Source organism: Sprattus sprattus, assembly GCF_963457725.1.
Source record: "Sprattus sprattus genome assembly, chromosome: 12".
In the NCBI taxonomy this organism is placed as follows: domain Eukaryota; kingdom Metazoa; phylum Chordata; class Actinopteri; order Clupeiformes; family Clupeidae; genus Sprattus; species Sprattus sprattus.
This window is the reverse complement of record NC_137910.1, coordinates 28,047,583-28,119,671: the sequence shown is the minus strand read 5'-3', so window position 1 is coordinate 28,119,671 and position 72,089 is coordinate 28,047,583. Positions and strand designations below refer to the sequence as shown.

Genomic DNA, 72,089 nt, shown 5'->3' with positions numbered 1-72,089 from the left:
GCCCCCCTTAGTAAATACCGTTTTATGTTTACGACCGCTATTTTACGCCTGAAATGGGCGCAATCCTGTTAGTAAATCAGGCCCTTAGTGATGTTGGTCGTAATGGAGTATGCATAGCTCAAGGAATTTGTCCATTTTATTTTGCTATAGGCTACACAGGAAAATAGGTTAAATTCCTTTGTGTACTACAACCATCATACCGATCCTAAACCATACTTAACAAGCACAACAACAAATACGCCTTTGTGAGCATTTCTCTGGGGTTGTGAAGTGGGCACCTTCATTTGTCAATGTTTCATTGAATTAGGCCCCTGAGACCTCCAGAAGGCTCAGCAGTGGTCTCTGGCATCCCCCCTCCATGCTCGTGGTGGGTTAGGACATATGTCAATACCAGGAACAACAACAGATACACTTCAAGATACAGCTCAACAAGATGTCACATGAATATTTCAGCGTCTGAACAATGCATGGTGTAATTATCTGAACATCAATCTTATTCTGCTTTGCCATGACACAGGCTACCCAGGGTAAAGGGGACTAAACATTTTCATAGCATGAATAGTTTTGAAACTTTGAAACTTTGAAACCATGCCTCGCATTTGTTGGATTACTTAAACCTTTAGTATTTCGGATCAGGCAGGAAAGGACATTGCAGTTACTGGGTTCTGATGTTTGTTAAAAGTATTAAAAGACCAGATAGTAGTGTGGACAAGATATTGATATATCCCAGTTGTGTGGTCACTTATAAAACAAAAAATTTGGAACAAAGGAAAGTGGTGTAAGTCTTAATACCACTTGAGATGTATAAAAATAAAGAAAAACTAACTTTATTGTACTATTGTAGAAGTAAATTGAAAATGATGTTGAAAAGTCTTTAATTTCCTCCCCAAAGTATTGTAAAACTCCAGACAGTCTTGGTCAAACTTGTGGGAAACTTCCCGTGCTTTATTGTTCCAACAAGCATATAACAACCGAGTTGCTGTTTCAGCCACAACTCACGCTTTAACTCGAAATAGACAGCACCAACTTACTAACTATCATCTTCATTCTCACACCTGCACACGCACACACTCACGCGCACACACTTAACTCCACCCCCTAAATCTCCCTAAAAGGCACACAACATTTCAGGAAACCTAACAGTCACAGAACACAATATCACAGGATATTACACTGCCCCCCCCTTTATGAAGCCCCTCGCCCTCGAGGGGTCAAACAAAAGTCATTCAACCGTGGCGGTCTCCGCCGCTGTCTCTGTGGCCTGCGCGTGTCTGGTCCCGTCCCACCTTGCAGTGCTACAGGGGGGTGAGCGGGGACTGCTGATGGGGTGTCAGGGACATTAAGGCTGGGGGACATCTGAGAAGGGGAGGCCAAGGAATTTGAATCTGCAGAGGGCCCGGGGTTTGCCTGTGAACTAGGCCCCTGCTCAAACAGTGGGACGGCGTTCCCTCTGTATGGCGCTAATCTGTCCCGGTGGAGAACTACTCTCCTACCCCTAGGGGGAACCTGTACCCTATAGACCACCTCACCCACCCGCTCGATGACCCTACAAGGCCCGTCCCAGTGGCAGTCTAGCTTGGGGCACCGCCCTTTCTTACGCTTAGGAGTATAAACCCAGACCAACTCCCCGGCCTGGAAGTCTCTGCCCTTACTCCTAACATCATAGTTCCGTTTCTGCCTCATGGCGGCCTTCTCCAGCTGGTCCCTGGCAAAGGCATGGGCATTTTCTAGGCGATCCTGAAGCTTTCGAGCGTACTCCGGGCCTGGTGGATGTTCAGAGTCCGGTGGCCTACCAAATGCCAGCTCTGCAGGTGTCCGAATCTCTCTGGCTAACATTAGTAGAGCAGGGGTGCAGTTGGTGGAGCTTTGGACAGCAGAACGGTATGCCATCAAAACAAAAGGGATGTGTCTGTCCCAGTCACGCTGGTGGGCTGCTGTGAGAATGGCTAGCTGCTGCTGCATAGTTAAATTAAACCGCTCCACTAGGCCATCACTTTGTGGATGTAAAGGTGTTGTGCGTGTTTTCTGCATGCCTAAACGCTCACACAAGGCAGCAAAAAGCTTGGATTCAAAATTACGACCCTGGTCGCTGTGGATGACCTCTGCTGCTCCAAACCGGCTGAACATGCCCTCTATCAATGCCTCTGCCACCGTTTCAGCTTCTTGGTCAGGTAGAGCATAGGCCTCCGGCCATTTCGTAAAGTAGTCCATCGCACACAGCACATATTTGTTTCCTCTGTCTGTTACGGGAAATGGGCCCATTATGTCCACTCCTACCCTCTCCATCGGTGCCCCTGATGTTTGTTGTTGCAGGGGGGCATGGGATCGGTCCAGGGGTCCTTTGTGTGCCGCACACGCATCACAGCGCCGACAAAAATCCTCAACATCCCGGCGGTGCTGACCCCAATAGAACCCCTGGCGTAGCCGATGGAGAGTTTTAGTGCTCCCGAAGTGACCAGAGCCGGCACCCCCATGGCAGGACCCCAGCACGGCTTCTCTGAGGTCTTTTGGCACCACAACTTGCCACCTCTCTTCGCCTGTGGCTGGCTTCTTCCATGCACGTTGCAGTACCCCATCAGACAGGCGCAGCACATTGAATTTACTCCACAGACTTTTCGTGGCCACTGACAGTCCTGACACAGCTTCCCAGGGTGGTCTGTGCCCGTTGAGGACCCACTGACGCACTGGCCTCAGGTCTCCATCCTCCTCCTGACGGGCAGCCCACTCAGCAGCATCCACCACCTGCAATGCACAGCATGTTGGTTCAGCAGCAGTCTCCTCGCCCCGTAGCTCTCTCTCTCTGGCATCCTTTCTGTCGCAGTAGCTACACCCATCCACAGCACATGGGCGCCTGGACAAGGCATCCGCATTGCCATGCTGAGCCCCAGGTCTGTGCACTATCGTGAAGTGGAAAGACTGCAGCTCTTCAAGCCAGCGCGCTACCTGGCCCTCTGGCTCACGAAAGGACATCAGCCACTGGAGCGCAGCGTGATCCGTCCTGACGGTGAAAGGCACACCACACAAGTAGTACTTGAAGTGCCGAGCAGCCGTCACAATGGCTAGCAGCTCACGCCTTGTCACGCAGTAACGCCGCTCACTCTTACTGAAGATGCGGCTGAAGTACGCCACCACTCGTTCCCCTTCAGGCCCTGTTTGTGACAGTACTGCGCCCATGCCAATGTTGCTGGCGTCTGTATCCAACAGGAAAGGTAAGGCTGGGTCTGGGGGGGTGAGGACTGGTGCATGTGTGAGGGCCTGTTGAAGAGTGTTAAATGCCTCCTGGCAGTCTGTGGTCCATGTGAACGGCTGATTTTTCTGAAGCAGGCGGAAAAGCGGTGCACCAATGCAAGAAAACCCCCTAACAAACCTGCGATAGTAAGAGGCTAATCCTAAGAAACTTTTGAGCTGTCTCTGGTTATTAGGGATTGGCCAGTCTCTAATAGCACAGCCTTTCTCCTCAAGTGTGCTAATGCCCTCCCCGCTCACTCTATGGCCTAGAAACTCCACTTCCCTTCTCATGAAATGGCACTTATCAGGATGTAATTTAAGGCCTGCCCCAGCTATTCTCTCCAGCACCTGCCTCAGGGAACCTAACGCAGCCTCAAAGGACTTCCCATGAGCCAGGACATCATCTAAGTACACTAGGCACTCTTGGCGGGGAACACCAGCTAGCACATTGTCCATAAGTCTCTCAAATGTCCCTGGGGCATTGCATAGTCCAAAGCTAAGAACCTTAAACTGCCAGTGCCCCCTGCTAGTGCTGAACGCTGTCTTAGGTCTCGACTCAGGAGTGAGGGGGACCTGCCAGTACCCACTCCGCAGGTCAAGAGATGAGAACCACGATGACCCAGACACCAGGTCCAGTGTCTCATCCACCCGCGGGATGGGGTAGCAGTCCTTTCTCGTCACCTTATTCAGCGGTCTATAGTCCACACAAAATCTCCATCTTGAAGTCTTTTTCTTGGGGACCATGACTATGGCTGACGACCATGGACTATCAGAGGGTTCGATGATGCCTGACTTGAGCATGGCATGGACCTCCTGTTCAGCAGCCTCCTGTTGCACCATGGGTAGGCGGCGGGGGCGCACTTTGATGGGCCGTGCCTCGCCAGTGTCAATGTGGTGCTGTACTAGATGTGTGAGACCCACCTCATCATCGCTGAGAGCGAAAGTGTCTTTGAATTCCCACAGCAGTTGCCACAGATGAATTTGCTGTTGGTCATCTAGACCAGCACAGTTTTTTCTCCAAATGTCTCTGATTGCCTCTGTTCGATCCCCTAGGTCCCTTGTCTGTTCAGACGGAGGCAAGACTGCATGGCCCCTGGGAGACACGGGTGGGCTAGACTGCATCATTTGCACCTGGGGACCAGTTGCTTCAGAATGCGCTGTTAAGCTGTAGGTAGGCACAATTTGTGTTACCTGTTGAGAGGGGGATGTCAGCTGAACACATTGTCCACCGGGTAGAACTAGCACCCCAGAGCCCAGGTTTACTGCACACCCCATGAATCTTAGAAAATCGAGGCCAAGTATGCATGGGTCACGCACCTCTGCCACCCATGCCGTAAAAGTCACTGCTAAATTCCCCAATGTGAAAACAAAAGTTCCCCTACCTCTCATGGAGGCTGTCTCTCCTGTAACTGTTTGTAATTTTACAGAGGTCTGTTCTAAGACGGTCCCTTTTGGAACAACGTCTGGTCTAACTAATGTGGCAGTGGACCCTGTATCCACCAGGGCTGAGCATGACACATTTCCTACCAGCACCGGAACATGGCACAAGTTACCCACCTCTGTCCAGCCCACTGTTACAACAGGGTCAGTCTGTATAAGTCTGTCCATGCACTCTTCCCCTTCATGCGAAAACTGCAGTCCCCGGTGAGTGGCTGAAGGGGTCCGTAGTGTCGGGGCTACCCGGACCCATTGCCGTTTCCCTGCTGGCCCCTCTCTGCAGGACAGCGGCGGAGCAGGTGCCCGTGCTGGCCACACCCCCAGCAGACAACAGGGCGGCGCTTGGTGTCATCCTCAGGACGGGCAGCCGAAGTCCGCACAGCACGCACCAGCTCGTCCACCCACGCCGGCCTCTGGTCTAGCACTTCCGACGCAGCAGCGACTGTGACAGCAGGAGGTGTTGATTGCTTTGTAGCACAAACTGCAGTCTCCCTCTCTATGGCAAGATCAAGCGCTATACCCAGGTTGGCTGGGTGGGCGAATTGTACATGCAAGCGTAGTTTGTCCGGTGTAAGGGCTTGGATAAACTGGTCGCGGGCTAGCTCACCCTGGATGGCAGCTGGCATATCAGTGTACGCGCGCCTGCTGAGGCTCTCAATCTCATAAGCCAGGACGCGGAGAGACTCACCCGGCCTCCTAACGCGATGTTTGAACTCACAACGTAGAGAGTCTTTCAGGTTAGATTCGCCAAAACGCCTCTGCAACGCTCCAACTAGATTTGTATAGTCACCTCTCTCCTCCGGGCTTAAAAGTAGCAAACAGGCTGAAGCATCCTCCGTCAGCGAAAGGGCGAGCTGAAGGGCCTTTGTTGCATCTGACCAGTATGCAGCAGAAGCTAAAAGTTCAAACTGAGCTCGGTATGCTTCCCAGCTTCCCTTACCAGAGAATTTCGGCGTCTTCGGGCTTGCTGGAGCGAAGTGCAGGGCGCCGCCATCTTTGTGTACATCCGAAGCAACCTTGCGGTCGTGACGTAGCTCATCCGAAGCCCTCCCGTACTGCCAGTGGCGCGAATCAGTGGCATCGTGCCGCAAAGGTCCAAAGTTTTCGTCAGCCCAGGTCGACAGGCCATGGAGCTCCGGCAAATCCTCACACTCACTTTTCACCTTGGAACGGGCACCCATGAAGCCATCCATAATGCCCTCTGAGTGGTAGCCAGGAACAGCCAAACAAAGCGAGGTCCAATCTCTATCTTCTGACACCAATGTAAAACTCCAGACAGTCTTGGTCAAACTTGTGGGAAACTTCCCGTGCTTTATTGTTCCAACAAGCATATAACAACCGAGTTGCTGTTTCAGCCACAACTCACGCTTTAACTCGAAATAGACAGCACCAACTTACTAACTATCATCTTCATTCTCACACCTGCACACGCACACACTCACGCGCACACACTTAACTCCACCCCCTAAATCTCCCTAAAAGGCACACAACATTTCAGGAAACCTAACAGTCACAGAACACAATATCACAGGATATTACAGTATGTTTACCTGCCATCTGTGCCCAATTAGCTGTTCTCATGGGAGCAGTAATGGATGATAGCAATCACTCATAAATAATTTACCTTCAAGTAGTTTGTGTGTTAGGAAAGTACTGTGTATCACCATTACGTCTCAGACACAGATTCAATGCTGATTCCGTATGATCCTCCAGTATGAACATGATGATTATTATAATGGAGGGGGTAACTAATTCCCTCATTTATTAGAGACAGATGACACAAATCAACAAGGATTACAAAAACAAACCTGAAATTGTCTTCTAATACCAGACAGACTCATAGAGACAGTCTCTAGTTATTTTACGTATGAAGGAGGTAGATATATAGGTGGCATTTGGATCTACATAACATCCACTAAGGTTCGATTATAGATCTGGGGACTGGGAACTGTATTTGACTGAAACCTGGCATGAGTCACATGATTACATTCGGCAAGTGAGTAGCTTGACTCAATAGCCAGTCTCCCCCTGTGTCACTATTTCTGACGTGAATATTACCATTCACAAATAACAGTCTACCGAAAATGCACGACTTAAATGGAATCAAATAGCATTTATCCATAATCTAATTTGTATAACTGATTATGAACAAAATCTTCTCTGTGGACTAAAATATTAAGACAGCTTATGTGATTGTTTGATTCTCTGTCTATGTCTATCTGATTCAAACATGACGGGAATTGCACAATTACATTTCGACAAGTGAAAACAGCATTATTACAAAATTAAACTAGAGATGCATTTCTGCAAGGAGATGTGAAGTGTGGTTGTGGCACATCAGCAGTTGGACACTTCATATTGTAACTTATACCATTATGTGGATGCCAGGACTTCCCTCTAGAAAAGAAAGGTTTGACTCTTCTAGCACCAGTTGGATAAGAAATAAATATAACCTAACATGGTGCAGGGCAGCGTATCTGTAACACCAATGACCCACTGACATTCTGGCTCGCTGTATTATCATGCAGTATTATTACAGGGAAACAGTGTGCCAGTGGAATAGAGTTGACCGTGTGCTGACAAACATTACTGTAATGAACAGCATAGCAAATTCAAAACGGATATAGTCTATAATTTTACCTCTATAAATTAACACCACAGTGGGCTAGACTACATATCTGTTGTATTTTGTGCTACTTGGGTTACTACAGATAGCAGTTTTCGCAGGGGGTTGTGGGAAGTGTAGTCCAGAAGTTAGATCAATGAGTGATGGAATGCTGTATCGTATCCAATGACTTCATGCTAACTTTTCAACCCTCTTCTGTTCATTAAGGCATTAATCTCCGCTTCTCTGCTGAGAGATTACATTTTTTGCATAACAATATCAATAAACTGTATTTTGTTTGTTATTACCAGCAGTTGCACATTTATTTCAGGGAGTCAGAGTGAACCAGAGGCTGAGCTTGCCCTTCCTTTCAGATGGGTGTGAATGACTAGAGTAAGTGGAACAGAAGGTGTTCTTTTTACACACTCAACTTTCTGTCCTGATAGTCGATAGGTTACCAAGGAAACTTGGTTGTACTTGGACGCAAGATATTTTTTGACCACAGCTGTCCTAATTGAGTTGTAGTTTAGGCTACACTATTTGTTTGGTGTGAAATTAAATCAATGATCCCCTAATTCAGTTGTGTTATGTCCATCTGCATGTGTGTTTTCTTTTTTTCCTGCAAACACAATAAACCTATGGCCCATGTCTGTACTGGCCCATATCCGCCGCAGATCTGTTATGCCGATCCGTGCCACTTTTTTGCGTTCGGACTAAGGAATGGCTGTTTGTCAGATCCAGGCCAGATGTTTTGGTATGGCCCAGATCTGTCCCAGTGTTTTTTGCTGTCTGGGTTAATCTACTATTTATAATGTAATGGTACACACCATACATAGGCACCAAAGGGGACTAATATTTGCAAACTTAGCTATCAATAGATCAAACAATAGATCTTAAGAAATATTGTGCCCTAAGTCAACAGAACTCACAATTTCACAAGCGATTATATGGCATGGGCATCCCAATCAGTCTGTATCAACAATTATTAATCCACAGGGGAGATGTCTGTTTAATTTGTTGTTTTAAAACCTGAGGAGCATTTTGTCATACATTTGAAGTAATAATTACTTCTATCATGACACATCAGTGATATTGGGGTATATGGTAACGTATCTATCATGATATATAGACTATTGTATTGTGGTGTAGGTCGTCCTTTTTAACATATGTGGCTGAAGACATTTACTAAACCAAAATGTTATTTTGTTGAAAATAAATGCTACACATGGATGACATTATGGGTTGGTTTTCAGTTGTCTATCCGATTTTTCTTCTATTGTTACGCGATGGTGTTATGCTTGTTTCCACAAAAGAAACTATGTTGGCGCTCCACCTATGAAGTCTGAACTAGTTTTGGACTGACAGAGGTATCACCTGTTTCAGAGGCAAGACCAAGGATTTATTTTATTTCCAATTCTATAAAGATCTTTTCAACCCCTGTCTAGTGTCTTAAATGAGAGACATAAACCAGTGTTCAACCATATACTGAGGCACTGAGAGGACCATTATTGTTTGGCAGAGCTTCTCCAACCACTAATAATAATGTGATCCTTCCTTCCTGTTGGAACCCAGTTAACTCAAGCCTAGAGGAAAGATGTCTTCTTGGGTTGTTTCAGTGAACAGTGGATGGTCAGCTCTCAAAGACAGGTGAGACGGGGTGATGAGACGGGGGTCGTGTAGAACTGCTCTCGCAGACAGCCAGGGCAGAATAACCCCTCAGGACAGAGCCATGCAAAACAATGAGAAGCAAGGAAATGGAACACAAACAAGATCACCGGGGCAACCTTCCCTTATGGCCAAGGATGCCAAAACATCTCACAGATGAAACCACAACAGAAGTTACATGCTTACTGAAATGTGACCTGGTACTGTTAGTGTTTAACTTGGACATCAAAATAATTATTCATGAAGGTGAGTAAAGATGTGTTTTAAAAAGATGAATACAAATAAATGTTAATAAGTAAACCTATGGAGCAGAGTCCCCTATTTAAAATATAAATTCCAGGGGGATTTTGATATTCTGGTTATAATACTTTAGTCCATGTATTTTAAGGACATTTAATCCCATACATTTAATCCCATACATTACTCCCCATAGTCCACTAGCTGTCCGATAAGCGTGTGCAAAAAAAACCTCCTGTGTTCACACACAGGCCTGGCTCTCTAATGGTAAACAAACATAGTGGCTCGGACCAGAATTGCAGCCAATCAACATGGTACTTCAGAAGCATGGAAGGGAGGGATATGATTTGATTGGCTATTCAGCTCAAATAGCAAAAATCTTTCGCCAGAATTGCGGCCTCTGGCTAAATCCATTATAGTATTCTGGGCATTGTCTGCATTTTTAGTTAAACTACAAATGTAAATATTTTACATACCAATAGATCTGTTGGTCATGTAGCATTAGCCTTCTTTTGGCCCATGGGTAAGAATTAAGACATGTGATTCAATGATTTGAAATTGTTGTTTTCACAGGGATAATCTCTGAGGGAAAATGGTTGGAGCCTCAGAGTAGATCTGAGGTAAATGAGTGTGTCAGCCTCTATTTATTTGTGACGTGATAGCTGCAGGCAGCGCCTGGGGAGGACCATTAGGATCTCGGGCCATAAAAAGGCAGAATGCGGAGCAATTGGCGAAAAGTGTGTAATGTGGCAACGTAGCAGCAAAGTGCTCCCTATGGATCAATATGGAGAACGGAGGTGCCCAAGGAAATATGGAGACCACACATCCCACACAAGGCAACTGCACTTATATGTGTGTTGTGAAATTGTGAAATTATAGTTACACTGTATATCTGTGATTAGTGCCATAAAAATGAAAAAGTAAAAGGCTTATTTAAAGTATTGTCAGTACAGGCCCTACATTAAGGTATGGTCATCATATAAATTAAAAGATTGTCATTGTATTTTAATGAAGGGATAATGTCATTCGTATACATGTCATTCTTATACACAAGGCCTGTGTATCAGTTCCTAAGAGCAATGACTGGCTCACCATTTAAAGAAGCATTCTAGCCAATGTCACAGGTGTAGGTAAGGTCTAAGTACAGTTATTGGGCTCTGATTGTTTCCCATTCTCTTTCATCCATAAAATATATATCGTGGAACATGGTTCACAAATGAACATACTACATAAAAGTAATAACAGAATCACTGAATTGTGGGTAGTGTCATTGATGTCACTTTAGATGGTAAACCTTAAAAAGACATTCTGTGTAATTATAAACATCTCTGTATAGTTATGTCAAGCAATGTGAGACCTTTTATGGTTTATACCTTGTAAACCTAACAAAGGAACAGTAATTTATTGCAAATACTTGGTAGATTGAATGTGCAATGGACTAAAGTATATTAGAGCCCTAATGTGTGTGTTGTGTTGTAATGAGATGCCGTTTCATAAGGAGACATGACAGTCAGGGCCTGAGTGTGGTGCGGCGGCTGTGGGCCTGAATTAATTAAATGACACTAATTCACCACGCCAATGAGGCTGGGACCAAGATGCAGGGTCGAAACAGTTTGTAAGGTCTACTAAACAAATGGCGCTCTTCCCCGTGGGGAAGAGATCATTATGGGCTCCGTGTCACTCAAACTTGTGAACACAATTAATTCCCCAAACCGCCGGGAGAGAGACTGAGAGTGTGATGCCTGAGGCCTGAGGCCCTGTCACCACTGCCCAAGAGGGGCTGCACAGCCTCAGCACTGCCAGAGAATGTCTGTAATCTGCTGGCTGGCTTGTGTGGGGTGAGCCCATGGCCAGGAGGACACCCCCTGAATATTGTCAGCAAGCCCCAAAAAGGAAAGGAGGGGAACAGGCAAGTAGGCACAGAAAGGGGGAGTTAGGGTACACGAAGAGATGGAGTGGAGGGATACTGGAGGATTGGGGGTGGCCTTTTTAGATTGCCCAAGTAAAAGCTCTATCCTTATTGGCAGACATTCTGACTGCACTTTTTTTCAAAGTTCAGAGTTTTTTTTTCTGTTCTCTTGGTGACAATAAGCAAGTGGTGCTGTGACTGGCTCGTGTCTTGGACTGTAGATTGTAACCTTTATAGAGATTTGTATCCCTTTTTCAGTGATCACATTAGTGTCGTCTGAACAGCAGTGAATGATGTATCACCTTTTCTAGTGTCTGGGGGGACTGTGCTCTGCTCAATTGATGGCATTTGTTTGTTGGTTGTCATTGTTGTTTTAGTTCAAGAATTGAATTGTGTATTATGTTGATGGATTTATGCCCAGACATGTACATTTTGGATTATCTTTTCTGTTGAGGTTGGGTCATTTTAGGTAGGTGTCCACCCAATCTCTCCGATGTGCATAGTGCCAGCAAAATAGCAGGCATGGATACTTATCTTTTGTGTCCAGACTGGTTTATGTAGAGAGGCTCCAGGAAAGAACCATTGACTATGTACTTTAAAAAAAAATCTAGCTCAGTACTTAGATGATTATGTTTGAGCACTTATAGAGTGTTTATACTTATATACTGTAGAGAGCAGGATATTTGGATTGAATGTTTTGTGGATGGTTGTGATGTTTAAATTGGTGCTATCCTGGGCGAATCCTGAATAAATTCAATGAGTACAGGATATCTGTCCTCAAAGGGATATGAGTTTGGTGTTAAGTTTGGTGTGGATGCGTGTGCTGCTAAGTATGTAAGAAAGAGAAATTCAGAGATGACAGCATAACAAAGGGGATAAGGAATGAGAATAAAGGGTTGTTTTTTTTTCACAATGGCAGATGCACTTTCTCCTGGCTACTCAGACAGATGCTGAGGCAGATGGTGGCAAATGAACAGCAAATGGGAGAAAAAGGAATGAGGAGGCTCACAAGTGGTCCAGGGAGGCAAGACATTCAGAAATACAGATTCAAATGAGTTCTTGTGTGCTTGTTTGTGTGTGCTAGAAAGAGAGCGAGAGAGAGAGAGAGAGAGAGATGGACACCACAGTAAAAGAGAGAGAGAGATGGAGAGAGGGAGGCAGGGAGGGGATTGCACTGATAAAACAGTCGCCCAGCTGGGGAGAGGAAAAAGGATGGGTGGAGGATCTGTGCTCAGAGATACACTGGCGCGCGATAATAATCAGAGGCGTGAAATTACAAGTGTGATATTTGTGGGACCCGAGGGTGTGGTAGAGGGAGCCTCCTGGAGATGGCCTGGCCACGCCATCACATCATCCCGGCAGCACACCAGCCCACAGTCATTAATAAACACAGGACCACTGCACTAGGGCCCAGGAGCGCTCACTGCCTCCACACTACCATTCTCACCAAGCGATCTTTTAAATGCGTGGGTAAAAACTGAGCAGAGATATTGGAAGAGAACTCTAATTCTCTTTTAATTGTAATTAAAAGAAGAACAATGTTGCCAACTGTTTAGACTGTGTATAATGTTGAACAAAATGAGAGTCAGGTTAAATGAATCCGAAAACAGAACTGTATAATAATTAAGTACAAAAAGAATAATGATAATAATAATACAAAGAAATACATTATTAGGTACTGTTATAGGTATGGGAAAAATTTAAATAATCTGCCAGAAGTATACTAACCTACAGTGATTTTTTTTTTTTCAAATCTGAATTTCCACTGTAGTTGTTTAATGTGGTTGAGAGTGTAATGGCCTTCTATGTCTGATTAAGTAATTAAGTAATGTAAAACGAATTAAACATGTAGTCATGATAATGAGAGAAATCTCAGGCCAAAATGCTTTCTTTCTTTCTCTCAACCACAGTAGCCCCGTATAGTCTGGCACTAACAGGCCTAATGGCAGAGTGAAAGAGGCATTGTCAGTTCTGCTCTGATTATGTGCTGAGTGGACAGAATCTAACTCTGGCCAAATGGGCCTTTTCTTTGGCATGAGGTGTTGCCTGGAAGACTGTGCTGTTTGGATTGCTGTTGCTAATGCAACAGAGCCGTCTTATCTCTCTTAGGGGTTCAGAGAATATGTGGCTGAGGAGACATTACACTAGGTGCTCAATACGAAACAAATCTAACTTTCTAACAGTATTGCCAGAGCAGTAGATGTGTGCATGTGTGAATGCAGTGAAGCGTTTGGACAGAGGAGAGAGATGAGTAAGCTGCACATAGGATGATTATGAGGGCAGATGTCCCATTAAAGGACAATAGAAATGCATAAATGACTTGACATGACATGTTTTTGTCCTTCAGAATGACTCTCCAAATCTGAATTACCCGGCGCCTCGTTGGAAACCTGCTGATTAAGTGCACATTATAAAGATCATCTTATCAGGCCCAAAATGCCTTCCCTCTGGCCAACAATTTCTCTGGGATTAATGCCAGTGGGGCACTCTCCCCAGCGCCATTCCAGAGGGGCTGAATGACTGCCATGCGCTCTTATAATGTCTTCACAAGCTCATTCCCTGTGTCTACCTCCACCGTTCTGCTGATGAAGGCACCTTTCACTAGGAAGCAGACAGAGAGGAGGGAGAGTTAAATGAAGCTCTTCACCCTTCAAACAGACTGCTCTGACCACAAAAGGTCCTGTCTCTACTCAATATACATGAACACAGATGGAAAAAGGAAAGGATGAAATCTACATGTAATACTACGTCTGAGTCAAACATAACAGCATGTAATAACACGTGGTAGATGTCCTCCCACACACACACACAGAGGATAATGCACTGTGGCTTTGTACACGGAAACAGCCACTGCCATGTTCCAATTCCAGAGGGGGGAGAAGCAAAATGGCTGTTGTTCCATTTCTGTATCATTTTGCCCATGAGGAATTTGGATAACAAATTAAATATTCAGCTCTATTGTCTGATTTATTTCTTGTATTATCTCCGAATATCAGCCAGACAGTTTAAAGGATAGCTCCCTTCGTTCTGAGCTCTCGCTGGGGGCCTGACAGCCTATCAACTGCATGTGCATAAACAGTTAAGGATTGTCTGGGTGTTCCAATATGTCCTACTACAGTTTTTAGCATGCAGGATTTCTAAGTAGAAACAGAAAAAAAAAAGAAAACAGAAACAGAAAACCTTCAGGGAACGACAAAAGAAACATCTCAGAGATGATACATTTGCTGGTTGGACAATTTGAAGTGGAAGGTAAAATTATTAATATACTATAAAAAAAGCTATTAAAACATTTTCTCCTTTTCACTGTAAATATGACAATAATGTGACACGGACCAAATGAATGTGACTCACACTTTGTGCAGAGAAGCAGCATCTTCACAGGCGAGACGACAGACTGTTCCAGGGCTGATGACTGCATCAGAGGTATCAGTTACTGGTAATTAATGAACTCCAATTGGTCACCAAAGACTTCTCACAAGCACTGAGGGATCCTCAGGAGGCCGTAAAGGGGTGTGGCTCTATGCCATTAAAATCCTCAAGGGAGCGGAGAGTTTAAATAGCTGATCAATGAAGACTCTTTGGGCTCATTTTGTAATGCAAAAAGGGTTACACGGCTCTCGGATAGTCCTTTCATTACAAATAGGAAGAGAAATTTCGTATAGTACTTAAATTTGATGATTTTAAGATCAAAGCTCAATTAAAAAGAATCCTTCATCCTTCTGTCCTTAAATGTATATTGATTTATTTACATGTAATAATGGCAAAAGTGCATACTAATCTGAATCAGAGAGATTAAGATGTTGTGGCACAACAGTACTAAACTACGCTTACATCACAAACTTATAAGACAAAACATTTGAAACACCTCTCTGAAAAGCATGTGTGTCACAAATATAAGGTGACATTTACTATTTAAATTCCATCAGATTGGTTTAAATACTGGCACCTCCCTATTTGGCTTTACCCTTAATTTTGTCATTGGGTTATATGACACTATGAAAACGATATCATCACTTATAATCCTATTTCCACACACATCCCAAGCTGTGTCCTTGAGGCCTAAATAATAAACGGTTCATCACAAGACACCAAATGACAAGACAAATTTATGACTGCTGATCTAGCTCATCATTACTGTAAAGTACTCAGTAAAATTTCATCGTAACTTTTCAGGCAAATAAATAAGTTTGGCCTCCTGACCTTGGTATAAAACAGACTAGGACAGGTGGTGATGGACCCTCTCAATTTTCATCATTCCTCTCTCTCTCCCTCACATCCTGACATGCCTGTGTTTCCAAACATACTCCCACACACACACATACACATACACACACACACACACACACACACACACACACACACACACACACACACACACACAGTACACACACAGTACACACACAGTACACACACACACTCACACATACACACACAAACAGTTATTACAACTTGAGCCGATCTACAAACCACCCCTGGAGAGCTGCCGTCTTTGCTCGGAGAGACCTTTCCGTGCCGCACACACTCCCTCTCTCTCTGGAATAAAGGAAGCACAATGACAGCCCAGGAATATGCAGCAACTCTCAGTTTAAATCAAGATAAAAGGCAGAAATGGAAAATAATAGGGCGTCCAAACCCCCCCGACAGCTCTGTCCCCTAATGGAAACACATGGCTGAAGGCTGAGCTGTTGTCAGCAGCCTGCGTCCTGACATTCCTCTTTGATAATCTGGCCTGCCATAAAATTAGAATAGCAAATACCTCTTGACAAAGATGCATGTGCCCTCTCTATTGTGCGTCAGAAGGAAACGGCGCCGGTGACTCTGTAAATGCAGCAAAACTTCAATTTAAATTTACAGAGCTGCGAAAGGAGAAGTGATATGCACTCAAACATTTTAATAACCTATTAAGTTACAACTTCAATTTCATTTTATGAATATTTTCCTTGGGGAGCGCAGCTATCACCAAAGAGAAATAGAAATTTAAAAAAGATAAATAGTACCATTAATCTACGGCATTTTGCTTCCATTATCCTTGAAAATGAGGAGTTATTTTTGCTCAGATCCTCACATAATTAGCTCCTTACACTTGATTCACAAGCCAGAAAATGACCATGTTCAGACAATTTAAAATGTGTCATTAAGTGGAATTTAACATAATAACATTTATCTTTATATATTCCCTAGCTGACAAGAGGCGGCCATGGAAGTTGTGCAGGCTCGGGTGCCAGAAGCGTCTGTGAGTCACACCAGGAGCAGAACACAAACGGGAGCTTTTGGTAAACCATGTAGACTCTTTTAGATAGGAACGCTCAAATACAGGCACTGCATATTCTGCATTTCTAACACCAAGATCAGATACTACTTTCAACATACTGTATGACTGTCTTTGAGTATTTGAAAGAGTAAATTACATCTAAACATGGACTCACACACCTAACCATACATTTTTATTGTCATGAAAAATCAATGCTGTAAGAACTGTGTTCTGCGGTCTGTTTTGTGAAAACTCCTGTGATACACTATTGTTTGTATCATAACACTGGCTTAATCAAGGTAGCGTTCAAAGCATGCTGTTTGTGTGGTAAATAAATCAAAAGTAATGAGATGGGAATCTTTAGGAAGTAATTGGTACAATTGCACCCTGCATTAAATCTAGGATGATTGGGACAAACAACTTAAATGCTTTTCTGATGAAAATACAGTGTGGAAGTTTTGAACCCTAGTTGTTTTGTGTCTCTTGGGTATTAAACACAAATTTGGTGGGAACAAGACTGTAGCACTCACAGCAGGCTATCCCATAATATCTAATGGGTCATCAAAAGGAATTATGGGTAGAGCACCTCCATTTTCATAGACTGGAAAAACCCCATGAGTTGTCACATGACTCATTACCACTAAATACTTTATTTAGGCCTTACATTAATGTCTGTGGAAAAGCTGCTTATGAATTAATTTGATATACTTTCATATTTACGTGTTGAATATTGAATATGAAATGCATAAGGCAACCAAGGCAACTATCAACCTTGTAGCGGTATAATATATATCATCACCAGAGCCAGAAATAGATTAGTCTGTGTTATATCTGCTGGTGAAATGGAGTCACATTAACTTTCAAATGATGATTTATGTTTGTCAAGCTCTTCTATAACTATGCAAATTACTCAGACAATACTGAAAATTGAAAAATAAAGTCACAGTATGAGACACACACATAGTGGTGACCGATCCATTACCCTCAGGAATTTCCATTTGACCAGCCTTCATGCCAAAGTGCCAAAAAAAAACAACAACACACTTTCCCTGGTCTTCAGTGGAGGCCTTCAGTCATCATTCTAAATACAGATCGGCAGCAGAAACACTGCCATTGGTCTCAGTGCTTTATTGCCACTGTAACACGTGGGCCTTGGTGAAATCTCCTACCAGATTAAGCATATATGGTTGTTATACCATAAAGCCTTCAGATCCAAGTGTTTTACACAGGCCCCTCGTCACCCATGCCTGCTCCTCTGAAAATTGCAAGAACGGGGTCTAAAGGACTAACACATTACTAGTAGATTTAAAGCTAATAAACTCATTTCATAATAATATGTGTGGCCAGCCCGGTAATAAATCATGATGGGGTTCTCTTTTTCCTGATGCTGGATTGAGCCACTGACCCCAATCAGCAAATGTGGCAAATATTTAGAATTACAGTGGGGGAGTTGATTAATCTGCCTAGGATGGAGCTTGGAAAAGAGCAGCAGTTACTCAGGAGATTTGTCTGCACTGGGGTGACATGTAGTGCTGGCTCGAGCCAAATTCACTGTGGGTGGATTCAACACTTCTCACCGGTCCTCTGTCATAATTCAGAGGGCAAATTTCATTCATGTTCCCATTTCAGGCTTGTTTCACGTGCAGACAGAACCCCATTCCTCTCATAATGGAACCGCTTCAGTGTTGCTAACTTTCTGTGAGTCCAGCTGGTGCTCTCCTAAAATGCTTTCATTTTTCTTCATATGACCTAGTGTATCCTCTGTTGTTTCTGAGCCCTTTCAAATAAATATATATATATATATTCATGAGTTATGGGTACGCATGTCTCAATTACTTATCATGCCACTCCAATTTATCTCACATTTAAATTGTAATGTAATGTATTGGTTCAATATGGAAGCCAAACACTACTGTCAAAGGGCACTTGTATAAAGTTGATAGAGTTGAAGAGCTCTTAGTAGAATGGTAAAAGGGTGCTTCCATGGAGACATAGCAAAGGACGTTCAATGGCTCACCGGCAGGATATCATCTTTTCTGAAGAATGCACTATGGACAACACAGTAAAAGATTCTATCAAATGCCTTCATATCCACAGCAGCAATGAAGAGTCAGTCCTCCAGGTCCCTTCAGCATCCAAACATCAGTGCTTCCTGTTCCAGCACCTCGGGTGTTGAGGCGCTCAGACACCTTGAGGAGATGAATGAAACTATCATCTTGTTGGCGCTCCTTAGATTTTGCCACAGATAAATGATTTTGATATTTGTTGCAGCTGCTGACCTCCTTGGGCAGTCTGATCCGTGTCTGAACCTCACGTTCTCCAGGTTCTCAAACACAAAACAGCTAGTTCTGGGATCACATAGGGGAAGGGAGCAACTCACATCATGATGTCTTCATAAGAAGGTCCAATTGCTTATGTATATCTTGGTAGTGTTTATATGAGGTGCCCTAATTGATGGCTATTTTATGGAGTACCAATCCATACGAGGTCGCCCATCCTAGTATTATTTTACTCAGGTATACTGTATTCAGGGTTCATCTTATTCCGTTCCATTACTTATCACATAAAATGCCAGGGAAAGCCAGATTTAGGAAAATCATCTCTGAGAAATAGACATCTTTAAGAGGCCAAACTTGGCCACCAATAAAGCTGGTCTCCCCTTCAGAGCAGTCCACTGCTTACATGCTACTCACATCGATTTACTCCCCGAGGGCAAAAACCAATTTCTCTTTTTTCCAACCACTCTCCCTGCCTGAACCTGCAGCAGCCATCAAACCCATTAATCCATCCGCCCAAGATGACTATGACTGATTTGGCCGCCTAACAATCAATTTGTGTCTCTCTCACCCCCAATGTCTCTCTCTCTCTCTTTCTCTCTCTCTATCTCTCTTTCCCCCGGTCTGCCTCATACATGCACTCTCTCTCTTTCTCTGTCTCTCTCTCTCTCTCCCTCTTTCACCCACACACACACAAACATTCACTGTCTCCATTTCTCTCTTACACTCTTTCATTCTTGTGTGGATGTACAAAACATTATGTAAAGGGTCGACAAGAACAGTTTCACAACACTGAACTAGTGAAATAACAAAGCAGTCAGAGTATGACCCCAGAAGACATCTAATCTGTCTTAATTATCTCACATCTCAAACCGCTACAGCAAACAATCTGGGCACTTTATTCAACCTTACTCACTATTGTCATTTCATGTTTTTAGAAACCCAGCATTTATATACACTATAAATGCTGGAAAGGGATCCTTTCTCTATGCCTGAGATGTTTTTGTTATCATAAAACATGGCACTTACACTGGAGCCCAACGTTAAGAGTCATTCAAAGCTTGATTTGTACATTTGGATATCTAGATGCTGCCCCCTCGGCTCAGGGCCTATTGGAGTATCTTTCAGGGGAGCATGAAGGAGCACGTAGTAACCCCCCAACCCTGCTGAATGGTGTGGAGCAGAAGGTAGGGTCGGACATGTCTGGGAAAGGCTGTGGAGGAACATTTGTCAGGAGACAGTGACAAAAGGGGGAGGTGGGGTGTGTGTTCCGTGCTATTCAGAGACAATTTGTAAGCACGGCTGCTGAAGTCAGGCCAAAGACTGGGGAACAGCTGGAGCCTCTCTATGATTGATAAACGTGGCCCCAAGAACTTCATTTCGATGTGAATGAAGACAAAAGCCGACAATGTTCAGTGAGTGTGTAATGTTGCCGTCATTAAGTGGCAACTCCGGACATGCCCAGACCCTCATGTGGGGGACTGGGGATGCCGTGAGGGAGGTCAAGACCCATACTAATTACCATTTTATAACAAACGGTATTTTGTAGCGCCTTTCTTATTGATTTACCTCTCAGGGATGATCATCTCATTGTTTCTTTGTCTGGGCTTTGCGGGAGTATGTACTGATGCACACACAGGACTGCTTTCACATAAATATTGATGTGCAGCTTTTGAACCGTAGGCCTACTTCTTTATTTCACATTTGATACATATTGAGGGCTATACACTTGATTTACATTGATAACATCAATGGGATCGTCATGGATACAGTAGGGTGCCTCATGTGTTGCAAACAATGATTAGAGTCAAAAGGTAAATACAACAGTCTTTATTGTATACATTAAACGTAAGACAATAGACATATATTTATTTAATTAATGTTTTTTTTTTTTTTTTTTTACTTAAATTAAAATAAAATAAACAAATAAGATCAATTCTATGGACATCATATGAATTTGTTTTGTGAATTGGACAGCAGAACACATTCATAATTCTAACCTTAGTTATAGTTAAGGTATTAAGCAGACACATTTGCCCAAATGCGAATGCTACACAATATTGATATATTGTTTTATATATTTATATTTATACATTTATACAATTATATTATAATATTTTGTTATTACCGACAAACTTTATGCGTAATAATGACCTTGCTGCTAAATCATTTCACAAGCTCAAAATGTTGTTGTCCTTGATTTGACCCCATACTATTCTACATTGCTAATGCTACACAATATTGATATATTGTTATGTATATATATATATACAGTATATATATAAAATATTATTTTGTCATTACTGACCAACTTTATGTGTAATAGTGAAGTTATGTGTAATTGCTTTGCTATACAAATTTTGCTACAGAAAAATGTATTTCACATGTGAACATCATTTCACAAGCTCAAAATCTTTTTGTTCTTAATTTGATCCCATACGCTTCTCCATTGCTATTCTATTCTTTTGGCTAAATCTCTTGCTAACACAGAACCTAAACGTCTAAAGTGATGTAGGCAGCTGTTTGATAATGCCAAGGAGAATCTGATGGCCTACGAAAGTCCTGAGGAGTGTCAGGCCCTCATCGTCTGTTTAAGTTTGAGCTATCAAAACAGACAGCTCAGTCAGAAAAAGATTGCACAACATTGTTTATCATTTGAACACATTTACACTGATGAGCATATGATTGAGGCCTGAGGATGAAGAGAACAGGGCCTCGTTTCCCGAACGCGCACTTAGCCTAAAAAGGACATGAAATCGGTCGTAAGAGGGATCCTACGTTGCAGAGCGGTTTCCCGACGCGGCACTTAGCTTAAGTTTATCTTTCGTTGAGAAGAATTCTACGTGTGGTCAGGACCAGTAGTAACTTCACACTTAGCGATGCAATCCAGTAGTAACTTCACACTTAGCGATGCAATCCACCAGGGGCGTCGTTCGGCCTATTATAGAAGAAATCCAAAGGATGTTTCTGTGTATAGCACATCATGAGAATGTCATTGTTTCACCTGCCTATTCCGAGTGTCACATGCAAGTACTGTACTCATACACAACAGCCTAGCCTTAGTATTATAACACAACAGGTACACAACACTTCACATCAACAACAACAGCAACAACAACAACAAAGATGCCTTCATGATTATTTCACTTTGTAAAGGGTCAAAGCATTCCATGGCCATCTAACGTGAAAGTGGATTCAATTGTAAAGTTGTTAAATAATGGCTGGTTAATGATCTCAGTCAGAAGTGAAAAGAGTAGACTAGAAAAGTGATACTTTAGAACAAATCTGACCTCGATATCTGCCACTGAGAGACAATGAGACTACATCACCTATTTGTGTGCGTTATGTATTTTTTCCACAACTTTTACATTTACATTCCCTCTTTTCTCTATACTGCTGTAGTTGAAGTTGTTATCGTGTTTATCATCGTTAGTTTGCAGTTATAGGTGCTATAAACGATCATTCTACTGTTTGGCCATTCTACCGTTTAGCCAATATGGATGTTGCATACCCCTAAATACCCTTACATGACCACTGCACAAGTGTTGAGTGACAGTTTCCTGAAAGGGGATGGTTCACAGATGCATGCTTTGTTGTCTGTTTATTGCTTCAAAAGTGACTTCATTAGCCTCCTCTTGTCACACTGATTACTGCGATGTCGCAGTGGATGTTGACAGAGATGCACAATTTGAGGCAGAGACCTTCATTTGTTGGATTAACATTAAAAAATAATGTTTCAATGTAACATTGCAAGTGATTTGACAGGGTAGAACTATGTATTTGAGTCTTGCCTGTGCCCAATTGGAGATTTCTATCTTATCCTATCCTACCATGTATCATTTTAGGAGTTTCCTGTTTTATTAGAGATGGTTTCAAATTCTTCATGTTTCTTAGCTAAATCATTAAACTTTATAAAGGACATTCTGCTCCTGATTCAGTGAGGAGAGTAAACTGGATACATCCATCCTTGACCTGTTTAATGCCTGGGTGCTGGTGAGGACCCACAGAGCAAATTGAAAACTTTTCAGTCCTTAAGTGAAATGTATAGATGTGTCTGAGGTCCATAAAAATTGGGTATTGTTCTATTTTAATTCCAAACTCAATTTCAGACATCCTCACGGCGACAAGCATGGCGTAATTCATCCCACAACGCCTTTCAGAATCCCAGCTGCCAGAGTTCACGATGAATGAGTGAATATTGATGAACATGAGGGATCTACTGGGACAGTTCTTTCCCCTTCGTGGCGGTGAAAAGGAGAGGAGAATAGCAGTGCGTCCCCACGGGAGGAGAGCACCTCTCTCAATATTCAGAATAGTCTGGATGAAGTTCCGAGAGAGATATCAATCTCACTCTAGGCCCTGGGCCTTCATTTGTTTGTGAGAGATGTGAGCTGCTCGTATGGTGACTGTGCCAATTCTTCAAAAGCCTCTAGCAGTAGAGACACAGATCACAGCATCTGCCTTTGTTGCCTCAGCTACCAATCTTTCCACCGGTAAGACAACCAGACCCTGATTGAACCCATCCACAAATTGCAGCCGCCTGTGAATTAAGAAACACATGTACACACACACACACACACACACACACACACACACACACACACACACACACACACACACACACACACACACACACACAGCTTTGGGAGAAACCATTCAGCAATAATAGCGCATTCTATTAAGGTTCCCTTGACAATGTTGATTAACATGTCCATACTGATTCATGTTAACTAGTGGATTCAATATTGTTAGTGAAGAGAGCTAGCCTGGATACCAGCCCAAACCCCGCCCACAAAATATTTGTTCTGGGAGATTTGGTCTGGCTCTGAGCTAGTTGGGAGACAATATCAGCTTTCGATCTGACCAATAAAATTGTCAAAGCGGGCTTTATACGATGATGGACAGATGATCAACCAACGCTTGAGTTGAATTAACCGGTAGATTTGAAATAGTACAAAGATGGTGGCGTCTCTGCCTGTTAGTGGGAAATATTTTATGTGAATTAAGCTATCTACACGACTTTTTAAATGTCTACATTGACTCGGTTAGTTGTGTATGTGCAACACGAATGTTGCAGAGTATTGTTTGTCTTAACTAAAGCTCTCTAGACCATTATTGTAAGGTTATTGCTTGCTAAATCCATTGAAACACATAGTAGCTAGCTAGCCTCACTGCTAATAATTATAACGGGACCAAGCATATCTCACAGATATTGACGGAAAGAGGAACAGAGAAACGCGATTAAGCAGGACACGGCAGGCAAAAACATCGTTTTTTTCAGCAGTGGTCAATTTTGAGATTTTGAGCTAGTTCACTCCCTAAACATGTAATCTTTCATACTAGCATAAAGAAAATATCCTAATTATACATTAATGTGTATATTTATTCACATTTTGTCTGTTCGCGGCGTCAGCATTCTCCTAGGTTTCCTGGAAAGTTTGCATTCTAACGTAATGTGCAGTCTATCGGCTTTCTGATGTCATGCTTGGTATCGTTGCTCTGGAGCTCCCACACAACGCTATGTAATACAAATAAGGACATTTCCTTTCCAGTAGTAACCAATGATGTTAGTAAAAACGGAGCTTTAAACCTAAGGACGCAATTTCATTGGTTTGCGGTGGTTTCTGATAACGTGATTCGTTCAGACGCATCACGTGGTATGGTTTGACACTTCCTTGAATCTTTAAATGCGATTTTCTCAAAATGAGTTTTTTCTCATAATCCAAGGAAATAATCTCCACTTCAGTTCAACCTATATACACCAAACTTTCCAGTCTTGTACCCAACTATGTTATGAAGACATTTACAGAGGGATTTGTAAATATATTATTCCTAGCCTGAATTATATAACATTATATCCCCAAAAACATGGCGAAATGTTTTTGAGGCTATTGACAGTATTTTCAGGAAAACAAAAGTAGATATCCATAAATCCCTCTGTAATTTTTTTCCCATCTAATATGCCAACAAAATGGAAAAGGAATTTTTAACCTGGCTTTATCCCATGATCAGATTTTTTCTTTTAAACAGTATGCAAAGTAGCGCATATTTAGTGAGATAATACCTAATTTGCATATTCAAACATCAAAATACAAAAAACTTGTAATAAATTTTTTCTCATCTAAACATGAGTAATCAACTGAGAAAGTTTCATGGTGATACCTATTATTTAAGATTTTTACCCTATTCACCTGTAGTATCTCGCCTTAAGGCATTTGTCGATTGTAAAGATGTTTTTGCCGTCCTTCCTATCCTACGGGATCAGGTAAAAGTGTCATGTATCAGATGGTCATAGTACGTTGCGCTAATTGGTTCTAGGTATCCAATTCAGCGAAGAGGCATTTTCTTTCCTGGTTCGTTGAAACACGCCCCATAATCACAGCCCAATGGGTCAGGATCAGACTCATATTCTGACTAGAATTATGAGTATGACATCGTCAGGCTAGAAGAGAGCTGGATATATACGGAAAATATATTGCACAACTTAATTATGCACACCACAAACCTTCATAATTAACATTTGATATTTCATAGTTCATAGATAATAAGGTTGTTCAGGTTTGCTCCTGTTAACTAAGGCATACGTTTATTAGTCAGTGGGCTCCTTTACATAAAGCATCCCCACAAACTGGTATATAACAAGCCCAGTTTCAGGTGTTCCCCTTGTGAATGCTTAATATAAATACTGTCATTTTGTGAATGCTAAATATAATAGGCCTACTGTCATTTTGTGAATGCTCAATGTAATACTGTCATTTTGGAATTTTGTCCTTTGCTTTTCTAATACAAACAAAATGTAGCACTGGGCTAATTAGCTATAACGCACATTGAAGTGAGAGGTGCGATGTAACATGTGTTAATGCGATGACCTTTCAAAGTATACAGAACCATATTATAATCATGTGGCTAGAGCCAGCACTGACATGACAGACATCTGAGCCGAGGTTGGAGTAGGTGTAGAAAAAGCATTGATATCTAATGAAAGCAGAAGTTAGGATCATAACGTGGATTCATCCTGGGTTATGATCCACCAACACCATCAGCACTATGCAGGGCCAATAACAACCCCTCTCTCATAACATGCTTATCTTTCTCAGTGAGCAGCTTAGAGACATTACGTGAGTTTAGGCATCACTCTCTCTCCCTCTCTCTCTCTCTCTCTCTCTCTCTCTCTCTCTCTCTCTCTCTCTCTCTCTCTCTCCTCTCTATTCCCACACTGCCTAGTATAGTTTATCACTATTGATTCCAGGTGATGTACTGGAGTGAATCCATCTACCCTGCTAACAGCTCAGAGTACAGTATGTGACAGAAACCTCAGGAGACCTTCTGAGCTACCAAAACAACACCGTTAAGACTTCTTTAAGCAATGCCTGAAAATCACACAAAAGTTTGGAACATAAAAAAGGCTAATTATGCATCCAAAACAGTGAGTGTGCTATGCAATTTCAAATCAAACAGACATCCTTTCCAATCGTTTTATGACCTGAGACCTGCTCTCTCAGACGCTAACCCTTGGGCTACTAACCCTCAGACAAATGACGAGTAACATCTTTCAGGTAGTCTGTTATAATTTCCATACATACTAATTAGAATTCTTAATGTGCAATCATGTCAACATTCAGGGTAATTTGTGCACTATGCATCTCTCTCTCTCCAACACACCTCTAAGCAATTGATGGAAATCCAATGAGACACAGGCTTACCTGTCATGAGTGTCTCAGCTGCCGTCAAGCCATCACAGGGACTGGGGGAAGTACACTTTAAATTAATTAACATCAGACCTCTTGTAGCTGTTCACTTCTGTAAACAAACATTTTAATATGCAGTAATTAATTAAATCTGCCAAGATCCCATCCTCCTCCAATTGATCTTTCTTTGCTTCACTTTTCCCGTCTTGATGAGGAATTTGTTACAGCTGAAATAAGGCCAGGTGGCACACATAACTTTGGAGTCTGTTAGACAAGGTTGCAAGATTTACTTCAAACTTTTATCTTATATTATTAATGCTAACACACAAGGGATAAGACTGTGAACAGTGCTGTAACAAAACCACATGGTGAGGAAAAAATGAATCTGTTTTCAATTACGATGCCAAAAAAATCATTGATAATTTCACCTGAATCCTGTCACTTCACCACATGAGTATTTACATTGTTTAGAATGACTGATAGAGGCTGCTATAGTCAAACTTAAACTAAACTAAACACACAAGTTCATACGCATTAATTTTTAGGAAGCATTCAAGACCGACCACCAGGACCACAAATTATGTACTTGAATTCTACCCAGACAGGATTCCCTCCTGGCTCTTGGCTTAAGAGGGAGAGAGAAAAGAGAATCTCCATGCACCCACGCCAACCATGGCCGTATCTCATCATGAAGAATAATGTTTTGCCTGGCATGCAATTAGGCATGTTAATTTTTGTTGGCTTTGTGATGTCACTTCTGATATCCTAGCAATCTGGCAGGGATTACCCATGTGATGCGCTGCCCAGTTTTCCTGGGCCCCAGCCCCAGCCTCATGGCCCCAGCTTGCCTGCTAATGAGCACTGCTGTTGGGGGGGTGGGGGCGCCTGGGTAGCCTGGATCAGGGAATAACCACACTGCACCTTCACCTGATAATATGACCCAACACCAGGCGAACATGGCATACACCGTGACAGATGTTCCACTACCAGGAGGAGTTATCAGGGGGAGATCAGAGGGAAAAATACGTACAAGTTCCCCTATGAATCACCTTTAACACAGAACAATGTTTCAAGACTACTTAAGCAGTATACACAAAGCAATATTGGCCTGGAGAGTTTGCCCAAAACACCTACACTGATTTGAAAAAAAATACATCAACTACACATTTGACAATAAATGTGTATTCCTTATTAATACATTGCTTTGATTTTTTGGGGGGGCTGGTCAGTTCGTCTGTGTTCTATGACTTTTAATCATCCAGGCTGTGAGTAATGAGGTATTACATCTGAAGAAGGTTATTATGGTTAATATAACACACTGTAATTTTGCAGAGAAGCAATGCTACCCAGGTGAGCTACCTTTGGAGAGACCATGCAAATCCAAAAAGTCAAGGAGTCAATTACAAGAGTAGCTGAAGCGTGTGTGCCTTTCAAAGACAGTGATGTTTTATTGAAGAGGGCCTTTAATTCCTCATCTCTGGCTCTTTCATGAAAACCCAGAGCCATGCTCCTCTGTCAGAGCCTCGGTGTCAGGTGACCTCCTGCTGCCCAAACACAACTCTCAGGTGGTCTGCCACGCTTCAGCGCACCAGCCATTACCCCTCCTGATAGCCCCTCTCCGGATTCATCAAAGAAACTTTTTGGCATGCCAAACTACCCACCCCCATATCAGTCCCACCCTTGAGTAGAAGGCCATATCCATGGAGCATTTCTGGAGAAGAAGCTTATGTTCAAAAGTGCTGGTGTTAGTCAGTTTGGAGAAATAGACCATGCATATGACATCACGTGTAAAGTAAGGAGTGTTCTATCATCTACAATGACATCACGTGTAAAGTAAGGAGTGTTCTATCATCTATAAGACATCACGTGTACAGTAAGGAGTGTTCTATAATCTATGGCATCACGTGTACAGTAGGGAGTGTTCTATCATCTACATGACATGACGTGTACAGTAGGGAGTGTTCTATCATCTATGACATCACGTGTACAGTAGGGAGTGTTTTATCATTTATTATATCATGTGTACAGTAAGGAGTGTTCTATCATCTACATGACATCATGTGTACAGTAGGGAGTGTTCCATCATCATACATGACATCACGTGTACAGTAAGGAGTGTTCTATCATCTATGACATCATGTGTACAGTAAGGAGTGTTCTATCATCTACATGACATCACTTGTACAGTAGGGAATGTTCTATCATCTACATGACATCAAACATGACATCACGTGTACAGTAGGGAGTGTTCTATCATCTACATGACATCAAACATATCACATGTACAGTAGGGAGTGTTCTATCATCTACATGACATCAAACATGACATCACGTGTACAGTAGGGAGTGTTCTATCATCTACATGACATCATACATGACATCACATGTCCAGTAAGGAGTGCTCTATCATCTCGTGGCATCACGTGTACAGTAGGGAGTGTTCTATCATCTACATGACATCTTGTGTACAGTAAGGAGTGTTCTATCATCTATGACATCACGTGTACAGTAAAGAGTGTTCTATCATCTATGACATCACGTGTGAAGTAAGGAGTGTTCTATCATCTATGACATCACGTGTACAGTAGGGAGTGTTCTATTATCTACATGTCAATAAGAAGGATATAAACCGCAACAGGGCTAATAATGGCAACATGACAACATTACAAATGGAAAGATTCAAAATGTAAAAAAAGAAAGATTGTATTTGTTTCTTGTCATTCTCTCGTTTGTAAACATTTCTATAAATGATTAGACTTCCATGAAAGACCAGACAATCAATCTTCTCATTCTTACAGGTGTGTAAAGTTAAGCCATTGCTACTAGTAAATTCAGTCTTTATGTGATGTGCGATGGCAAATCTGGCCAAACAATGTATTATAAACAAAAAGAAGGTAAGTTCTCAATGAGGCGTTAGTCTCTGGAAGCAGAGCTTATAGATATATTGCCCAGATTTGGTAATAGAGACAGCTTATTTTTAGCCTACCTGATTATCCTAACGGTGCTACTTATATCCAAATGTAAATGCTCTGCTTAGGCGCTCCCCCTCCCTCTCTTCCTCTCTCCCTCCCTCCCTCTCTCTCTCTCCTCCATCTGCCAGACAATAGTTTTTAATCTTTAATCCATGAGCAACCACTGAACACCAGTCAATTGCAAATTACAGATGTTTTACTGTCTCAGCACTTTTCCCCCTCCTGTTGTCCCCTTCCAGCGTCCCACTGTCACTCAGCGTCTCCCACACACCCTGTGCCATAATGCCACCATATGACACTCTCATCATTTGGTAATTAAACCCACACTGACTTTAAATAGGAAAAGCTGGCAAAGGCAGACGATGAGGCTCACTGCTGTGGCACAGCAGATTTCACATACCAATCAATACTTTGACACTGTGGCACAGTAGATTTAACATACCAATCAATACTTTAACACTGTGGCATAGTAGATTTCACATACCAATCAAGGCCTCGTTTCCCGATAACGACGTATCTTAACGTTCTACGTGGATTTTGGCGACATAGTAGACTCAGTAACACTTTCTATTTACGAGCGTTTCCCGAACATCATCTTAAAGTCAGGTGCACGAGTGCCACGTGCACGAGTTCTTAAGTATCTCTTAGGGTGGAGGTCGCCTGTTCATCGATGTCAGACGAGTTGATTTTCTCACTTGTGTATACATGGGTTTCTCGGCTACGTCATCACTGGTTGCGTGCGCAATCTCGCCGCAGAAAGAAGCAAGATAACGTTGAAGTGGATGAGAAAGCTGTGGAGGAAGGCAACATGACAGGGAGTTGTTGTGTGGTGAACTGCTCTAACAGAGTTGGTAAGATGTTCAGTATACCTAGGAGGAAGCATCCGTTTGCCAGGAAAAATAAAATATCAAATCAAATCAAATATAGAAAAAGGCTCAACAATGTACAAGGTTACGTTTGGGAATATGTTGAGGGTGTGTGCAAGCATTCATGGCAACAGAATAGGGAACGGTAGGCTAAATAAGTAATAAACAATACATTTAAACTGGGCTTTCTGTATTCATTTGTATTAGGATAGATGGCTTTCTGCCGCGGATTTGCGCGCGCAGCCTTCAATGTTTGTATACAAGAAACCCATGTATAGGCTCATGAATGAAGTTCCAATATAACAAGTGTCGACATAAGAACAATACCTCAATAAATATATATAGGCTAGCGGGTGCCACCCTCTTGATTGATTTCCAGCCCGGCTCAATGACATGTCAATTTCCTAATATTGCAGCCTAACTACACAGTCAGAAAAGCCATCTCCTTAGTTCAATAACATATTATTTTGTATAATCTTTATTTTCAAATACTCAATATTCTTTATTTCTATTTTGATGGGAATAGGCAGGTGAAACAATGACATTCTCATGATGTGCTATACACAGAAACATCGTTTGGATTTCTTCTATAATAGGCCGAACGACGCCCCTGGTGGATTGCATTGCTAAGTGTGAAGTTACTACTGGATTGCATCGCTAAGTGTGAAGTTACTACTGGTCCTGACCACACGTAGAATTCTTCTCAACGAAAGATAAACTTAAGCTAAGTGCCGTGTCGGGAAACCGCTCTGCAACGTAGGATCCCTTTTACGACCGATTTCAAGTCCTTTTTAGGCTAAGTGCGAGTTCGGGAAACGAGGCCCAATACTTTAACACAGAGATCTGTTATTCCAAGAGTAGATTTCACATACCAATCAATACTTCTAACACTGTGGCATAGTAGATTTCACATACCAACCAATACTCTAACACTGTGGCACAGCAGATTTCACATACCAATCAATACGTTAACACAGAGATCTGTTATTCCAAGAGCTGATTTCACATACTAATCAATACTCTAACACTGTGGCACAGCAGATTTCACATACCAATCAATACTTTAACACTGTGGCACAGCAGATTTCACATACCAATCAATACGTTAACACAAAGATCTGTTATTCCATGAGCTGCTATTTAGTTTAGTCTGCCTCACAGGTGTAACCACAAAGTGTTTTTATTTAATTTTTTACTCTTCTAACTTTCCACTGACCAATTTTTTTTATATTTGTTCAAACAGTGGAGTGCTATGAATGAAAAAGAAGAGAGGAGTATAGTTATAAATCTGATGACGCCTGTATATGTACCACACACGGCACAGAGATACATTTCAGACGTGCTACATACTATAAGAAAAACTACACAATCATTTGGAATATCCTAAAATCGACTTTGAACTGTGCTGAGAGACATTAATAGGAGTTCCACAGAGGCAGCCAAAAAAGTAACAAAGGACTTCGATTTGGAAAGGTCTAGATTTTCCCAAAATGCTGTTGTGATAGATGACAGAGACTGATGCAAGAACCCTCTGTGGCCTCCTTCTCAGAGAAATGAGACTTAATTAACGCTAAATATGGCACAAACTGGGACATGTTTAATGTTTGGCAGTAGGTGTGCTGTCCAGACATAGGCCCAGGATGTCCGAAGAGACTGTGCTGCATCATTAATCTACAGCCACGACACCCTCTGCCTGGGGAGACAGTCTGTGGCATTGACCAATGGAATGTGGGACACAATAAAACGGCAATGCACCAAACACACCTCCATAATTAACATCTTCAATCTGTGTTCATACTGACTGCAGTCACAAGACTAAGGCCAATGCCCACCAATGGGAGAAACTCCCCTCTCCATTACAGACACTCCACTTGGCATTATTGCCCCTCAAACAAGCCTGTTTGGATCCCTCCTTCAGCTCAGCTCAGCTCCCCATGCCAGGCCTAACCGTCTGTACAGAGATGTGTGTTAGGGAGGTTCATTGTCTCCTATTATGCTTTCTCATAGATCAAGGTCACAATATTCATGATCATTACACCATTGAAGGTGACAGGTTATATTTACTGGGACAGAGTATTGTGGGGGGGGGGGGGTAATCAGAGGCTTGTGAGAGAGCCAGCCACCCATGCATTCCAGAGAGGTATAATGGATGTACATTGTAACAGACAAGCATTGGAACCTGGTTACAATATGCCTTTAACTCTGTTTAGTCTGTTATTATGGATTTATGAATAGAATGCAAATACATAAGGGAACAGTTAAAGTAAAAGGGTCAGTCTGATGACTACAGGTCATGTGTATACTGTATATATACTGTATATAAATAAATATATATATGGATGTATACATATATTGTGCATCGTATGATTGTTGATGACTGTTGTTTTGAGTAAGAGCTTGGGGTTAATAACTCTGATGGTGTTGATAAGTGTATGTAGAGAAGACCATGTTGTTGAGAGGGGATGGATGTGTGGAGCACTGACATAGGCAGTGGGTGAAGGGGTGGAGGGGTGGAAGGGTGGAGGTGAGAGCTAAGCCAGGCCATAGGGCTCATTGGGGAGGCCACTGGTCTCCATATTGCAGACATGTGAGGAGAAGCTGTTTCCTGTCAGCCTTTAACAGTGGCAGCTGGGTCAAGAGCATCCAGGACTGCCTCAGGGGTTAACTTCCAGCAACCTCACAAGTGTTTATGCACACACACACACACACACACACACTTGAACTGGAACAGAGAGAGAGCAAGAGAGAGAGAGAGAGAGAGCAAGAGAGAGAGAGAGAGAGAGAGAGAGAGAGAGAGAGAGAGAGAGAGAGAGAAAGAGAGAGAGAGACTGCAACACCCCTTATTTATTGTATGCATGGAGTAGCTGATCTACAACAATGAAGCTTTTATAACCTACGTATATGTACACAGGCTTGCTGGATGCTAACATATTATAAGTACACAGGCTTGCTATCTTATAATATCCAAAAACAGTAATTATTCTTATCCATCCTTATATATTTAAAATGAGGGCTCCCACAGAATACCACAGGGATTTGTGAGCATTAACTGGCTCGTGCGAAAGGGGCTCTTTTGATCAGCAGTGTGTTAAAATCCACAACTCAGTTGAAAACCAATAATGTTCACTTCTCATATGAAACCCCATAAAACCATTGCTTTGATATTATTACACTCCAACAACGCAAGAAGACAAGTCCGTGTTCTACCGCAGCATAACAATATATTAGAAAAAGTTACATGACATTATATGCTGCGCAATATGTGACCAATGAGTGGTGCAGGTATACTCTGTCCGCTGTCAAATATAATACGTCCAACGGTTGAGTGGAAACTTCAGCAAAGAATTTAACAGTGCGAGTGAATAAAATGAAAATAAAAAAATCTAAAGTGGAATATAAAAATTACTAACTGGAACATTAACAGATGAGTAACTTTTAAAATCGCTGCATTATAATATTCACACGAACTACAGAGCGTAAGCTACGAAAGATATAAAATTCAACATTAAATTGTTAAAGACTGTATGTCGTCTATTTAACAAACAGTTTGTTTGAAATCGCTTTTTTTCCAAGCTTGGATATCTTAAAGACAAAGAGGCCGCCGTCGCAGTGAAGAAGTATCTTTTAAAAGGGACACTTCTTGTGTAGCACCAGACTGCACGTTGCACAAATCTGTACAAGATCTGTGGTAATGAATGGTTATTTTTTAACTGTTCTGTTACGTTAAGTATAACTGTAGGCTGGCGACATAAATCGGTGTTATTAGCATTTACACCGTAAGCACTTAAGAATTAAACAAAAAATTAAGGGGGGTAATTGAAATTCTGGCACAGTTGTTCAATGGCAAAAGGTAGACAATGTTTTTAATTCCTGAAACGAATGGGTAGTTCTCGTAGCCTACTTCAGTCGGCACACCTCTGACTGACCATCTGGAAAGGTGGGTATGTGCGCGGGGTGAGGAGTGTGTGTTTGGGGAGGGGGAGGGGGGGGAGGGGGGGGGGGGGGGGTCCTGCCCCCTTGGCCCTCTTTTAGCTAGATTACACCTTCTTCGTCGTCTTCTTCTTCTTCCTCCTCTTCCTCTTTTTCTTTCTGCTCCTCTTCTTCCTCTGATAATGAATTCCTCTACCCATTGGTGGAATATATATGTATGATTTATACTAATAATAGGCCTACTAATAACACTATTACACTGCAAATATGCCCATATACTGGGGGGTAAGTATGGCGATTCAGTATTCCGTTTTCAAATTTGTGTTCAGGGGACAAAAGTAATTTATAAAAAACCTCTACTCTAATTAACTCTCACTCGCTCTCTCGTTCTCTCCCTCTCTCTCTCTCTCTCTCTCTCTCTCTCTCTCTCTCTCTCTATATATATATATATCTTTCTATGTGTGTGTGTGTGTGTGTGTGTGTGTGTGTGTGTGTGTGTGTGTGTGTGTGTTTATTTGCGTGTGTCTGTGTGTGCAGGCGGTTTATGCAGTGTCCATGCCCATGTGTAACCAAGGTTACCCTGTCAAAGTGTGGACTTGCATGTGCTAATTGTGTTAAGATGGTCACTTTTGCTAATGACAATGTTTACGTAATTTCCGAGAGTGAACTCGATATTGTTCTTTGCTGTTTGGAAACTAAACCAATGTTTTGAAATAGTTGTGTTTTGCAAGTGGTCAATATCCATAGGCTACCACTTTTTAAGAAGCATATTTTACAGCCCCACGTTCTTCCACTAAATCTACTGTTTAACATCTACAAGTGCTTTTAAAAGCAGTATGTTGGACGACTTCGTTACCGTTTAGACTACTTAGCATAGGCATACAATGTTTTAAAAAAACCAGCTGCTCACTTTTTAAAATGACATGAAAACTAAAACAATCGGAACTTCTCAACAGAATGCAACTGGGATTGCATTTTGGCCAAGGATAATAATCTCACTGGACACTTAATCCAGACCATGTGTATGCAAACTATCCATTCCCATCCCGCTTTATTCGAGGTGAAACCAGTTTATCCTTTGCGATAAACAGACAGAACTTTTTATAATCAGTTATAAATGTTTTGAACACTGTTAAATGAAGAAGATCCACTTCTGCAGCAGGTCAATTTTAAAGTGTACATGCTTGCTCCCGCATAGAGCAGCAGCAGTGACAGATTTACTGACCTTAAAAGTAACAACGGCAGTTTGGCAGCAAAGGAAACTAAATAAACATCGAACGCCAATTAACAATTGTGCAACTATATGCACATACAAACTGTATGCAAATGCAATGTAAATATTCCTACCTTCTTCTCCTACATGCAAAAGCCCTTTGGGTAGATCTTAGCATATTGTCTCTCCATACACAAGTCCACTCCCCTTCCAGTTTCAAGTTTTATTCTTTCTTTTTATACAACACCTGAACGCTTTATTTTAGTTTGATTGCTATTTTCCCCTTTATCAATCGCTAGCCCACTGAAGCAGGCTTGTCTCCTTTTTGTTGTCGTCTAAACCGTTTAGTTTTGGATGATCGGTCAAAGATTCTGACAACCAGCGGGGATAGGCAAGACGCCCAGCCGAGGAGGGAAAGCAGGAGGCCGGACAGATCTAGTGGGCTGCATCGACGAGACGGACCATTAGACAGGGGTAAGCCATGGCTCACAGAGCTGGTCGATCAGGTAAGCGCACATTTCTTTTTTCCCTCTATCCCAATCGCCCTTCGCCAAACACTGCCAATGTTTACTTGCTACCGATAGAGGTGCGCTGGCTTCTACTGCAAGGTAAGGTCCCATAGATTTACTTTATAAGTTGATGAATCCATTGCAGCCATCGTACGCAGGCTTTATAAAAAACTCAGCCATGTGACTGTAATCTGTGTTCAGTGGTTTATACCCAGGGCTTTGTGTGTGAAAACAACCCCTTCACATTTCTTCACTGACGAGCCATATTTCCACATGTAAGGATACACATTGGCGAAGCTTTGATGCTCTTCCAAGGGCCTGCATGAAGCAGACTATTGTAGCTCCCAGAGCAGTGATATATGAGATAGACTCACTTCTCTGCAAGTAACTATAGCCTAACAGTCCTTTCTGTCTTACATCGAGGTAATCAAGGATTTCACTAGGACTATAATTAAAGGTCTATTGTTGAAAGTGTTCATTCTTATTATTGTTGTTGTCGTCATAAAGAGACTCATTGTTGTTGCTGACGTGTTGGTGTTTTTACTGGTCATTTTAGGTTGTAATAGCTTAAAAATGTACTTTTGGTTAACATTATCATCTTTATTATATCAATAGTTATCACAGATATTATAATGCCTATGCTATGACACAACAAATGTTTGAGTATTGGCTGTGTTGGTGGCAGCAAAAGTAATTAGCATTGCCCTACATGGGACAGCAAATTGAAAACATAGATCACGTGCTAATTCACCTTTCCATTGTGAGTTTAAATGGTAAGATCAATGAAAAACAGTTGTAATGATCTAATTAATTATGGTAAAATTAAAAGCAAGTACAAAATCAATCTCTAGTGGTGTCGGGATGGAATTAAATTGATGGTCCATCTGCTCGCTCTGTGGACGACATGAATAAACTGGCTAAGGACACAGATGATAGGCCAGTCCTATTCTGCACTCCTTACACTACTATTTGGCGTGTCCTTTAATGGTTTAAGATTCACCTCCAAATGCAGCATCTGGTTTCTGAACTTCTAAAGACTTTATTTAAAAAAATGATGCATCACATCAGAAATCTATTATTGGACATGCACATTTGCATTTTGGAGTTTGCGTTTTTAGGACAACTAAACTAATCCAAAGTTTACAATGATGTCGAATACAATTGTGATGTTAATCGTATAGCAATATAATATTTGAGTATGAATTAATTAATTAATTGATGGATAAATTAAAATATGAATCTAAACTGCATTGATAGATGAAATAAACTAAAAAGAGTGTTTTTCGAAATATTTCTGTGATCTAAACCCAATTGCAGGCCACGTCACTGACCAAAAATGATTTTGCATTCACTCCAATTACACTGCTTATAGCATGCAGTCTAATGCATAAAGATGAGCTTTGTTTTCACCTTTGACGTGACTGACTGGGCTGAAGCAGTCTCGACGCACGTCTGTGCATCTTAACAAGGAATACAGGTAATAAGCAGAACACATTAAAAGAAACATCGGTAAGAAACATACCAAAGGAATATGTTATACTTATGCTAGCCTTTAATACTTGCTATTGAGTTAAGACCCCAGTGAAGTGTGAGGCCCAGGATAGGTCCGGAAAGGCTATATCGATTGGTGACGTTGGCAGCAAATAAACCACAATACTGAAAATGACAGGGGAAGGATTTCTCGTTTACAGGAATTGTTCACATGACTAACTTAACTTTTCAGTGGACAAACTTGTGTGACATACCAGAGGATCAGAGCAGAAGCATCGCCGGTTCCGCTGTGACCCCACCAGGTTCTCACTAAATGTGGATCCCGCAGGTTTCACACCCTGTGCCTGCTCTAATATACAGATAAAGGCAGATTATATATTTTGATGGCAGTCTTTCATAAATGGCAAATTAAACGGATAAAACCTTTAGGCCAAAATATATGAAAGGCTTTATTAGCTAGCCTACTTCTTCAAATCATAAACTACCATACTTAAACGAAATATTTGGTGAGGGGAAAATTTCACGTAAACATCTACATCGTGATTTGGGAAAGACAAAAGCACGATCCACTGTTTTATTTTGAGGTTAGTAATAATTTGAGGTTAATGTAATAATTAGCCTAGGTCTGGTTATATTGGCTACTGTTGTTTAACATGGGAAACAACTAAACAGTGGAAGCGGATAGAGGCAGAAAATCGGGGGTCTTGCGGGGAAATAAAAGCAGCTGTAGGGGAAGAGTTTAGTCAAGTGTGAAATTACTGCCCATGGTGTTACATATTGTACCAGAAGCCCCCTCCAAAAACAGTAACGAAAAGAAGAATCGTCCCGAATATTTGCCGGAGGGCACAACAGCATGGCCTCCTGTTCCTTTTTGCCAAAACCTTGACTTCCAAAATGTTCACACTTCCTAAAAACAATGTTTAAGTTGGAAAAATGTGGAGAGTGTGTGGTCTTACGATAATTTTACTTAGATCATATTTTTTTAAAATAGTAATAATAATAATAATCATAATTATAATAATGTATTTGTATTATTATTAATAGTAAGACCAATACCAACAACAACAATAATAATAATCCAACTAGGGAACATTATTTTTAATGTTTAATTTGTATAGCCTATGTAAAACAGTTAAAACAATACATGTATTTAAACGGTAAGAACATTGCACTATGACTTGGGCTACGTTATGCGTTTTTCAGTAGCCTCTCATTTGAATGAGTCCTTATCGGCTAGATAAGAAAGATTTCTACATTTACAGAAATATTGCTAAAGAGACTGATCTAGAAGTATTATATTAAAAAATTTTGTTTTGTTAAAAATAATACCAACCCATTCTTAATGTGCTATTGGAGATTTCTCCAAATATGTTTCGATTAATTCTGGAAAATGACTTGTAAACACTCATCTGACAAGGCCTTGAAACAACTGGGTTTCAACACAGCGCCAGCAGGTTCCTTCTGCCGGTGGCAAATTAAACTATGCAGCGCCACCTACAGAAAGGTTTTGGGAAGTGCTAGTGAAACAGTGTTGCTTATTTACCCCTATTTGGAACTTGACAAATGTAGCCTAGGCTGTTAGCCTACACCAAAGTTAAACAAATGAATCGTATTGTTATAGGCACTTAAGCAGTAGTTAATATAACTGGTATTTAGTAATAGCCTACTGAGATCATATTTAAACAGTGTCAAAACACCGAGGGTATACATCTGCCAACTTGTTTAAGCCATGACACCACGACACTATCCGTGCGTCTCTCTAATGATACTGGTAGCCTACAAGCTGTAGGCTAATTGCGATAATTCTAGCCACTCAGAAATGTTGCTATTTAGGAAACAAATAGTCTTAGAAGTTTCACAACTCTGAAATAACGAGACAGATCATTTCAATCCATTCCTCTGTCTCAGCTTAAATTGCCTCCTGCCTTCCTCCAAAGTCGCCTCATTTCCCTGTTTGTATCCCTCGACTCCCTCCCCTTACCAAGTGTCATATGAAGGGACCTCCTCATTTGGGTTCCAGGTTTTTACGTTGGCGAATCACATAGTGTTGGAATCTATTGCCTTTGTCTGACAAGTCATCCATCTCTATGCAAGGGGGGACTGTGCGGGGGAGGGGGTATTGCAGCTTTTAGAAAAAGACACATGAAGAGGGGTTTCATTCTCAACTCAAGCTTCTAACAGGCACATCCCATTCTGGAAGAGAGGGGGACCGCAAACCGCAATCGGCGTGTCCATGTTTTCCCTGTCATCTTTACACATACCTGATCATACTCGAGCGCTTCCAAGTAGGCTACGTTAACAGCAATCGAGGAATTTTCTACTGCAGCTACTGGCGAGAACAGTTGAAGAGAAATTACATTCGATCTTAATTTCTACTTTTTTGTAGGCTTTGCGATTGAATAACATTTAGAAAACAATCACGTCTTGCGAATGTTGCTGCAATGTTGTAGAGACAAGTGACGGCCATGATCATAACCTGACAAAACCATACATTGACGCTGAAGGAACTGAAGGGCAAGAGCAACTTCGCGGCATCTCCAAGAAGTTACCCTGCAAGTTGCTGGAGGCAAACTCTTTCCAGACGGATAGCTTTTTAATTTCTGTTCAAAGCTGCATTACCCGGGCGAAACGGCGACTTCTGTCGACTACCTTTCCCTCCTTTGCTATCCAATGGATATTCACTGCAAAGCAGACCCCTTCTCAGCGATGCACCGTAAGTTGAAAAGATGTGTTGAATCAACCAATTCTCACGGGAATAAGAATGTTTTTTAAACAAGGTCAGTTTGTAATAAAGTGCAGGCAGAATATGGCGATTAAATTGGCAGATGAATGCCGATACTTTGCATTGATTAAATAGTGTTTGCGATATAATTTGCTTAATGTCATCCGAATTAAACTGTTCCACAACCTTGTTATTTCTCATTCGCTTTTGTGGTTCAAGCAAAAATGCAAAAGCCCATGCTGCTTTTATTTTGGCATGGTTTTGCACAGAGTAAACTCTGTGACAGAGCAGAACCTTCGCTCCAAGTTGCGTAGAAATTCCCAAAGTTTTTAATTGAATAATCTGGGTTGAATGAACCAACAATGTCCATATTTTTTGACTGGAGTGATATTTTAATTGAAAACCGAGAGAGTAAAATCAGGTAGCATATTGAAACATCTTCCCGTGATAAAAGCGCGCAACAGAAAGATAAAACATTTGGTTATTAATCTCCGAAAAAAGCTGAAAATACTACCGGTAGATACTATTTTATAATGGCATGGTCATAGGCTTTTTGTGGTTTTATGTATCGGAACATTACGCCCAATCACAACACTTTAAGATTTAGTAAGCTATTGTAGACATTTCTCGGTGTAAGCCTACCAGCACCACATGCAGACTACGTTAAAGTTTAATAATGAATTCCCAATCATTTCGCAGTAGACTTCACTAGCCTATGTTTGTAATATGAGTTATCAAAGCTCTTTTTAATTATTTACAGTAATTGTGCGAGGAAATTTAAACAGCTTGAAACATAATATCTGCGACATGTGTTTGGCCGCAGTGTAAGCCAAGGGTAGTTTATACCAAAGGAAAATATTGCCTAAATTGGCCCTGATGTTCCAATGCTGTCTAAGAAAATCACTTGATTTAATTCTAATTCACTACCAAAAATACAATGCCCATGGTTGCCTATGACTTTTTAAACTGCCATGCAAAAAGTAAGTCGAAAATTATATTTTATGTTTTTGTAAAATTATCCTTATAATCAAGCTTTTACAGTGCCTATAAAGGCCCGCATCACATACCAAAATATGAATTTATGACTGATAGATGTCCCTAAGATATTTCTGATGATTTTATATAATTTATAATAATAACAAGAAATGATCCATTCAATTTAGACTACAGTCAATTATTTAAAGTCAAATAAATCTATTACTCAGGCTTAGATACACTAAAATAAAGCCTGTTTGAAACGATGCGTGCTTTATATCGGTCGATCGTCATACAACTTATTTAAAACAATAAGAGGACAGTGAATTCATATCGAGTTAAAGTGATAAAAACGTGTAACAGAGGGACGGCGGTAGTACATGTTAGACGAGCGCTTGCTTGACTGTTTTGAAATTACCCACGAGACCAACGTAGAGCACTGTCTGTCTGAAATACATCCCGGTTTAATCAAAATACCGTATCCTACTTGTCTTCTGTATGTATCTAATGTTATGGTCTTCTCTCGGTGCTGTTGTATCCCATATAGGGCATGGGGGTGTCAACCAACTAGGGGGGGTGTTTGTGAATGGCAGACCCCTACCTGATGTTGTGAGGCAAAGAATTGTGGAGCTGGCGCACCAAGGGGTCAGACCTTGTGACATCTCCAGACAACTTCGGGTCAGCCATGGTTGTGTCAGCAAAATCCTTGGCAGGTAAGGGAAGAGAATTTGTCAAAAGAGAAAAATGTACCACAAGACTTCATCGGTTATCTTAGCTACCGCTAGGCATTCTGAACAAAATTAATATTTCATCAAGCCTTAGCTGTACTACACCCCATAATGTCTATTTCATTTTTATCATAAAATATTTGCATAGCTCCCACACTGGAAACAGCTGAACTTTATTTTGATGTATGTTTTTTTGTTTTGTTTTTGTTTTTGTTTATTGAAAAAGAATGACTGATCAAATCACTTAAGGGGCATGGCACTCGTGTTCCTTTGAATGATGAATATAGGTTATCCATGTATTCGAAAGGAGGCATTTTATATTGGGTTTTCTGATGTCTGCATGAATAATATATGCATACAAAGAATAGTTCCCTTAATAGGTCTTAGGAGAAACAATTATATAAATATATAATCAAAATAATAAATTGCGTAAAAAGGCAGAATTTCGTCGGAGGGTTAGTTGAATGATCAGTGCTACACAAACACAATTTAAGTAGACTAACTCAAGTCTCTCGGGCCGCTTAGAACACCGTGAATTAAAATGACAAGAGTAGGATTGTATAACAGCGGGTAAATACAAGAAGTCCCGTGTATACTGGTTATTCTGTCCATTAGCGGACACTGATGTAATTATTTAAACTGCAGTTAACTGATTACTGAGCTCGAATCCTGTGTCATTTCAGATACTACGAGACCGGCAGTATTAAACCTGGAGTTATTGGGGGCTCTAAACCAAAAGTGGCAACTCCCAAAGTTGTGGACAAAATTGCAGACTACAAACGGCAAAATCCTACAATGTTTGCCTGGGAAATACGCGATCGACTTCTGGCCGAAGCAGTTTGCGACAATGACACTGTACCTAGTGTGTCATCCATCAACAGGTAAAATATTTTTAAAGCATTTTCGTGTTTTCTGAATAGTAGAAGGCAATTTCAAACCCGGATAAGACAAGGGAAGATGGTAAGGCATCACCAAAAGACTTTAGAGTGGTGTCTCAGAGAAGAATATAGGCTACGATTATGTTGTGATCATGATTGTCGGTGGGGGAATACAAGGCAAAAGGCAGTCAGACTTGGGTATGTGCAATACATACTTTAAACTACGATGTTGAATCATTTGTCTTCGGTTTTATGTTGTTAACTGATGGCGGGTAAATAAATGGCTGTGTATGCATTAGATGCTGAAGACAGTGATATGATCCTTGGAATTGGTGATCTTCATTGTCCGACCCGGGTGGTTTCAAAGTGCAATTCAATCTCAGTGCTTTCCACAGTAGATCTATGGTTGAGACCACGAGAAACACATCTGTCTGCATGAAAACCAATCAATACGCTGTAACCAGATCCAGTGGCAATGGGAAATACACCACATGCAGTTGTTCAATATCAGACCACATTGCGTTTGAAAATACATTGTTCACTGTCATCTGTAGACGAATAAACGTACTACTGCTGAAGCGCTGAGTATAACCAAGATCTGGGGGAAAATCTGAAGCCTTACTTTACCGATTCTAAACTGTAGGCCTAATTAATCTGTAAAGTTCTAAAGCAATAGCTATAAGAAAAATACGAGGCTACCGTCAGGCTTCTTCTTTAATAAAACATAAACAACAACAACAATAATAATACTATCACAATAATAATAATATTGGTTTTAGCTGTTTTAGGATTTTTGGTGGTCAGTAGGCCTATAAATGTTCATAACCCACGATAGTGACCCTACGTTCATAGCCTACGTGCAGGTATTTCCGGTAGTTCAGTGGTAAATTAGCGCGATATTATGGTGTAGCCTATGTCCTGGAGTGAAGAAAATGGCGTTAACGTCCACACACCTCCACTGTCTCATGTGAAAATAGACACGTGTCTCGGATAGTGTGTAAGAAACAAAACGGACGAGGGGAAAACAAGGTGAAAAAGTCTTACCTGCTAGCAGGAGTGATGAACTTTGGTTAGGAGGCACTGTTCCATTGAGCTAGCCATCAGCATTACATTTTAATGAGCTGAAGAGAGATCATGGGCCTCCCCACACCAGACATTTCTTTGAAATAAAAACGAGAGAAAGGAAAGAGCCTAAAAATTCATTTCATGCCCTATGGTTGCTTAAAAAGGCCAATTTGAACAGGCTCGAGCACATGTATGCATGTGGTAAATTCCAAATATATATTAACAATGTGAGAAGACTTTCTATAAACCTTGATTTCTAATTATGCTGGGGTTATTCATATAAGCACTTTGGGGCTTAAATAATGTCCAAGAAAAGATGACGTTGTACTGCAGGATGAAGATGATAAATCTGTAATGCTGTTATTTTTTATATTCATGTCTCTATAGTCATTATCACATGAGTGAGCTTGACAGAATGATCCAAAGGCCTCAAATGCATAATAAATCATGTACAAAAATAAAGGCAAACTAATGTTACAGTAAAATACTTCAGACCTGGGTACAGAGAAACAAAATGTGAAGACCCTCATCAGGGCGTCTGCAGTTGATCCATTGACCTCTGCTCTGTTGACATTAGAGAATGGCCCAAGTTTAAACACATTTCACCCCATTAATAATTGAAGGCTACACACACACACACAGGGGTGTACACTGTGTCCTCAGCACAGTGAGGACTTAGCCACCTTCAGCGCATGATGGTAAAGTCTAGATCCTAAGTGGCTTTCAGGCGTATTGATTCATATTTTAACATTTCTACAGGGAATGTTCAGCAAAAGTCATTAATTCACCCGATTCAAATTGCTTATTCAATACCGACAACATAGATCCCAAATAAAATCCTTGAATTTATGTGTCTCAAATAAATGTTGTGGTTCGACGTTGAAAATTCAAATCCAATATTGATGTGACTTGTCCACCTCCGTGAGAGGTCTTTGAAGGAAGAGAATAGAATCGTTGGAAGAGAGTGACTTGGGCAATGGAATAAAGAAGAGACTCTTTCTGCTTATTTAGTCATCTTTCAAATTGTGGAAATGAAATTTGTTTTAAACACTCGTTCAAAAAAGTGGAAAGGTCTGATTGGGAAGTGTATCTTGTTAACCATATAGTATCTATTCAGTGCAAGAAAGTGGTATTGGCTGAAAAAAAAAATAGTTTTTCATATATGATTTCAAGTAATAAAATGTTATATTTTTGTGAGGGATTTTGTGAGGGTATAAGACACTATTGCCTCTCCTTCACATGTGTTCTATAGTCCTCCATTTGCCTCTGATGGCCCACGCCACTGACGCTCAACTTTTGTATCCCAAAGTCCCAGTCAATAGATCCCTATTCACCCCAGCTCCTTAGGATGTTTGTCTGAAGCAATGGTTTATCAGTGAAGCTGGGGAACTTGTGTCGAGGCAATCATTTGGCTCGTGAGAAGAGCAGAGGGGAGAGAGAAGTGAGTGAGGAAGGGAAGAGAAGGCTGGGGAGAGAGAAAGGGCTAGACTATTAAACCAGAGCCAGGTAGAGGCATTGAAGCCTATCATTGAGCTGAATTGATGTGATTTCATGCTTTGTTTGCAAGATCATTCAGACCAAAGTGCAATGAAGATTTTCCCCCATATCACACAATAAAGGCAGGAGAACTTTATCATATTTCCAAACCTTGAATTCCTTTCGATTGAATCCACTCTCTCTTGGGGCAGCCCCCATTCTTCCACAGACACCTGCACTGAGATTGGCCCTAATGCCCTCAGATTGGTTATTTGGGGCAGAATCTGGTGTATCTACATCGCAAGGCCCCAAACAACCCTTGACTTTACTCATGCAATAGAATAAGTCCCAATGCAAGGGCCCAGTATATGACAGAGCTTCTCCCCTCGCTCCGTCTCTCCCATTAGAGAATGCCGGGTTCACAAAGAGGTATTGATCTGGCCCTGCTGATTTTTTCAGGATAATACGGACCAAAGTTCAGCAGCCTTTCCATACATCGCCGGACGGGACCGGGACGCCCCTCAGCACCTCTGGCCACACCATAGGTAAGAGAGGGGAGCTGTGTCTCACTCAGCATGGAAAGCATGTGCAGTCACACAGCCATCAGGTCGAGATACTGAGAAGTGCACTGTCATTGCAGGACATTTATAGATCATTGAAATATCAAACATGTGTTTGCTTAAATATTCACTTTTAGAAGTCTACTTCCTCTGTTTGTACTTCCACTTTTGTTAGAGTATGTTTGTAGCATCAGCGTAGACCAATTGGGTAGACGGAAGATGTTCAGATTCTATGACTGAGCTTCTCTTCTTCTTCTCCCCAGTCCCCAGTAATGCCTCACCTCCAGTGTCCAGTGTGTCAAATGACCCCGTCGGCTCCTACTCCATAAATGGCATTCTAGGAATTCCCCGTTCAAATGGAGAAAAGAGAAAACGAGATGATGGTAAGAAAAAATGGATTTTTAATTTCTGATTTCCTCCTCTCTACTACATAGCCCTCTGTATTGTTTCATCTCATGTGACTCTTCCATGGCCATACCATAGGTGTGATGGTCAGGTGGTGAGCTCATGGTACTTTAATAGCGCTCAATTTAAATCAAGAGTGAGTTCTGTTAAATTCTGTGTTACAATGTCAACCTAGGAGACTATATTAGTTGCCAACTACACCAAGTAACATCCTACTTATAGTGAGAGGAAATTAAAGTTCTATTTTGATAGCGCAGCACAGAGTATAGCACAAAGAATGGTATGTTTATAGACTTTCAGCATTTTATTTTTGCCATTCAGTTAAAAATAAAACAAGACTCTTTTTTTCAAAATGAGAGGAGAGGAGACCAAATAAGACTTAATTCATCTGATAACAAAGCTTAGAATATAACTCAATTGTTTTGTTTAACCTCAGCAACAGTGGGTCAGTGAGGCAATAGAGGATTTCTTGGCCCCTTTCTCAAGGTAGTGTTGGAGGATGAGGGCTTTGAATGAGTTTGTTAGGGAAATAACATGGCGGTTTGAACTCACAAGCAACCAGTCAAAGCCAGCATTTGGCCTCTGTAAGTTAATGAGTGGATACGTAGCGCCTCAGGCCTGATACATCATCGGTTCCACAAACAATGGGCTTTCTTTGAATACTACTAAAGAAACATTATTCTGGTCAAAAGAATTAAAGGAGTGCAGGGTCAAATCAGGGAGTGACTGAGAAAAGGGCTGAAGTAGTTGCTGATGATTTCTTAAAGCATTTATGAAAGCAGGCCACTTGCTTCTCTTATGTTTCCGTTTCTTTAGTTCTCTGGAGTGGCAACCACTTGGATGGGAGGAAAATAGGATATTGTAAGTTCTGTTAGCCACACTTCTTCTTGCTTTCTCTGTCTCCCACAGGCCTCTCCACTCTGTTGAAGTTGTGTGTGTGTGTGTGTGTTTGAGAGAGGGGGGGGGGGGGGGGGGGCGTGCAGAAAGATAGACTGTGTGTATGTGTGTGTGTGAGAGAGACTGAGTAGGTGTTTTGTCTATATTGTATTTAGGCAGGGATTTTGATAGGAATGACATTTACTTTATAATGAATAGGTTATTGTGTTTAGGGTCTCTTTAAAAGGGATAAATAGTTAAAGTGAAAAAATATTTTAGACTTAAACAATAACATTGACAATCTTACAGCAATTCTTAATGAGAATAAAACTGCCACCATTAATAGTTGATACTGTAATTGAGGTGGTACTAGGAGCAGCCTAGTTTGCTGACATAACACAGACACTAAACATTTGTGCTGATGTAACACTGTAATGAAGATCCCCTGACTAGTTATTTAATTGTTTAATTGTGTTTAATTGTGTTTCTTACACATAGCCTTTTTGCACACTGGGGAAGTTGCACACCAGCAAATACATTGTTACAATTTCACAGTGCCTAGGGCACGGAGTAGGCATGGAGTACTAGGCCCAGGATTCATTAACGGGTGAAAGGACTGAGAGGGCACTGATTAAAATATGTGATGTGATAAAATAGGATATGATACTATATATGACTGTATTGTAGTTAGAGAATCCTGTAGTAGAGGACAGGGTGTCGGGAGAAGTACACCAGGCTTATATTTAGAAATGGAGTGCCACGATGGAGAGGAGGGTTTCTGCTCTGCCCAAGTATGCAGTCAGCAGTGCCCTTTACAAAGAGAAAAAGGGTCTCCATTATAGCGGGGATGTAGAGATAATGTAGTGTGACACGCGTTATGTACACCGGGTGTTCGTAAGCGGAACTTCAGGGACAGAGGTGTCATAAGAGCCATTAATCTGCCATTGTCATGTGTTATTGCAAATTAAAAGTAGCATGTTCAGCTCGCTAGCTGTGGGTGATGTTGACAGTGGTGGCGGGGGTTGAGGGGATGGGGTAAGGGTTAGGGTGGGGGTGGGGGAGTGTTGGCCTTCTAGATTGGTTCTTTGGGTGGCATTGGCTTCCCACACGTTGCACATTGTGACATTTAAGAGAATTTGCAATTCTGCTGAGAAAAGCCATTAATTCACAAATGAACAACTCTCCTTCCTCTATCACTGATGCGCAAGCTATCGGTAAGACAAAAGAAATAGCCTTAAGGGAAAGACAACCCTTTAGCCCTATAAGAGATTGGTTTAGATGTCTAAGAGCAGCAATACTAATTACACTGGCACAGAAAATGTTCTCCACCCATCCTGCTGCTGGAGCACAGGTCCAAACTCAATTTATTTGTGTACTTCTTGATGTGAATTCAAATTCTATTCTATAAAAGAATTAATAGTGAAAGGGATATGAAACGATTATGATATAATATGATTTTTTGGCCAAATGTGTTGACACCTATTAGGAGACAACGAGTAAAGTAAGGGCAGCATGGCGTTATAGCTGCACTGATAAGAGAGGCACTTTGACATACAACATGTGAATTCCATGATTCCAAATCTAAATTCCACAATTAAGACAATGACTGACTCACTCTGACCTTGCTTTGACTGATAAGCAGGTTGGCCTGACCGGCCTGGATCTACCGTCTCTTCCACCGTCTTTTTATCATCCCTTCTGGAGGGTAGAAGAGCCATCTTAGGGAGTAGCAGAAACATGCTGTCATAAATTGTAGTGCAGAAAAAGAACAAGAAATTACGACATTTTTATCAGGTATGGGAGAGGTGTGTGTGTGTGTGTGCGTTTGTGCGTGTGTGCGTGTGTGCGTGTGTGCGTGTGCGTGTGTGCGTGTGTGCGTGTGTGCGCGTGTGTGCGCGCGTGTGTGTGTGTGTGTGTGTGTGTGTGTGGTGTGTGTGTGTGTGTGTGTGTGTGTGTGTTTGTGTGTGTGTGATAGTATTTGAGATAGTGCTTTTTATTGCAAGGAATTTATTTGATGTTTTATCCATATAGACTCCACAAAGGCAGGAAAAGGCAGCATTGAAAAAGTCCAGCGCATGTTTTGTAGGCTCAAATAAAAACGTGATTAAAGGAAACAGCCGGTGGCCCTAGCCTAAATCTTACGGCTGAGGAAGCACTTTTGTGCCAGTGTATCAATACGGGCTAACTATAAGAAGAAAGCAGAAAAAAAAATGCATCCAAACCAAGAAATGGATCAGCTTTAAAAAATTCAATAAAAACATCCCACCAATTTCATCATCATCATCATCATCACCTCAGTATAAAAGAGAAAGCCAGAGATTTGAGAAAGGCTATGGAGCGTAACTGCAAGAGCAAAGGGTGTCAAGGCTTCTTATCAAAGGACACAAAAGGTTCAGGCCCCGCTTCCCAGCTACATCTGCATTCAAGCAGACAGACACAGCCCCCCAGCCCAGCCCAGCCCAGCCCAGCCACCCTGCTGCTGTAAATGATACCACAAGAATCTGCCCAGTGTTAAAGGGAATATAAGATTCACACAAAGAGCAATCAGGTTTGAGAAAGTCAATTATGAGTACTGGTCCCGAGGACTAATGGTGCACCGCGTTTACTCTGGTGTAAAAGAGATGGAGAGACTGGGAGAGGCAGGGAAAAGAGGGAGCGGGACGGAGAGACTTTAGAAGAAAGGAAAGAAAGAGAGAAATGTATTCATTAAATGTGTTCCAGTACATTGCATCACAGTTTAGGTGCTGTCTGGTCAGGCTGTGAGAGTGCGGGGCCTGTGCTGCATTGGAGGTAAGGGAAAAGGCATTTAGATAGGGGAGATGGCAGACTCCGAGATGGCAGAGATGATTGTCGCTGTCCACACTGTTGTCTAGCACTGCTAAATTGAATTAATAAGGCTACAGAACAGGAAATGAACAGATTTGGTTGAGCTGCTTCTGATGCCCCCTCCCTCTCTTCCTCTCAGTGTCCATATGGTAGTGTTATTTGCTTAGACACCCTTCCCATCACAGAACTCCTTAAATGAGGATTTGTGTCAAGTTAAACAGAACAAACTTAGGTTGCTTCTTTACGGGTTAGGTGTATATGATATATTTTAGTATATGCTGGAAATGAAATATGTTAAAATATTTAGAGGGACTTAACGCAGTATAGTAGTATTTCTTAAGTATTTGACACAATGTTGCAATCACAGAAAATCTGTCGGTGCCATTTGTTAGAACTTTCATTCATGTTAGCCAGGTAGAAAGACAGTACAGAGCCTCAGAGTGAGTTGGAGAAGCTCCATCCAAGTGATTTTAGGCCAGTGGAGGCCCTGAATAGGAGCTCATTTGCCTTTGACAAAGCCCTGCCTCTACGGTGTGATGTTATCAGCCCAGAAGAGATGGAAGCCAGCGAGACAGTATGTCCTCTGTTTACAGGATGTCACACCTGCCATGGCAACCACATAGCAATACAAAATGAAGCCAAAATCAATTTGGCTGATTAGTGTCTTATATTGATAGAAATCCCCCTAAAAAGTCGAGCGTCCACAGAGGGTCATGTGTGATGTGATGTGATGTGCTTCTTGAATCACATATTAGAGCAAGGTGACAGGTTGGTTCTGTCCTCCGACTACAGGATTTCTTCTGTGGGCTTTGGATTCCATGGCCAGTGCAGGGAGAGCAGTAGGTTTTACAGGGCAAGTTATCTGATCTGAGTGACTGCTGGTCCCTCGGCACAAGGGTAATAATGCAGAGGCATGTCACAACAAACACACTGGAGTGTGGCCATGATCGATACAGAAAACAACACACACTTTATGCGGAGAACACCCAAGCCTTTCTCCGGGAGGAAACCTGAAGCCTGTGCACCCGTCAAATACACAAAGATTGTCAAGCTGCATTTGTATCATTGCACAGATGCCCTCTCAGTCAGGGAACTCAGAGTAAATACGGACATACAGAACATCCAAACGATTGTGTATGTGGTTGGGAAAGGTTCAGACGGCCTTCATTGACATTTGTCTCATTTCTTAAAATGGAAATGTATGGTGGGAAGGCTTGTCCTCAGCTGGGGAGGCCCTGAAGGCTCAGGGGGGTTGGGTATGGGAAGCATGCCTCACCGCGGTGAATGACAAACGCGTACTTATTGATTGCATTTTGCACTTAGCCCAGTTGATAGAAAGTAATTAATGACTCTATTTTCTTCTGTACCGAAGAAAACAATTGAGTTTTATACAGCCGCAACACTGAGTGGTATGAAAGGCCCCCAAGGTGGCTGTCCATGAGAGATTGTCACTCAGCTACACACTCATATGATGCCAGGACAGAAATACATGCAACCTCACATGAGATATTTACCAGGAGGGGAGAGAGAAATGGCATAGGTTACCGCCTCAGCTCGGTCTTAAGAATAGATAAGAAGAATCTTTTTTAACCACACATACCCATACACACACACATAACCCATACACACACACACACACACACGCAATCACACACACTCACACACACACACACACACACACACACACACACACACACACACACACACACACACACTCTCTCTCTCTCTCGCACACACACACACACACACACACACACACACACACACACACACACACACACACACACACACACACACACAGAGTCCTTCATCCACCTCTCCCTGGATCTTGGATTTCTCCTTTATAGTCAGGTTCATCCTGTGGCCTCACTCATCAAAAAAGGTCAAGCTGCTGGCTAGAATGGCAATAACGCCTCTGAAATGGTACTTTCACTGAAACATGATTGATCAATTGAATTCCATAGCACAGAAAAGTGTGGGATTAAGTAGAGTATTATACGCACAATGAGTTGAGGCATGATGTTCATTTAAAGTTCATTTCGCCTCCCTCCTGCCACCAGATCAGGCAATCAATAGGGCCCGTGCATATCATATATCACCGCTCTCTCGGCAAGGGGAGAACATAATCTGCAGCAAATTTAGAATGACAGATTTGTAAGGGAGCTAAAGCCCCAGACTGCCAGAGGCTGTGAGCCTGGGAGGCAGCAGACATGGCCGCTGTTCTTCCAGGCGCTCTGCCGCCTGGAGCTTTCCTGGAGGGTTTTCTGTTCCTGGATAGAGCAAGCCAGTTGAGGAGAGGGACACGAGGAGAAGCCCCACGCACCTGTTATAACAAGGTGATGGGGTCACAAGCTTGGGGGAGGAGGGGTGTAAAATGCTCATTTGTTTATAGAGTGTGACTGAGGAAATGCTTGAGCTAGCAGCCCCCTCTCTCAAAGTAATTGTATTCATCGTTGGGTCGGCTCCCATCTTTTCCCAGGAAAGCAATCTTAAAGTGAAAGCAGAATTACATTCTAAAGGAAATTGTCCCTTTAAAATAATGGCTCTGTATTTCCACCAGCCAGCGTAGGAAATGAGAAAAGCCTGTAATCGCTACCGCTCTTCAGTGCTAAAACACACGCTCTTCCCAACAAGTATATATTTGCACTGAAGGTAATCCATCAATTACTGCAGACCTATCACATCATGACGGTGCTGATGCTGTGTGAGGATGGGGGAGGTGGAGAACTCTGTCCCATCTTGCCTCTCTCTCTCTCTCTCTCTCTCTTTCACTCTCTTTCACTCTCCCCACACTCTCTGCAGGGTTTGGTCTTTTGTGTCTCTCTCCAACCATTAGGGTCTGTTTGAAGTTAGTGCTGACTGAATTTGAGCTGATATTCCAATCTTTGGGCCCTCCCTACCCTAGCTAGCTCTGAGGTACTTAGAGGAGCGCTAGATTCAGCTGAGTGAGTATGTGGAGGGGAGGGGTGGGTGGAAGCAGGGAGATGGCCCCGGGGGTTTGGGAAGGCAGGATGGAGGGCAGGGGGGTGTGTGGGGGTGGGGGTGAGGGGGGATGCAGAACGCTTGGTACTAGCATGTGGACCTGTCACTCTCTCCTCTCGTAGATGGTTCTGATGGGTCGGGGCCAAACAGTGATTCTCAGGGTAGTGTGGAGAGTTTACGGAAGCACCTGAGGGCGGACGCGTTCACTCAGCAGCAGCTGGAGGCTCTAGACCGGGTGTTTGAGCGGCCATCTTACCCAGACGTCTTCCCCACATCAGAGCACATCAAGCCAGAGCAGGTCAGTAAAGCATGACTCTCCTCAGTCCACTCAAATCTGAAAAGAGTGTCAGAATATCCCACTTTAACATAAAATCCCTCGAAAATAATCTCCCAGTATTATGAAGAAAAGGATGGCACAATTGAAATGTCTATTCTTGGCAATTACAAAACTTGCGCAACTTATTGAGAATATCTCATAACAGTTAACACAATGTACGCTCCATTTCGATCAATGAAGGCTCTGAAGGGAAGTCATTTACACATTATATGAAAATATTAAATATCAAAAGCACTGGATTTCAATGGACTAATCGTGGAACAAATAAGATGTGTTAAAATTGGGTGTGTAAATGAAAAGCCTTTTTAAAAGAAATGGACCACATGGTTAACCTTTATTTACTTCCGTAAGACTTTTAAACAACAAGAGACTATTCATTTTCTATTGAAACTACTGGAGGCCCATAAAGCAAAAGCAGTGGCCTAATTGAGTTCATTTTAATTTCTGTCCAATCGGGGAGCATTACACTGGTGATAAATCAAGGGGACAGGCCTCCCCCTTAGTAGAGGGTCTAATTTGCAGCTAATTACAAAACTGATTTCTACTGGAAGATCAATACCAAAATGAATTGGAAATGACTTCCAATCACAAAGAGAAGAAGAGAAAGTATTTTAAAAGGCAATGAAAGAGGCTTGGCGTTCAGAGTGAGAGAGAAAAAGCGCTCTAGGAATTGCCTGGAAAAATCTGTTTTAATTTGATGTGGTATTAATCACACTGCGTTCCCCCTTTCACTGGCCCTTTCTCACAGCCCCCTTTTTTCTTTTTTAACTCTTGAAAGGGCGGATCTATTAGCCCATGTCTGGTGTCTGCAGAAAGGGTATTAAAAAGCCATTTTGGAAATGCAAAACTCAATGGGTTCACCCCTCCCACACTTCTGCCAGCCATTTGGTCATCCCTTTCAGATCCACGCTCAGTTGCCCCACACCCAACCTGTCCCTGAATGAGAAAATGGCTGCCGTGCATCTGAGGCCCAGTGGAACAGAAGCGGGGCATCCTCCAGTCTGCCAGAGAACAGTTGTAGGGGACAATCAGAGTTTATCTAGAATAAAAAGAGACAAGACTGGGGTCACCGGATTTCCCTTTGGGACAAGGGCCCTTTGAGGTGCACAGATGCGAATGCACTCACACACACTACACACTTAGAGACACACACATATTTACACAAACACACTCACACACTCATCGCATTTACACACATCTACTTAATTTAAATACATATTGCATAAACTGAAATAATTTTTAGATGTACATGTGTGCACTCAAACATGTATTCCCATACTTTTCAACACTTAAAACTACATCAAGTCTAACTGAGGAAAAATGAGCCGCTTATTTAATTTATATTTATGAAATGTTTCCAAAATATAATTTATTTTTAAAAACATACAATAATCTATTGAAATATACCAGTTCTATGAGAAATAAAATAAAATAGAATAAATAGCACAGACATTTAAAATAAACATTTAATCAAAGACAATTTTTTTTTTTTTTTTTTTGGTGGGATGGCAAGGTTGACTTCTTCCGTTCTTCCCAAACAAATGTCCCCTCTGTAACAAAGCATGAATGTTTCCTCCCTTGGCTGGTCAGGGGGATGACTGCAGTCAAGCACAAAGGAACAGCTGACGCCCAGCTTTTCACTCGCAGCCCAAATCTGCTCCCTTCCCCGCGCCATGCCCTAATGTATTCAGCCCACTCCTCCTGCCCTGTGCCCTTCTGCGAAAATATACACACATTAGTGTCTCTTTACACTAGAGAGGGACTTTGGGGGAGTGGGAGGCAGTGGGTGGAGGTTTAGTGCATATTACCAATTCCTTTCCAAGTGTTTGAAGTTTCCAACCTCCCTTGTTGGCAGGCTAACGAATACTCACTACCGGCACTGAACCCCGGACTGGACGAGGTCAAGCCCAGTCTGTCGACCAGCGCGAGCTCAGACCTGGGCTCCAGTGTGTCCCAAAGCTACCCTGTAGTGACAGGTAAGGACCTGTGCGGCCCTGTGCCCAGATCAGCTGTAGCCTAGCACTGCACAAGGCCACTAGTCCTTTAACATGCTTTCTAAATGAGAGAATGAGGTACACATGTACACTGGAGAGCCTTGGGTCAGGGTCATGAGTATGGAGATTAACTGGAGCTTGGTTGTAAGTGCGTTGCATATGCAGATGTCAATGTGAGGGGTAGTGCTTGCTTCTCTAAAGGGTTTCAGCATAAGAATTGACTGTTTTTTTTAAGGGTGCATTTAGTCATCAGAAAATGGCAGAATTCAAGGTTACTTATTAGCAGCGTCAATAGAGCTGACTGTAATTGCCTGAGTGGCGGTTGTATCATACTGTTTCACAGGTACATAGAAAGGGCTAGGAGATCACTGAGTGGCTTCTGCAAACACAGGGATTTATTTGAAGTGTATGAAGACCATATTTAAGGTGGATTTGAGGTGGATTTCTTTGAAGTGTATGAAGACCATATTTAAGGTGGTTTCTGCTGTGGATGTTCTGTAGCTGCTCACTAAGCTTCCATGCTTTTCATCCCTTGTCTGCTGCTTTTGCCCTGACCTGCATAATGGCTGCTGAGCTAATTGAAATATTGTTTCATTTGAGCTGCTGTTATCACCAAGCAGAAGGTTAACTTTACTGATAGCCAACTGTCAGTCTTGAGATTAATACACCAAGCTTTTAATAAAATTCACATAATTATGCTGGAGCCATCAAAGGCAATGAGTCTGTGTGGGTGGAGGACAGGATGATTGAAAATTGCAATGCTCCTTCTCAAATGATAGCCAAGTGAGCACTATGGCAAAAGAATAGGCTTTTTTTCTCATTATTAGGTGGGAGGTAAGTTTCCCCTGCTCTGGGAGTTGGGCCTCATGAGAAGAAAGGTGTGTTTTTGTCCTTTGTATGAGAGCGGTCTCGGGCGAGGGAGCTCCCCCGTGGCAGGTGGCCTTTCCTGCACCTGGGCTGGGCTCCTCAGGGGGTCCCAGGCCGGACCAGCTCTCGCTTCACTGGGCAGGAGGAAATAAAAACTTCCCTCAGTGAAACAAAAAGTTTGCTCTGTTAAATGCTTCCACACATATTTTCAGCATACTGCCACTGATATTGGTGGATAAACGGAAAACATACGTATCTATTTTATATTATATAAAAAAAATAGTACATTTCATTTGAACAGAATATCAACAAAAATTCTGATGTATTTGTCCATGTTGTCAATTACCAAATAGGGATAATTTGTTTTTAGAGGACGACTAATGTAATGTAATGTGAAAAGGTGGCAGTGGATTTTTCTGCTTTACTAGCATGGTGTAAATCTGGAAATTACTATAAGGACCATGCACAAAAAAATATCAAATTATTCTCCACATTTAGAATAAGATCCAATCCTGAATAAATGATGCGTTTATGGTTAAGATTATGTTAATTCCTGAATATGTTTTCTCAGGCCAATTTAATTCATGCAGTTATTGATCTTGTTGATTTTATGTTCCAAAATGTGCATAATCTATTAAAGATGAATGATTAATGAACTCTTCATTGCAAACAGAAACAAGAGCAATCCGAGATTTCTGACCTCCAGCAAGGAGGTACACAAATCCGGATCCAGAATCCGGATCCAGAATCCGGATCATCCTGAAATTTTAATGGGGATGTCCCAGGACCAAGATCACCTCTTGTGAAAATTTCAGAAAGATCCGCCCAGACAAACAGACGGACAAATACATTAACGGACCCGATCGCATAACCTCCTTGCTGGAGGTAATTAGAATTGTAGGGACAGTGCGCAGGCAGCTCCAGACATGTTGTTTGTGTCCCCTGCCCCTGCTGTGAGAGCTGCGGTACCTGTGTCACTGGCAGAAATGAGAGAGGGATTTAGATCACGGTGTGTAATCACTGGAGACCTCTTTCTGTTTTAGGAATGATTTGCCATCCCTTCGGTAATGTTATTTTCTAACACATATCAGTGAGATCTCTCTGATCTCACAAAGGCTAAAGAACATCTTCACATTTGTACTTGAATTGCTCTTATGGAATGTGTGGAAAACAACATGTGTGTATCAAATATACACAACATATTCTACTGAGGTGTAGTGAGACAAGAAGACTTACTGTCTGACACCAGCTTTCTTTTAGCGTTGGTTGGGATTGAGGGACAAAGAGACTCGTTCATGTGGACCTGCCTCAGCAGTTTGCATTCCACACTCTCCTTGTGTGTGCACAGTGGAGGAGCACCATGGCATGATTTATTCAGGTCCAGAGAAAGGACCTGGATGGACTCCAGAATATAAGTCTTGTTTTTAAAAGGGCGTTTTGCACATACCTTCAGAATGAATTGCCACTTAGGATTCCGAGGCTCCTGCCCCACTGGGCACCATAATCAGAGTCTTCCTGGTGCCAGTGGGATGGCACAGTATAAATGGGCACCCCTCTGTGGTCTTGAAAACCTGAACAGGTGCTGAAGGGTTCTCCCTGGTTGGGAAGCTTCAGACGAGTGGCAGAATAGAGAGAGGGCTCTGGGTCTGAAAGCATCAGAGTTCTGTGTCTCATAATCTTTTTTTTTCGTTTTCTGAAGGGCCATGTAAGTGAAGGAGGAGAAGTGGCGTATGCTGTGCCAGAAAAGAATAGGCTGCTTTGTGTTGTCTTGAGCCTAGCGATGAACGGCGGCTGAAATGTATCCAAAGGAGAGCCTTTTTGCCTAAGTGTGGCCCTGCTAGTCTCCAGTGAACAGCCAACAACATGCAGCCATCTAACCAATGTGTGGCCCTGTGTCTCTGTACAAGAGAGAGACCACAGGCTCCCGACAAATGAAATTAATGTTTGGCTTGTCCTCACAACAGCACACTAACCTTTGAGCACACATTGGGTAATTAATGACTTTTACTTGGGTCCAAACATTCTTTACTTAGATATAATTGGGAAGAACCTGTTTTCCCAGTCACTGATAAATTGGCACTTGTGTGAAAGTAGAAAATTGAGGTTAATGGTTGTAGTAGCTGTTTTTGGTTTATGCAGAATTTAATAATTCTATCCCCTAAAGACGCCAGCGCAGGTGACATTGGCTCCACTGGTTCTATAGAAAAAGCGAAGGTCGTTTGAGTTTGAGTTTGAGAGAAGCCTTGCGGTGGTGGGGAAGACAGAAGTGGAGGACTCTATATCCTCTGCCCCTCATGTGGAGTGTTTTGTTGGGAGCGCCTCCTCAAAGACTAGTGTTTATCCTCCATCTCAGCCATCAGGACTCTGACAGGCCTCCGGCGCTCGGCTCCAGCGCTCGGCTCCTGCTTGTCTCTGGGACAACAAGAAACACCACTTTTGATTAGTCTGGAAGTTCAGTGGGCTTGAACACGCTGGGGCCAGTGTGCGAGTGAAGTGTCTCCGTTTGTTTGACACCGGCTACACGGGCTGTGAGAGAACAGGAGCCTAATTCCACTTCCTCACTGCTCTAAGCCTTTATTGGCCTCGGGGGCGTTATCTGGAAGTACTGCCTTTATAGCAGTCATTTTCCTCACGCAATGAAGTCATTGGGGATTGTTTGCAGACTTTATTTGTCAACTTAACCCTTTGTTGTACGGTGTTTTTGCTCAACATTGTGCTATTTTATAGCTGGAGGCAGACAAAAAAAAAAGATTTTGTCATAATCATCCATCTTCCAGCATCTTGCTAGTGTAGGTAATTTTGTCTAGTGAAAGGGATGTGGTTGAATCCTGTAATTGATTTGTGTTTTGTGTGTGTGTGTGTGTGTGTGTGTGTGTGTGTGTGTGTGTCTGTGTTAGGAGGGGGGGGGGGCAGTTAAGTTGGACGATTTCCTGGCATCTGAAAAGGGTTGTCAGGATTGTGTCCAATATAAAGGGAGCCCTTATCTTAATGAGGAATCTCAACTCACAGTTCAGTTGTAAAACAACAATAGTTGGGAAGCAGCTAATGAGGCTATCATGGTGCTGGGGGAGCTATCCCAACGGACAGCGCTAGCAGAGAGAGAGAGAGAGAGAGAGAGAGAGAGAGAGAGAGAGAGAGCAGAGGAGGGGGAGCGGAGCGCTCATACTGATTACATGGGTTGCACTAGCAAATGTGACAAAATGAAAAATGTCAACGCTCATAAGACATTTTATATTAAGGTTTGGGCTTCAAAGCGGCTCTTTTCAGCTGTGGGTGTTTCTTGTTTTACAGTGTTTTATCTGTAAACCGAAGGGAAATCATGCCATATATTTGAGCTTGATTTATTTTACTGGTTTGTGTTTGTAACTCTGAAGTGATTTATAGGAAGAGATGTACTGTGATTAAATAGAATTAGATTATTTCAGTAAACCATAGCGCAAGAATGAAGATTCAGTTTGTAATATTCAGATTCGTTTATACAAGGAATGTTTAAAAAAGAGGTTTTGTCCTGGCCAACATTACTTGTACTTCTCTCACAGACCATCACTCTTAATTATAAAACTTTTTTTTATTATGACCCTTCGAGTGTAAGGTTTATATTTAGTGTTGTGAAGGCACCTGCAGTGTGTGTGTGATGTATGTGTGTCACACACACACACACACACACATACACACACACACATACACACACACACACACACACACACACACACACAAACACATACACAAACTCAATCACACTCATTCATTTGTTCATAAGCACTTTTGATATTGTGATACCACTTCCATTATTCATGATTCATTTTATGTTTGGTGTGTTTGTGCGTGTGTGTGTGTGTGTGTGTGTGTGTGTGCACGTGGGTGTGTGTGAACATGTCTGTCCGTGTGGGTACGACTGTGGCTGCACGCTGTGTGTGTGGGTTCTTGTTCCATTCTTCACCTGGCAGACTCGAACTGGTCCTCGGTGTGTGTAAAGCAGGAGCCCCACGAGGCTTCTCTGGCCCCGTTCACCCCCTCCTCCTCCTCCTCCTCCTCCTCCTCTTCCTCCTCCTCCTCCTCCTCCCTGGCAGCTGTGGGCCTAGCTGAGCTCCTGCCCTACCAGCCCAGCGTGTCACTAGATGCCTCCACCCCCTGCTGTGCTGCCTATGCCCACCATGGCCCCGGCTACGGCCAATATGCCAGCCAGCCTATGATAGCAGGTACAACCCCTATCCCAACCCACTGAGCTCTGTGCTGGACAGGAGAGGCAGCAGTCTTACCCTCTTTCAAACTATTACATGAAGAAATGTTTAGCACTGCTTATCCAAATTAAGTCTGCGTGTTTGTAACCGTTCTTTTAATTTTGCATCGGATTATTGCTATACATTGATAAAAAGTATATTTTGGATGTCTGATCTTTAGATAATATTTCAAAAATACAAAAAAACGAATCTGATTCTCTTCACAGAAATGTAGTGAGCGTCATATCACAGGCTTCCATTTTATCAGCCAATCCCATGATGCACCTCACTCTCAAAATATGTGCACTTGATATTATACAAACAGCCTGCCACTCTGAGCGCCTCTGAGCGCCTGCCTCGTTAATGACCACCAGACCACTACTCCCCTCTCGGACCCCCTCCTCCCCCCACCCGCACTGGCCCTGCTAACAATGATCCCGGGCCCTCTGAAGCCGGAGCCCGGAGCCGCCGTGGGGCCTACGTGCTACAGAACAAGTCAGGCCAGCCAGGATAGGCGGCCGTCAGCCCCAATTACAGGGGCTGAATGCGGAGCCTCAGTGCTGCTTTTAGCCCCTACATGACTGCAGAGTGTTTGAGTATAGCCGTGCCGCGGGGAGGCTGTAGTGTGTACTGTATGTCTCTGTTCAGCCGCGGGCGCTGGATACACCAGTCACTAGGACCATATGGGCTGTTTATGTAAAAGGGATTTGAAGGATGAGACACGTCAACGCTGAAATAAGGGGCAATGGGTCTGTGGTCCAATGACAGTGCAGCCATTTAGGGAGTGCTGAACTTGGGTGTTAGCCTGAGGTTGGAGCTTGATACAGTACTCGGGGTTGGAGTTGGTCTTTCTGATGCCACATTAGCATAACCCAGATAAATTAAGAGAAAGCTGTGTGATAACATTTGTGTGATGTATGTTGTTTTTAATGTTTAAAGCAGTTTGTATCATCATGTTTAATATTTTATGGACCATTTAATTCACCCCCTTATTATAAGCTCTCAAATCAGGCATAAAAAACCCTGAGATATTTTGTTGCATACAGTTACATACTAATAAGAATTTCTGTATTTGAAAAAAGGATGAAGAAAAAAGGAGTGAATGCATTGCTCTGTCTGCATGCTGTCATTGAGGAAGTGTGACTTTTTTTCTAAGCACTCTGCTTTTGTCTCTTCAGGTCGTGACATGGCGAGCACCACTTTACCGGGATACCCCCCTCATGTACCCCCCACCGGCCAGGGAAGCTACCCAACTTCAACCCTCGCTGGAATGGTGCCTGGTAAGTGACATTATGATTTTATGGTGTCATTAAATTTAAGATGGGTCGTAACATTTTCAGTGTGTAGTTCTCACCCACTAATCGTCTTCAGGAAATCTGAGGACAATCAAAAACCAACATGTGTTCCTTAAAGATGTGCTAACCAAAGTCATAATCATGGCAAAAACTCACAGACAAAAACACCTCTGTAATCCATACTGCTCAGAGTATATAGTTATGTTGTTTATAAGATAAGTAGGTGGAGGAGACATAAAGAGTATGGTCTGCTCGGAGTATATAGTTATGCTGTTTATTAGATAAGCAGGTGGAGGAGACGTAAAGAGCATGGTCTCATTGGAGTTTATACAGTAGTTTTGTTGTTTATAAGATAAGTAGGCGGAGGAGATGTAAAGAGTATAGTCTGCTAGGAGTATATACAGTAGTTATGTTGTTTATAAGATAAGCAGGTGGAGGAGAGGTGATGCTTCTGCAGGCAGAGCCCTCTTAGAGTGAGGTACAGACTCTCATTGCACTGAGTGGACCACAACACTGATCAGAGCCCTCTTAGAGTGATGTGGAGACTGTCATTGCACTGAGTGGACCACAACACTGATCAGAAAGGATCTTAAAGTGATGTGCAGACTCTCATTGGACCACAACACTGATCAGAGAGGATCTTGGCTCCAGCCCCCTGTGGACATCTGTGTGGCTACTGCCATTGGCTGGCTAGGAAATTAAACATCCTCAATAAGCAATCAGTGGCAAGGATATAGGACAGTTCCTCTCAGTTCCACCCGGGCTCCAGGGCTCATTATCCCTATGTGTCGGACCACTCTCCTGGGCCGTCGATAAACACGGCTCCCATCCTGCCCGTCCGGTGCTGCAGAGCGTATCTCTTTCCCCTCTACTTAACCTGCAGTTCAGGTTCACAGCAAACAGTTAAGGGTCACAAAACAGAGGCTGGGAAGGGCTGTAAATATTTAAATCACTATCTCTCCGAGGGACCTGGCTTGAGTTTCACTGCAAACCCACAAGGATGCAATCTGGCAGCCGGCTGGATACCCTCTCCCAAATCATCAACAACAACAACAACAACAATGACCCAAACAACATAAGCACACATGCTCAGCCCTGATGCTACTCTCAGATTAGCCTGAACCATCCTGCTCAACTTTCACTGTGTAAAGGCCTACACAGTCTCCTTAGCAGGTCAAGGGTTACTGCCAGAGACAGGTCAAATCAGCCCCATCACTCTTGTGTAGGGGTATATGGAGGCATAGAGAGAGGAGATTTTACAACCAGTATTTTACATCATTCTGCAGAAGAAAGGATTTGTCCCCCCTTCTCCGTCACACTTGAGTGGTTCAGCTGGATTCAACCTTTCAATGTGACCGTGGCCCCAGCAAACATGTGTACTTCACTCATCAAATTGAATTGCCTGACAGGTTTCATTTGTTATGGCAAAATATCTTTACATATACATCAAGTGTGTTTTCATTTCAGACACATTTTCTGTGGTCAAATGTGCACAGAGAGATTCTTGAATCCTACCACCACTGGGTGTATTTTTGTGGGTATCCAACAGCCTCCCTCAGAATGGTTAAGATTTAGTGACAGACCTCAAAAACTGTTAAAGCAGAAGCCATTCCTCAGCAGATTCATATAGGAGCCAGTCTTTATTGTGTCATAAAAGAGAGACGCGTGCTGGGACCCTCAGCATTGCTCACTGACACCTCCCAAGCCTACTGCCTGAAACTGGTACGCTGAAGAAGAAAAAAAAAAGGCTTTTCATTTGAGTCCTGAAGTAAGGCTTTGGTTAAAGTGTCAAAGACCACTCCAAAGTCATTCAGAAGGGAAAAAATAGAAATAAAAAGAATAAGAGGATTAACTATGCTAATAAATTGAGCTCAGTATAGTAGGGCAGGAGCGTACTAGTAGAGGTGTGAGTGTCTGGCACCTTGTGGTGGGGGACAATGTGATCTAGTCTATCTAGTCTGTGTTATCTAGTCTATCTAAAACAAGTCAAAACCAATTAAGATCTCCATACCTCAACAGTACCATCACTAAACAAACGCTTACATCCGTAGTTGTTTTGAAATTATTACTGAGAAGAATATGACCATAAATGACTAAGTCTGGTTTTTGTGTTTGTGTTTTCAGGAAGCGACTTTTCAGGAAATCCATACTCCCACCCACAGTACACAACATATAATGAAGCATGGCGGTTCAGCAATCCAGCATTACTAAGTAAGTACCTGCCCATTTTTTTTTTTGTTATTCTCTAGTTTATATACTATTGATAAAACATTATTTTATACTATATGCTCATCATTTCACACTGATTGTGGTATAATTGTTGTTCAAATAAAAGCCCACCATACACCTAAGTAGTCATCGTTTAGGATTTAAGTTGATAGCATCAGCTACTCCTGTCTTTCACATGCGGTAACTCCATCCCCGTAAGGCTAGCCTTCTGACGTGTTGTCATAGGAACTAAACACCATGATGCTCCTGTCTGCTTCTGTCTCAAACGCTCCACTCTTCTGTTATCTTCCAGGTTCCCCTTATTATTATAGTACGTCTCGGGGCTCCGCACCGACTGCTGCCACTGCCTATGACCGCCACTAGTTACCATGGAAACCAAATCAAACTGCAGGACCATGGCTGTGGCCTCCATATCACACCCGTCTGAAAGGTGTTAAAGACAAAGAGAATGGCTCCAAAAGAAACCAGTTCAAGGGGGGGCAACTGTTGGATTAGGAGGATCAGCTGATGGGAGAGATACACACACACACGTGTCCACCCCCCACCCCCTCGGACCCTCAGAGCACTCAAAACATCAGGCGCTGTTCTTTTACATCACCAAGACCTGGCAGTTTCCACAGGGAACTTTGAAAGAGTATAGACATTTATATATATACAAATATATATATAAAATAAAGTATAAGAAAAAGGTGGACTGTGTGATGAATACAAAGTAACAATTGATGTGTTTTTAAATGGTTTTCTTTGCTATTTCTTCTCATGAATCAACACATTCCTGACCATGACTAACATCAACTTATCCATTCTTACCTACTGAAGGCCTGTGTTGGCTCATGCCAGTGTCCCACTATTTTATGAAGAACCCCACCCAGCTCCCCGCAAACACACAGACACAGAGACAGAGACAGAGAGACAGAGAGACAGAGAGACAGAGAGACAGAGAGACAGAGACAGAGACACACAGACACACACACACACACACAGACACACACACACACATACAAAGACATGGCTGCACACTGGTACTGGTCATGCAGTGCCCACACAGAAAAACAGAATGTGTAAGTGTGAGTCTGAAACAACTGACATGAACTTTCTGTGATACACAATCAGATGTAAAAAATATATATATATAAAATAAAAAGTATTAAAATGTCAGTGGAACCCATGACTCACCATGGACCTAACCGAACTTAAGACCATTTCTTTAAATTATTATTTGCTTTTTTGTGATGTATGAACATTTCTATCAATGTGCAGAATTGTGTTTCTTTACAGCATCTTTTATATTTTATAAACGCAGCAAAATATACAAGTCCATGCAATATCATTCTTTGCTCTTTTTTTGCACTATATGTTTGTGATTTCACAAGGTTTATTACTAAATACACAGCAAAGACATTCAACCATCAGCAACTAATACTCTCCAGCATTATTAGGACCATATCATGACATTCACAAACCCCAAATTATTAGAATACTGTTTTGTGAACTCAAAGCAATTTGACATTATTTTCAGATACTATCAACCTGAATGATCGTATCATGTCATTCTTGTGAATCACATTCCATTATTCATAACAATACACTTTTGACAAAATACACGCCTCACTTGTTTCTATTATAATATGACTTTTAGCCAAATCATTAGCAATGTTGTGACTAACTTTTGCCTCACAACTTTACTTTGAATGGATAAGGTCAATAAAATGGGTCCCATAAAAAGACAGGTTAAGAAGAACATTATCTTGTGTTTTTATCGTCTTTCTGTTAAACACAAAAGCAAAACATTCAAGAGAGGCAAATAAAAAGGCTCATATACTCCAAGAAATGTAAATGAATGTACTTTTTACCACATTTGCCAAAGATTTAGTTTGATATTTAATATTTTATTTGCAGTATATGTATGCATTAATAAAGCAGTATTATGTTAGTTGTCAATGAAATTGTATGTGGTACACTGAGGAAAAGGTTTGTCATAATGCATATACAAACTGTAACAAAAAAAACAAATCCAACCATTTAATGTTACGTCATCAGAGTCAAATTGCCGCATTGTAGATGATTTGTGTAAGATGTGAAGACAATTCTTCTGTGTAAATAAGATCACCTGACACTTGACCATTGCACTATCGTACTAATTTACTGGTTGCATTTGTAGATAAAATAATTTAAAAAGCATTACAATTGTGTCTTACACTTTGTGCTTTTTTGAAAAAAGCACAAAATAACATCATTCTAATGGCAATGGTGTTTTTGGTTTCAAAACACATGAAATTTTGTGTGTATGTCGGTTTCATGTTCTGTGTTCTCATCATGTTTCAGTCACTATGCAAATTGAGTAAAATGGCTTTCTGTATATTTTTTTCTGCTGCATAATTCCACTTTTTGCAAACAAAAATCTTGTACTCACACATTCTTTACGTCTGTGGTGAATTGGATGCCAGATCAGCAGCCTGCGCTAGCCTGTGAAGAGCTACCAGAGAAAACAGTGGACCAGATCACTCAACGACATCTAGCACATAGGCCTCTCCAGATCAGCACGTGTAAAAGCAAAGCAAACAAGAACTCTCCAAGGCACATCTTCTCACGTTTATGCACCTACTTTAAGAGAACAGACAGACAGACCGGCCGACAGATATGACCTAACAAATATATTGAAAACGCAGAAAACGCTGGTGACCATGTTCAGTCCCATACCATTAATGGATTCATTTTGAGTGCAGCTCCTCTTAAAAAACAAACCGAGCTTTGCTATGTACAAACCAGTCATCTTTATATTAGAAATATGCTAATAGGCAAAACCCCAGACCCTGGATGTGGGACGAGTCTTCTCCAATGTAAATGTACACAATGTACAGTATGTCAATATAAGAGAAATGATGCTGAAAGGACAACAATCACATGGCCTCAGTCATTACATCCTGTTTCTGTTTGGTCACTTTTGGTGAACATGAGAAATAAAATTGTTTTTGTATGTCAACTCAATGTTACTCATTATTAACCCTGACAATCAGCCAGAGTTCAAGGGTCAGAACACTCTCAATGCACTGATGCTTACCTTTACAAAAATGAACCTGAGTGAACTGCAGTAGTCAGATATGTGACATTACACATGTTCAGAAGGATAGAAACTCTTATTAACTGTATGGGTAAATTGTGTGCAAGTTCCATATGGTATACACTTTCTAAAGAGTTACTATGACCAATCACTTCTATATGTGTGTGTGTTTGATATGAACCACACAGAGTCAGAACAAGTGTGTATAACAGAAATATGCAGAAACACACACACACACACACACACACACACGCACACGCACACAGTGAGAAAGAGCCAGCAAAAGAAAGAGTGAGAGAGAGTAAGAGGCAGATGAATGGTAAGCAAACGGGCCCAGGGTTCTCTTGTTGAGAGTTATGGAGCCGAGGCGGAGGGGAGAACTCTGTATATTTAATGATGCGTCCGTCGGCCTCCCTCTACAGACGCCACTGGCACTAGCACCGGCAGCAGCAGCCCTCCCTCCCTCCCGCAGGCACACTAGCCCGTCCAGTGGTAATTCAGTTTCTCTGCCTATTGTTTATTTCATAGCTCCCCTGTGAAGCATCAAGGCTGATGTTCTGTCAGCCTCTAACTGTCGTATATGTTTGTCATTCAGGCCTTGTTAAAAAAGCAAAAAAAAAAGCTAGCTAGCATTCTTCCCCAGCTGAGAATTCCCAGTGGTAAAATTATTCCATTTAGATGGAAACTTTTTTTGTCAGTCCCCTGTCTAAATTGGCATATCTGGCTCTTTTGCTGAAACCAATAAACTGTGAACCCGAGTGCATCTGTCAATCAAGCTCATCTTTACTTTAGCATGCCAGATGACAACAGACAAAAAAACACCAGAATGGAATCAGCTGATTGGCTCTCATCAGCTAGGCATTACAAACAGCACCTGTCATCCTCTCCACTCCTCAAAGATGCCAAGGGGCCCAGCCAGGCAGTGCGGAGCTTCTAGAAACATTTACTGAAACACTTGACCCTCATTGAGGCCTGTTTTTGGATGGGGGATGATGTGCTGCAGTCGGGGAACATGGCACTGCTGTCTCTTGTCGCAGACGTTAGACTTAGTAAGTAACATCAACCCATCAAATTTGGCAATTTGACAATTGGTTCCACGAAACGTATGATATAATACTATTGCTTCCTTTTTGAAATGTGTGAAATTGTTCTTCCTTACTGAAAAAAATTAGACAATAATTTTCTCTGTGCCATCATCGCAACCTTACTGATTAAAATGAAACATTTTCTATCCTGCTTACATACCTATCTTCTATCTAACATGTAGAAAAACTATGTCGACAACATAAGTGTGACAAATTTACATTTGCATGACCTTTAACTTGAATTTACTCATCTTAAAGAATTTAGTAAAGCGTACATGAAAGACTGATAGTGATCCACTTGTCAACTGGACACTGCTTACTTAAACCTTGGAATCTCCTCAGCAGTAAGAGCTTTAACTCAACAACACTAAAGATCACAAACAAACTCAACAGGACTTTCAGCAAACCATCTCTGGATTGTTAGCCTTGCCCTACAGTTTTACACAAGGTGGAGAGAAGAGTAGAACACAATGACAAAGGTTCACTTTCCAAAGGGCTTCAGAAGGCAGTGAAAAGAGCATTAAACAAGTGCTTTTTGAGCATCACACATAAGAACAGAAATATCTGTCATGAGACGTCACAAAGGGAGAAAGCAGGGGTATCAGACGAGAGGAAGTGGACGGCGATGGATGCTAAGTCTTGTCAGCAGCCAGTGTGCCTGTCATCATCTCGCTGTCATATCTGATGCTATGAAGGGGAAAGGCCAACACTGGTGTGTCAATCAAAACAGCCTCATTAGGGAGGATTTTAATTATCAAATTCTCTGTGAGGAATTACTGTGTTATATTTCACATTTCACTGTGTTCCACATGCTGTTTGCTAATTCAGTGTCTGCAGTTATGCCTGGATAAAGACTTGAATAAAAAAAATCATATCATCAAGTGATACCAAGTTAATTTCATCCAAGTCATTTTAATGTTACAGACATACGTAACTAAGCAGTAATATAAATGATAATGCACTGTTCCAGCACGTAAATCCTACAAACAACACTGAGAATAAAAAGAAAAAAGAAGGTCTGCCCTGCTTCAAAGCAAGTATGCTATGGTACAGAAACCTGTTAAGTATTGAAAATGATAATGTTTTGGCAAGAAAAAGAATGTGACTGCACTCATTGTGAAACGATCAAAGAAATCTGGGTCTTGTTTAACATGAACAAACTCCCAATTCATCTGCATGGTCTGTATCTAATTGGACATTGCAACGTATGATATGAATAAGTAGTAGCCATCACTTTTGAGGGTTTCCCACTGGCTGCTGGCTGAAGCCTGGGTGTCAGCGGAGCAGGCTCCACTCTTTTGATGGCTGCACAGCGATTATGAGCTCATTTTTACCCTTGCTGGGTGAGACCATCCAGGAGACAGTTACATAAGCTTGTGAGGTTCCTAATGAGCAGCCACTGATTGACTACAAAGAGCGCAAGAGAGAGAGAAAGGAAAAAAGAAAAATCGATGCTCTGCTTGGCCTGTGGGTTTTGAGTGGATACAAAAGAGTGATTTTATTAGTTATATTATAAGCACAGGATTCTTATCAAACACCACGTGATCAGCAGACCTGCAGGCATGTTGCAGCCAAAACTGACCACTTGAATTTGAAGCGCAAACTACTTTTCTTTCAGCACCTACACAATTGCCTCTAAAGACAATTGTAGCACTCATCATGTAATTAAGAACCAATGCAGAATGCCTCTCTAAAAGATTATGTTACCCATCTGAAGGTTGGGGGAAAGAGTTCTAATGGTGTCTAAAGGGAGACAAGCTTAGTGGACCTGACGGTCCAATCAAGTAGAGATCTTCTAAAGGCTGACAAAGACTAAGGGGAGTTGTTTGTTTGCTGCCCCCGGACACCCAAGACATCCAGGAGAAGAAAAGGCAGAAAAACTATTCTCTCATCCCCCCTGTTAAGGGTCTAACTGAAGAGAAAAAGAAAAAGGCAACCCCCATCCTCTCTACTCTAACCTCCACACTCCCCCTGGCTCCCCATTCCTCTCTCAACAGTCACCACCACCCCCACCCCCACCAACCCTTCCCAACACCCAGTCACTGTCAGGCCAAACACATGATGAATTGCCCTGTCAACAGAATTCATTCAGGGACCAATTAATTCAGCAGAAATGAACTAGAGCCATCAGTCGCTGAAAAACTCAGTGCAAAGAGAGCAAAGTAGCTCACTTTGGAGAAAGAGCGAGCGAGAGAGACAGAGAGAGAGAGTGCACGGTGGAAGTTAGTCTGACAGAAATTGGTCATTTAATGCTTTAGCGCACTGGAGACAGCCCCTGTCATACAGGAAGGCAAGGCAGGGCTCCCCTGGTACTTTATTTATTAATTATCCAAAGCAGCAAGGGGCATTTAACTGTCTCACTCCAGGCCTGTCAGCCTGATTTCTTGTCATTTCCTTTCCATAAACAGATCCTTTAACACCACAGTGAGGTTAATAGAATAAAGCCATTCCACCTATTCCCAAATATTCCTCTTCGGGTGAGAATTATTTGCATTTTGTTTCCAGCCGACCTCAGCCCGTCACGGAGAGCCAAATTAACAAGACGCCTCTCAATGGCTGCTCAATAAAACATTTCTAATTTGTCCATCGGAGAGACACACATAAAACACTCATCTCACTCATCAACACTCACGCATCTGTTGATGTGATGACCTATCCTCAAAAACATAGCTAAAGCTTGTTATTTTGGATATTTTGTCGATACATTTAGCAGTCTATTTGATAGTGTGTGTGAAGGAGAAAGAGTGCAAGAGGACATATTATTTCATGTGCAACATTACTTTTTGAAAGAGACATTCTGAACATGATAGAAAATATACATTATATCATATTATATTATATTTGTATTTGATTTCAAGAGTATCCACAGATCAAATGCTGAACTCCATTATTGAAATAGTTTTCGAGACAACAACATTAAAAAGGAAGGAGCAACAATAATACCAGTTCACTCCCATATTATTTATGACCGTAACAAACTCTTAACAAACAAACAAACAAGCTAGTATGGCCAAAATGACTAAAAGATCTCTTCCAGGTAATATCAGCACACCTGATTACCTGAGCGCGACACTAATTAAGGTGTCATGTGATTTTCTGGGCTGCAGATCAAACCGCCCCTCCACCATCCCACTGGTTATAATAACGTCCATATGGTCAATGCACAGCTATTTAAGCAAGCAGGAAACACTATCAGGCTGTGTCTCCACCTGCACCTCCAAAACTTTGATCTTTCCTTTTGTGGCCATGTTGATCAGGCGCTGCATTATTAATCTCTTCTTTTCTTCAGACCCGGGCGCATCCTGCTGTAAGAGGAGGCTGACAGGCAGCTGCGGGGCAGATCCTCGCCCTGGCAGCCGTGCCCGCTCCCAGATCAGGAAACGAAACTCGAGGCCCCTTTCCACTTTGATGCCCACATGAATTGGTTGGTACCTTGGATGGCCTTGCATAGGTGTCACTTGGGTGAAAAGTAGCGTGGCACCTTGTCCACCGCATGCTCGTCCACGCTCATTCAGGATGGGCATCCAATAACCTGGGGCCAGTTCAGTGGTGATAGGTCAGGTGTTTATTTGCAATCACTCAACAATGGTTGGTCTACGTTCAGTGGTTCCCAAAGCGTTGGGCGGGCCTCCCTGTGGGGGCGCGGAGCTACAGCAAAGGGTGTGGACAAGACACCTAAATAACCAAATACAAACACAAACACAAACACAAATACAAACACAAATGCAAACACAAACACAAATACAAATACAAGTGCTCTAACATCTTAGTTTTACTTACACAATATGTTCAGGGCCTACCGTTTAGCCTATACATTAGAAGGATAGCTAGCCTGAATCTCAATACAACGGACATTGTATGGATTGATCACCCAGTGAGAAAATGAAAAATAAAATCTTTTTAACAAGAGCTTTGAGTTTGGTAACACTATACTTAAACCCAGTACCCAAAAAAGCATTATAAACACATTTATAAATGTTTATGAAGTATTCATAATGAATAATAGCGACTGGCATAAGTCTATGTAGCTATTTCACAATCGACATGACAGCCCTCTTATAGTGTTAGGGTGTATAACTTAGCCCTATTAAACAAGTGTTATTAATGAAAGCTTGTATAGAGTCACATATGGCCCCATTAAGAGCATTAAACATGGGGCAAAGATGTCATCAGTGGCAAAATAAAGTGACTATACTATAACAACGTATCTTAACGGCCCACGTGGATTACG

At 42.0% G+C, this 72,089-nt stretch overlaps 1 protein-coding gene across 4 annotated transcripts; it reads left to right on the top strand.

Moving 5' to 3' along the window:
- Positions 1 to 39,938: 39,938 nt before the first annotated feature.
- Positions 39,939 to 64,182, top strand: pax2a (paired box 2a; the record flags this gene model as incomplete). Of its 4 annotated transcripts, none has more annotated exons than XM_080849444.1 (11): positions 39,948 to 39,990; positions 41,522 to 41,687; positions 42,386 to 42,583; positions 45,581 to 45,666; positions 45,945 to 46,064; positions 46,903 to 46,947; positions 52,893 to 53,068; positions 54,963 to 55,083; positions 61,367 to 61,468; positions 63,608 to 63,694; positions 64,024 to 64,182. In XM_080849444.1, 11 exons carry the CDS (start codon positions 39,948 to 39,950, stop codon positions 64,137 to 64,139), a joined length of 1,260 nt encoding a protein of 419 aa, XP_080705570.1. In that variant the 3' UTR covers positions 64,140 to 64,182. The 4 variants fall into 4 exon arrangements, with proteins under 4 accessions (XP_080705573.1, XP_080705570.1, XP_080705572.1 ...); XM_080849446.1 differs by having other exon boundaries at positions 64,005 to 64,182; XM_080849447.1 differs by lacking the exon at positions 46,903 to 46,947 and having other exon boundaries at positions 39,939 to 39,990; positions 64,005 to 64,182.
- Between the last annotated feature and the right edge of the window lie 7,907 nt (positions 64,183 to 72,089).